A 72,089-nucleotide genomic window follows, 5' to 3' on the forward strand; every position below is an offset into this window, starting at 1 on the left:
TATATCATAGGATAGGTTCCTTAACATATATGAATCATATATATCATTCAAAACTTAACAATAAAGATTATTTTTGTATGACAGAAATCTGGCAGAATAGCGCAGTCGTTTTGTAAAAATCATTAAAAATTCATCCGACCTCCGTTGGGGCTGAAATTTTACCACAATACAGTAGACAGATCAAAGATCATCCAGTTAAAATTTGACATCAAATCACGTCTTTAGGTTGGTCAAATCAAAAACGAAACTCACTGGACGAGAATACAAATTCTGGCAGAACTGCGCAGTCAACTTCAAAAATTCGATAGAAGTTCATCTTTCGTCCAAAAAGGCTGAAATTTACACACAACACAGAAGACACCTTAAATTGTACTCATTTAAAATTTGCACCAAAACAAGATTTTTGGTCGGTCAAACACACGTCGGAATCTACTGTCCGAACACCACAGTTTTCATGCTTCACAATTTCGAATTAGGGTTTATCAATCATTCATCCAAACACATATATTCATGCTTCCAACACATAATCATGCTTCAAAAATATCTCACAATCATGTTTTCATATATTCACATAGCATTCACCACAAATCATCTACAAGTTTACTCTAATTTTTCAATAAACGCATACTCTTATATTTTCTCATGCAACCACCAATTCCACCCGATTAATTCTTAGATCTACGATCTCTACACTCACTATATGTATGAGGGAATCAAAAACAAGGATTCAATGGAAAGGATGAGAAAAAGAAATTCAATTATACCTTTCTTGATCAAAAACAATAGGTAGAAGTGATAATGGATGCGATTCTAAGGTGAATCTTGAAGTTCCAACTCCAAGTTGATGCAAGAACAAAGAGTTTGTGAAGGATTTTTGGAGAGGATGAAGAGAGGGGGAAGGAGGCGTGTGAGGGAGAGAATGAGGGAGGGGAGGCGTGTGAAATTAGGAGGCTAGGGTTAGGGTTTAGTTTAATTTATGCATTAGGTTTAATTCACACCCAATTAAAATAATTAAATTGTGGGAGAATAAAATAAAATCCCACCATTTAGAAGAACAAATAGGCGTGTGATTGAGGAAGAGTTCGAAAATTGCCATTTAATTAGCACTGAATTGATTTGGAAATATATTCACTACTTAGGAAATAAAACAATGAGTATTTCATAAATAAGGGAACAAAATAAATTAAATCCCCAATTAGAAAATAAAAAGGGGGGGCATGTATTTTGAAGCATGGGAGGAAAAATAAATCCTCAATTAAATGGGAATAGAATTTAAATTTGGAATTTTTTTTATAGGAAAAGACTCCCATAAAATAGGTAACAAATAAATTAATTTCCACAAGAAAAATAAAAGCATATTGGGCGTGTGGGATGGAGAGCAAAAATAAAAGGAAAATATTCACATCCCCAATTAATTAGACATGGGTATTAATTATGTATTTATTTGAATAGAAGGGATTCCACAAAATAGGAAACAAATATAATTTCTCCACAATAGGGAAGGGCCGAAAATTGGCTTTAATTGCCACAAGGAAATAATTCAAATCTTCATTTAATTATGGTGAGGAACAAAATGTGGCATGATTTAATTGGATTTAAATTAAAAGAAGGGAAATCAACAAGGCACCAATTAATTCAAAGAAAATAAATCATCCTCCTAATTAAGATAGGGGATTTTCGAAACTTACAAAAATAGGCTAGGGTTCGAATTTCATGTATCTCAAATTAGGGATAATTCGATTTGGATTTAATTTGGATAAATACCCCAAAACAATTAATTAACTCCAAGAAGAAAATATTAATTCCAATAATTAAAGGGGCCAAAAATTTCTAATTATTTGGCTAGAATACAAATGCATGATCTCGCTTACTTAATTCCCCACATTGGAAAATATAAAGTATATAACACACTTCATTCCACATCACTCACGGCAATTATTTCACATAATCAACTCAATCACACAGAAACAAAATAAATTTCACAAAAGAAATTTCCACTTGACATCCACATTAAAACAAAAGTCGCAAAAATTTTTGGGATGCTGCAACTTTGTTATGTTCACTTATACATTTAAATATGCAATAAACATCCATTAAATGTATAACATAACAACATTACGACAAAAATAATTTATTGCATTCATTGGAAAATAATAATTAGAGTTTTACAGTATTCAATCACTCGAAAGGTGATTTCTAGTATGCAAACCCTAACAGTTCTTACTTTGTTTCTTCCTTAAGTTGTTCCATAATACTTCACGTTTGAGTGACCCATTCAGTGATGATTTAATATAACTTACTACATAATCGTGAGAGGAGGTTGGCGAGTTAGATCCACTTAATAGACACTACAATTAGCTTCCTTTAAAACGGCACTGTTAATTGAGAGTGATGACTTTATAAAGGTCTTAGGAGCTTCTAGGAGTTACGTATTTAGGATTGACAACCCTAATATTTGTAATAAACGTTTACATCGCATGAGCATAAACTAGGTGACTCGTTCTATCAAAGTAAGAACTGTGTTAGGGTGTTGTAGTTGGAATTTGTATAACCATAATTGTGAAAGCACATCCCTAGAATTCCCTTATGTCTATACTTTTATCTCCGTGACTTATTTGCAATTAGTTGTTTCTTTGCTTTTTATTGTTCTTTATTTTCAATAATTCCCAAAACTTTCGGTTCTCCAAATAGTAATTGAATTTTAGTAGAAGATAGACAGTCTGTGTTTGTTTTCCCAGTGATCGATATCTGGTACTAACCTTTAGCTTTACTATTCCTACTCTGTATACTTGCATGTATTTATAGTGCTAATAAAAAGTGCATCAATGGGACAACTCAAAAATAAAAACGTTTCATTTTTAAAAAGATGAGTTTATTTGTGTGATTATCGAGCATGCTCAATTGATTAAAATGATGATTCATAATCAATTCGTCTTCAAAGGTTCTTTGCATGATTATCTTGCATGCCTCAATTGGAGTTATGTAGAGAACATTACGTCCGTTTAACGAAGATTGCAGGTTGTCCAGATAGCCTACACGAGACACGTCGTTTGTGATCAAATCCTACGTGGGTCAGGGTTAAACAACGCAAGCACTCCAGAGGGTCTACTTGGGCTGCGTAGATTTTTCCAAAAACTACCCGGGTCAGGTAAGTCATGAGGATTTGTTTGAAAAAGCCCTATTTTTGAGGATTTCAATCCCAAATTAGAAGATTAGACCTAGGGCACAAAAAAATTTACCATTCTACACACTATTCACGCATACACACCGTTACAGATACATACCAGCACACAACCGTGCACTCACACACACACATTCACCCACCTTTATAACCATATGATCCCAAATATCTGGTAAAAATACTTTTTGAATAAATTAATTTTTTTGGTGGAAGAAGCATATTAATTATTCACATTCCATTATGTTAGGACTGGTATACTCCAAAGCAAGTTTCGAGCATATTGCATGATTAGAATTACTTGTGTACAATATACTCTACATTCCACTTTTATCTAAAACGAGAAGAATTAATTTTATTTTGTGTTTGCTTGTGCATTTATAAGATATTCTCAAAACATTTAAATGTACAAGAATCAAACTTGCCGTGAACGACATTCATTGATGCGGATGGTTCTTTTTAGAAGAGAAATAGTATTTCACAACCTAGATAGACTTTATTTGGCTACCTATTGCGAAAAGTTGCAGTGTCAGTCCGCATGTTTCCTCACCTTAGGAAATAAATGACACTAGTGTGGTATAGCACTACAGTATCTAACAGTTGAGACAAGTCTTTCTTGCTATTTACTGAAAGACGGGGTCTCATTGATTGTTATTTCTTAATCGTTGTTGACATAATATTGAACATACGATATTGGTTATGCATTACTTTGATTTATCAAATGTTGTGGATTTTTCAGATATCCTCAAAAGGTGTTCGAAAAGGGTTTTTATTATTCAGATATCATGTCGGTTGAAATTTATTCCACGAATAATAAATAAAGGTTTCGAATTAGACAACCCTTGCAAAAAAGATACTCCTTCCGTCTAACTTAAGATGGCCTCATTCTTGAGTGGCACGAGATTTTAGGTGGAGTTGTTAAGTGGAAAAAAGTAGAGAGAAATATAGTTGAATATTTTAATGAGTAAACATGATATATAGAGAGTGTGTGTGTGTGTGTGTTTATTTCAAAATTAGAAAGTGGACATTTTGATTGGGACAAACAAATATATGGAAAGGTAGACATCTTGAATGGGATCGAGAGAGTATTAATTAATTAAAATCAAATAACATACGTAAATTAATTATGTTTTAGGTTTTTAATTCTTTAAGTATGTTTTAATTCTGAACCGTAGGAAATTTATGATTTAGGTTTTTAATTCATTAAGTATGTTTTATGTGTGTTCTTAAATACAATTAATTGTTTAACATGTGAATTGATTAATCTCATAGCCGGTTAGAGAGATTGTGTATCTGATTTACTTATTTATGCAAGTTTTCTATTATGCAATAGGAACCATAATCCCAACATAACCAGGAAACCCTACATTGAACCTTAAATTACTAAATATTGGTCATGTAAGAACAAAAAATAAAAACAGATGCATATGTACTAGGAAGAATGAAAACATCTAAGCTATGAGGCACAAAATAGGCAGCAAAATCTAGCAAGATAACCAAAAATGGTTTGCACTTGATCGCCTTGTTCCAGATTTGGCAACGGAAGATGGCGATGAAACGAGTCAAGTGCAGCAGCTGCACCATCGTCATCTCTAACACTGATAGCTACATCCACTGCTCGAGACTTGACCTCAGGTTGGAGCATGAATCTCATGGCCTTTGATAGGGATTCCACACTAAGGTGTGCTATAGGAATGGGAGCAGGTCCCACTCCTCTCTCATATATTATGGCACCCCACAACGATTGATCACCACAAAATGGTACGATTGTGGTCGGACACTGCATTCATTGTTTTGTTTCAACTAATAAATTTAATCGGAGTACTATTTAAAAATCCAACAACAAAAATCAAGTAGTTACCCCTGCTTTCAGTCCTGCTGCTGTTGTTCCAGCTCCCCCGTGATGTACCTATCACTCAAATTTCCGAATTCATTTTTTGGGTAAGTTATAATTGGGGTGGGGGGGCTGAAACCCTCTCACTAAATATTAACTCACCACAGCACAACACTGAGGAAACAACCAGTCGTGGGGGCAATCAGTAGAAAGCAAAAAAATATTTTCTGCTACATCTTGTGCATCTGCAAAAAATAATGTTAGGGTTGCATTCTGTTAAACCATAACCAAGAATCACATAAATCAAGATTGTTCGTACTAAATCCCTTATAATCATGAACTTAATATTAGAATTTATCTATTTAGTTTAGAATGCTTTTCGATTTTCTCTATTTGCAAATGCGGTTTTAGAAGTATATCTGGGCTAAATCTATCCGAATGAATTAAAAAGACAATACTACTAATCTAGAAGTATATCTGGTCTAAAAATTTGGGCCAGTATAATAGAGGACTGATCGAACCTGATCATCACCTTAAAGGGTCTGAGAGAGGGTGTTGGCAAATGAAGAAAAATAAATTTAAGAATATCTCGTATCGGTGTAAATAGAGAACTGAAACTACTATATAAGTATAATGAGTCATTCATCCTATCACTAATTGGTTTTAGGATGAAATTCTAAGAATTTCACTCAAATTCGTAATTATGATAATCGAAAACAACTACTTACGAGTGGCAAGACCTCCCCACCCTCGATCAACAATCCCTCTTTGTCCAGTGTTCTTCAATGCCTCCAAAACGATATTCGTAGTATTTTCTGGATTTTTAAGAGGCTTCAAAACAAATAAATCATATGTAAACCATTTGGAGACTATACTTTGTAAGATGACAGTCACCCCTTCATACCATGCTCCCAAACCCGATATAAATCGGTGCAACTCCCTTTTGCATCCACTCTACTAATTCTTGAGGAGGCTCATATTTAATTCCAAGATCCACAAAGCAGTAACCCACAATATCAACTAGAGGACCCCAGTCTGCAAATATAATCAAAATTATATACTCATATATCGACACATTGAATAATGTTGTATTTACCATTAGGCTTGGGCAGCACACGTGGACTCCACATGTAAGTTGTTGGGAGATGAGAAATTGAGACTTGGTTTGTGTCCAAGAGTCCATTAATAGGGCTAAGGTTCAGCTTGTTTTTCCTTAACTTGTTAAGGTGACCTCTTAGTCCCCACCATATCAGTATATCAACAATAACATACGATAGCTGCAAGCAATATATAGATAGATATATAGGTTAAAGGAAATTAATAATGCAAAGTTCTTTAAAGGGGTCCATTCACCTATTAGCTTCCGAAAATGGGTCTCTTTGTTTTGCTTCTGACATAGGGTGTTAATGAATTTTGAAAGTGCGTAACATTTTCAAAATGCATGACTAGTTACGCATTATCAAGCGTAACACATTTCAGAAAATAACACAAAACACATTCCATTTATAATTTTAAATCATAGTATTCCCACCGTCCCTATTAAGAATTTGATTGAATGTACTAAATGAACATAAAATAGAATAGGAGAGTAGAAAAGGTACAGGAGATTAAAGAGAGAAAGTAGGTGATAAAATAAAAGTGAATAGAAGTTTTATTTATTGTTATAAAAAAGGAAATGACACAACTTTGTTGGGACGGAGAGAGTAATATTTTACTCGACTACGCTTTGAGAAGTGTTATCCGATTTGGTATTATTTTTTTCCTGTACAATACTCCCTTGGTCCTATATAAAGATAGGACATATACTCCACTAACTTTTTTCACCCACATTCATCTACACATTTCTTAAACAAGTGTCGGTTATAACATATAGTTGAGTCGTAATCCTTTATGGGTTGTATCACTATAGTTGAGTTATATTTTTTTGGAAAAAACAGCTATCTCCTATGTCTTTCTTTATTCTATCTCCGTCTCTCTACTTTATTCTAATTTTTTTTTCTCCATTTAACTCTCTTAACTCAATTATTAAATCTCATACCCAAAAGAAATGCCTATACTATAGACAGACGAAGAGATTCACTTCATCCACAAACTAATGTCCACATTTGGTTTTTCCATTTCGATAAGTAAACACACTTTCCTCTAACTCATTATATTCACATTCTATTATAAATATAATACTACATATGTCCCATAAAAATAGGCTCAATTTCTTTTTCTGTCAACGCCATAGAAATAGTCCACATTTATTTATGATAAAAATTTATCCTTCTCTTTTAGTTTATCAGTCATGGGTCTCACCATCCACTATACTAATTCAACTATTTTTTCTTATTTTATCTTAGTTTACCAGTTACGCATTAAAACTTATGTTGTGCTAAATGACCTATTTCTATGCGACAGAGGAAGTATATAGAAGTGGAACCTAAATTTCATTAACTTTTTCCGTCCATTTTGCTTTACATATCGTAAAACCTATGTTGAATCAAATAGGACTTTAAATCATGGGAGGAGGGGGTATCATTATTATCTAGTACTAGTGGTTACTTATTTTGGAAATGCGTAAATGAAAATGCGTAACCAGTTACACATTCTCAAAATGTGTTATACCCAATATTAGACTGAAAACAATGACCCACTTTCTGAAGCCAATACATGGATGGAATCATTTCAACAAATTTTTCTATAAATAAAAGAATTTCTAGTTGAATTATATGATGGAAGAATAACTTACCCAATATCCAGCTCTATGAGATATGTGGGGTATGAAAGGGTGAGGAAATGCACATGTAGGCCTGCGTATTTAGTCGGGTACCTCTAATTATATATTCTGGCTTCATAACTTAAACAAAGAAAATGTAATAATCAACATAATCAATTTCATGTTTCACACTATCTATATTGACATAGGAATTAAAAGAATATTTAGAAGGTGAAGCTATTAGATGGTGAAAAGAAGAAAATAAAACGTACGTCCATGGAACTGTGAAGAAGATGTGAAGGGGAACACCAAGGGCTTCAGCCACATCTACACGTCCTGCTTAATTTATTTACACTTTTATCAATAATTGTAAAATTTGAAGAATATGAACTATTAGTGATCTTGCATAAACGTTGAGCTCCAAAAACTACTAACCGTAAGCAGGAGGATTAGCAATAATTGCCTGGGCCCTAAATGAGTCACCGGTTATCGGGTCGGGGTGAGTGCAGGCTTCAAGAAGAGATTCCATAACAGCCATTAGTTGTTTCAACTGTGTGGCTATATCTTGCCAACTAGTTAGTAGTATGTTTTGCGTCTTGATGAAACCTATAGTTAAATTTAATTCGTAACAAGTATGGAAAAGATAGGAAATGGCTATGGACATAAAAACGTAGGTGAAACCTTCAACTATAACGCGAGGATCGCCACCAAGTGGGTAAAAGTCTACTCCAGCCGACTTCACCAATCCACTAAACTCAGAGTGAGTTGCCAATCTCACACAATGACCGTATTCCTGAAATTTTCGACACGGAGATTAAGAAATGAATATTTAATTAGAGGTAAAGTGGAGAGAGAATAACGTAGGAAAGAGAATAAAGTATGAGAGACAAAAGGAGAGTATAGTATAAGACATAATAATGTTTTTGCCAAAATTTGAAATTATTCAGTTAACTTTAGATGACTCAACAATGGGACTACAAAATTAAATATGGACTTGCCTGAAGTTTCCTTGCCACTGCGAGAAAAGGTTGAACATCGCCTCTCGTCCCGACTACAAGAATGGCAATGCTTAACTTTGGAACTGATTGATTGCAATCACTCATTGATATATAACCAACTAACTTAAAAAAGAAGCTCTAGACAATCAAAATTAAAGTGATTATTGATGAAGAGCTGAAATAAATCTAAGAAACACAAAACATGTAGTATTATGTATATATATACATACCTTCTTATTCGCATGAATGAATCGTATGCAAAGACAGATTGTACACTTAATTTCTTTCGTGCAAGCAACTGTGTAGGAGACAGCTAGGCTGGGCCATGTCCCATGTGACTTAAAACTAGATAGTACTCCCTCCGTCCCGCACTACTCGCACTTATTTCCTTTTCGGGCGTCCCAAGTTACTTGCACTCTTTCCATTTTTAGTAAAAATTTTCACCTACAACCGTCATTTTTGACTTTCCTATACACTCATTCCTTAATCTCCGTGCCGGAAAGGAAAGGAGCGAGTAGCCCGGGACGGAGGGAGTATAATGCAACTATAATATTTTTTCAATTGATGAATGAAAGTTGTTGTAATAAAAAGAGTAGGTCAAATGTTTGGCACTAATCAATGCATGCATGATTACGTACAGCTCATGGAGCAATACATTAATTGCCCACTTATAATTATTTATTAGAAAATTAGTCAGTCACCGTTGTTTTTTATATTGTTGGAAATAATAAGTACTACTAATAAGGTTTATATATAAGTAACATCATTTCTTATATAAGGCAAATCTTATTAATTAAAGTTTGGGTAACCTGAAACCTCGGAAACTTTATGTTCAGAATGCAGAGTTTACTAATAATGTTCCTTCAACCGTACCTAGCTAGAGTTAATAAATGCCAACCATATCATGTTAGGTTCCTGATAGATGGAGCTACCACAACTAATTATTTATTGATATTATATTAATAGATGATATAAAATATAATATGACAAATAATCAAAACAACGATTTTGATTTGAAATAGGACATTGCTATAAAAACTAATATAAGAAGATACTACTCCATTCTTCTGCCATTTATAGTCTCATTTTGACTTGGCATGAGTTTTAAAAAATTGTTTGACTTTGTGAAGAGACATGGGGAAATGAGTTAGTAGAATATGAACCTCACTTTTATATAGTTGTTTTATAATAAAATGTGAGTGAAATGATTGAGTTGAATGGTGGACCCACTTACTTAAAATGGAAAAAAGGCAAATGAGACTTTACATCGACAGGGAGAGTATTATGCTAGACACAATTAAAATTACAGTAATTGAATAATACTACTAACTAACCAAATTGAAAGTTGCATATTGTTTCTACGTACCACTTTGGTCGATGTTAGGACGTATGAGTCTAGTGCTTGGCCACACACACATAGGTTGAATCTAACTCATTGCTTGATCCTAGCCCAACTCTCTTGCGGCCCAACATTTTAGGTTCTGTGGCCCAAGTACGTGCGTAAAAATGATTAATAGCAATTAAACTACCTTGCGTCCTAGCTTCTATGTTATGAGGCCCAAGCCTTATTCGATCATCTTCCCATTCACTAAGGTCTAACGTTCAGCATGTTGGTGCACGGGCTAAGAATCTGGTCTGCCTCGCACAAAGTGTGCCAGGTGGTGTCTGCGAAAGCCTTGAGCGGCTTGAGGAGAGACTCGTCACTCATGAAAGACTAGGTGTATGCTTGTGCAGTCTTGGAGCTTCAATCAATAAGAGTCTTCACCAACACGCCTCAAAACTTCGAACGAATCATAAAAACAACGAGAGATCATCAGTCTTAACGATGGTAATCGAGAGAGGCGGAACACGTATTGATCGACATTGGGAACACAGAGAATTGGGAGTAGAAGGTTTTGTGTATATTGCTTAATTGTACAATGATTTACAGCCCCAAACTATTCTAGGCAATAATATTCATTATTATTCTTTACATAATTTCAATGATTGCCTCAATCTTCTCCTTCCATTGATCGAGCTAATTTCTCCCTTGATTTGCTACTTTGACACTCCCCCTCAAGTTGAGCAACGGTATCTCCGATACTCAACTTGTCCAGAATTTCCTTGAAGATTTTCGGGTGAACTGCTTTGGTGAGGATGTCTGCAAGTTGCTCCTCTGACCAAACGAATGGGAACTCTATGATTCTCCCTTCGAGTTTCTCCTTGATGAAGTGGCGATCAACTTCAACGTGTTTGGTTCGATCGTGCTGTACTGGATTTTCTGCAATACTAATCGCTGCTTTGTTGTCACAGAACAATTTACTCTTCCGTGCAGGTGGAAAGCCAATTTCTGTCAACAACCTCCTTAGCCACATGATTTCCGTCAGTCCACTTTTGATTCCTTGAAATTCTGCTTCTGCACTTGATAGGGCCACCACCTTCTGTTTCTTACTTCTCCAAGTGACTAAGTTCCCTCCTATGAAGGTGAAGTATCCCCCAGTGGACTTTCTGTCAATCGGATTGCTTGCCCAGTCAGCATCCGTGTATCCATCGATTTCCAGATCCTCTCTATTAGCTAGGAACACTCCATAGCCAATAGTTCCCTTTAGGTATCTCACAATTCTCAACGCATCATCCATATGGTCGACTTGAGGTCTGTGCATGAACTGGCTGATAATGCCAACCGCATATGTTATGTCAGGCCTAGTATGTGAGAGGTAGATGAGTTTCCCTACTAACCGTTGGTATCTCTCCCGGTCTGCAAGATCAGCTCCCTCTACCATCTTCAATCCATGATTGGGGATCCTCTACCATCTTCAATCCATGATTGGGGATCATTGGAGTTTCTGCAGGCTTGCAATCCAACAACCCAGTTTCTGCCAGAAGGTCTAGAACATACTTTTTCTGCCTTAGAAATATTCCGTGTCTGGATCTCAACACTTCAATTCCAAGGAAGTACTTCAAGGGTCCTAGATCTTTCATCTCAAACTCTTTGGATAGATTCTCCCGCAGGTTTTGGATTTCTTCAGTATCGTCTCCAGTAATGATCATGTCATCCACATATATGATCAGACATGTCATCTTCCCATCCCTTCTCTTGGTGAAGAGCGTATGATCTGAATGGCTTTGCTTGAACCCGTGTTTAAACATTGCTTGACAAAACCTCCCAAACCAGATTCTTGGGGACTGCTACAGCGTCTTTCTGAGGTGACACACTTGTCCTGTTCCAAACTCCTCTGAGCATCCCGGGGGGACTTCCATATATACTTCTTTATCTTTCTCCAATTCGCCATGCAGGAATGCATTTGTTACACCAAATTGGTGTAGAGGCCAGTCTTTGCATGCCGCCACGGAAAGTAGGGCTTGAACAGTGTCCAATTTGGCAACTGGAGAGAAGGTCTCCTCATAATCTACTCCATACACCTGTGTGTATCCCTTGGCCACGAGTCTCGCCTTATATCTCTCGATTGAACCATCTGCACGCCGTTTTATAGTGAATATCCATCGGCATCAGACCGGCTTCTTCCCTGTGGGCAGTGTACACTTTTCCCATGTCTCATTTTTTATTAGAGCATCTATTTCTTTCTTCATGGCCTCTCTCCAATGTTTGTGTTTTGAGGCCTCCTCGAATGACTGTGGTATCTCCTCATCTTCATATAGGGCAGCTTCAAATGCACGGGCCATTTCAGAAAGTTGTCCTCGAGCAATGTTTGCTACTGCATATCTGGCCTTTCTTCCTTTCCAGTCCGGAGAGTATCTCCGTGGAGGTACTCCTCGTGTACTTCTAGGCGGTAATTCATATGATTGCCCTGTGTCTCCGTCTCCACTACTGGTTTGGTTGTCATCTCCACCGTCCCTGTCATCATTAGTACTTTCTAACCATACATTATTCGGATCAGGATTGTTTACCTCTGGATTCAAAGACGGGGTTGATGGTTGAGCAATGTCACCTAACTCCTCGTCCTGCTCAATGGGATTCGACTGCCTGGCTGTACCACTACTTTCCTCTGTTAGACTGACGTCTGTGACAGGACTTGACTTAGGCTCGTCCTCTCCCCCTGACTGGTTTCTCCCCTGGTTAGGCATAGGTGTAGGAAGCTAATTTAGTAGGTCACTAGCAGGACTATTATCCGGATCAATCTCCCCCTGACTACTAGATTGGCTATAGAAGTATGCACAAGGTGAAAACTTATGACGCTCATGTTTCAGAATATGGACAAAGACAAAGCAGCCGAAAACTCTAGGTTCAAGTGACAGTGAAGAAGGTAATTCAAAATGTGTGGAGAAAGTGTCCAAGGGAGTTTTGAATTGTAGGATTCCAGTAGGTAGACGGTTCATGAGATAGACAACGGTGGCTACGGCTTCGGGCCAGAAAGTTTTAGGTATTTTGGACTCGATTAAGAGGGCTCTGGTGACTTCAAGGATGTATCTGTTTTTTCGTTCTGCTACCCCATTTTGTTCTGGAGTATATGCACAAGAAGTTGGTGGACTAAACCCTTTTCTCGAAAAAAGTCTTGCATTTTTCCATTCACAAATTCTCCCCCATTATCTGACCTAAGGATTTGGATGTTCTGATTGTATTGGGTTTGGAAAAGTGTATAAAAATCTGTGAATTTTTCAAAAACTTCAGACTTGTTTTTCAAAAAATAGACCCAAGTCATACGAGAATAATCATCCACAAATAACACGAAATAACGAAATCCTTGACCCCCAGTAACTGGTGCAGGGCCCCACACATCAGAGTGAATCAACGCAAAAGGTTTTTTCATTCTAGTATTATTCAACTTAAACGAGTGTCTATGGCTTTTGGCCAACAATCAAGTTTCACAATGAATAGATTGCATAGAAGTAGCTAATTTAGGATAAAGTAGACGAAGATATCCTATAGATGGGTGTCCTAACAGACGATGCCAAAGCCAAGCCTGCCTGTCTGTCAGTCCGTGAGTCAGCATCGCAGCACTCTGTTGGGCTATCTCATCCACATAGTACAGTCCGCATCGTTCAGTGCCACACCCAACTATCGTCCCCGTCTTGATATCCTGCAACATACAAAATTCCGGTTGCATTAGCAATTTGCAGTTCAGTTCCTTAGTCACATGACTAATGGACAAGAGCTTATGTGATAATGACGGAACATAAAGGCAGTTAGGCAGTTAGGCAGGCGTAAAGTAGGAGAAATATTAATTGTTCCCGCCCCCCGGACTTGCGCTAGGTCTCCACTGGCGGTTTGGACATAGGTTTTTTTAGATTTTGAAATGGATAGGAAATCCGAGGCATCAAATGACATTGTGTCGGTCCCCGCAATCAAATATCCATTGGGTGTCTTAGGTATGTGATTGTGAGGTGGAAGAACAAGCCAGGGATTCAAAAGAATTTTTACACGGAATAGCTGGCTGGGTTTCGGGCAGTTTTGGTAGTTGGGGGGCAATCTGTAAGGTTTTGGCTGTTTTGGGGTCATTTTGAGTGTTGGGTGAAATTCGTGGGGCATTGTGGGTTTTAGGAAAGGTCTGGGGTGGTTTCTGGTACATTTGGGAAGAATGGGGTCGGTTTAGGGGTTTTCGATTTATTGTGGGTGGATTTTGGGATTGGGTATGGTTCTGGGGTCGAATTTGTAATATGGGGAAGTTAGAGGGTTCGAATTTGGGTTTAGTAAGGGCTGGGCTAATTAATCGAAGAACCCCCCTCCCATTCTTGGGAACCCTAGCCGCATCGCCCCTCCCATTCTTGGAAGCTCTAGCGCCGTCGTCCGGTAGCCGCTGACGTTGGGTGTCGGTTTTGTACCTTCTGACCAAGACTTGACCACCGATGCAGACGCCATGGCCTGTGGTTCGTCGTTGCCTCCTCGGGGTTTGTTCTCTCCATTTACGGCTGACGGAGGAACGATGTTGCCCCCCGATTGATCTCCGGCGTAGGTAGCTCTTTCCCCAACAGCCATGGATGCCCGGCCTCTGATTCCTCCTCGATTCAAACTTCGGTGGGCTCTTGCCTTCTTCATCTCCTCCCACCACTCCGGATACCCGTGTATCAAGAAACAGGTATCCTTCGTGTGTTTCTTTCTCCCACAATGTGTACAGACGAGCTTGCTCTTATCTTCGTCCTTCCGATTTATCTGAAATTCGGAGGGTTGTTGGTTGTTCCGGTTTCTGTCGATTGCACTGAGGCCAATTCCAATTCCGGACTCCTTAGCTTCGGTCTTGGATGAACGAATGTTGGCGTTGACTGCCTCTCGCCTTATCATGCCATAGGCTGTTCTCACCGATGGGAGTGGATCCTTGTTCAGGATTTCTCTCTTGATGGCATCGTACCGATCATCGAGTGCCCACAAAAATTGGTAGACTCTGTGCCTTTGGGTGATTTGATTATACCTTTCGATGCTTGATGGGGTGTCAAAAGGATTTGGATCGCGACTGTCGATGGATAGCCACAGATCCTGAAATTTTTGCCATAATGCCTCTAACGCCATTTCTCCTTGCTTCATTCCGTATGCTTGTCGATGCAGGTTCGAGACTTGGAACGGATTTGCGCCGCTTCCGTAGGTAGTGGCCAGTCCTTCCCACAGATCTCTGGCCGTCTTGTACTGTGAGACTTCATTCACAAGGCTGGCCTCGATATTGTTTATGATCCAGTTAAAACAGCAATGATCGCGTTGCTGCCATACCGGATAGATTGGATCGGTAATCGGCGGGGGGTCTGAAACTCCAGCGATGTGAGACGTCAGGCCCTTCCCTCCGATGGCCCGTTCCATCAGATTTACCCATAGCGGGTAGTTGTCTCCGTCCAGCTTGTTTTTCTGGTTGATGTCCCCCAACGATTCTGGTTGTGGGGATGGCCGGTTTGGTGGTTTGGAGTTGGTTGTCATCATCTGTATAAGTTCCGCAAATTGTGCGGCTGACAGATAGATGGAGCTGTTATTGACGGTGGTTATGGTGTTGTTTGAGTCGGTTTCGGTTTGGTCAGTTTCTGACATCGTTTGTTGCTGGTTTTTGCAGGTTTACAAAGGTCGGGAAAGGTATTTTCGGGACAATGATGATAATTTTCTGAGTCCCAAGCAAGACCAAACCTGCTCTGATACCATCTTAACGATGGTAATCGAGAGATGCGGAACACGTATTGATCGACATTGGGAACACAGAGAATTGGGAGTAGAAGGTTTTGTGTATATTGCTTAATTGTACAATGATGGAGTAGAAGGTTTTGTGTATATTGCTTAATTGTACAATGATTTACAGCCCCAAATATATAGGGAGGATTATTAGCTATCTATGGAAATTGTATCAAACTATTCTAAGCAATAATATTCATTATTATTCTTTACATAATTTCAATGATTGCCTCAATCTTCTCCTTCCATTGATCGAGCTAATTTCTCCCTTGATTTGCTACTTTGACAATCAGAAAGTGATGGGACACCACTGAAATATGCATGGAGTTTTGAAGTACCAGATCTTCGACGTTGAACTACAGTTTTCTTGACGCAGACGGTTTGAGACGTCCTTTTGTTGTTGGGCTTGAGCTAAGTTTTCAAGAAGTATTCTAAAGAGTTTCGTCCTCTCCTTGTCGACGGCCGACGAGACGCATCCACCAACATGATAGGGAACAAATGACAGGGTTCGAGACCATATAGAGCATGAAACAACAGTATTTGAAGGCCCGAGAGATATAGCTTTTGTTCAATGCATATTTGTCCCATGCAAAGAGGTGTTAGGAGTATATACTCTACTGAAAAACATGTTTTATGCTGCTTTGTATTGTACATATTTTTCTTTGTTTTATGGACAGAAATTTATTTATCACATGGTTTGTTAGTTATCGGCAGACTTATGGTTATAGAAGATTTATAATCGACATTTTGTAAATTAATAATTAACGAATATTCTGAACCTATATAAATATGGACAATATTGTGAACGGTTGCTAGTATTAATCTAAAGTCCCTTCTTATCTAAAATGACTAATGAGAATGGATATAACATCCATCACACAATGTTAATTATATGCTACTTTGACTTGTCGTGGGAGTTTTTTTATTTCCCAATACCATGTCATCTTGGATAACAGTGATAATCAACATACGAGAACTACTAGTATTCTTACTTTATAGGATATTTTCTCGGTACACCGGAGCTGATATTTTCCAAGAGATTCTAATCAAGGTTTTATTTTACATAAACCTTGCTAGTTATAATTTATTCCAATACAATAAATAAAGGCAAATCAGAACTCTTAGCACTATCTCAAAAATGAAATTCATTGCATTAAGATAATCAACAAACTTAATGAATTAAAGTATACTAGAATATCTAAACACAGGAAAGGAGTTAAATTAAAAATTGTTTATACTGCCTCCATCCCGCATTAACTGTATTTACTTTTCTACATTCATTTTATAAAAATGATGATAAATAGTTAAGGTCGAAAAATAATAAAATAAGAGAGGGAATAAGGTAAAGAAGAGTCTTCTTTACATTATTCTCTCTCTTACTTTACTATTTCCACTTTAACTATTTATTATTTCTTTTCGTGCGATCGTACATCCGTGTCTAGTTGCTCGGTTAGCTTAAATCTTTACGATTTCCACGTCAAGTAGCTAGATTTATATTTCTAGTCAAGTAGTTAAAACTTAGCCCTCATCTTATAGTAAAGCGCGGCAGCAGCCAACCTCTTTTTCCTTCCAAAACGTCTTGTCCACACAAACAACACACGAATAGCCCTCCATCCTAGTGGGATCCAATCCTTACTTCCCTTTGCTAACTAATAGTATTGTGGGTAAAGGTTTTGATAACGCTTGGAATGCACGTCCAACGACACGATGCTAAGTCTAGGAGAGTCTACTCGACCTGCGTAGGGAGTCTACTTGATCAAGTCCACGCTTTATATATTTTTTTATCATTTATGTGTAAACGTGCGTGGGTGTATTCTCCAAGCAGCACATCAAATGGCGCTAGTGCCGAGTATGGATTGTGTTATCTTATTTGTGATTAGGATGTTTGGTGTACATAATTGTTAATAGTTTTATTTTCTGTTTTAGTTTATGAGCACCAGGCCAAGGTTTGGGTAGTCGAGAAACAAACTTAGTCGAAGGGACACGGAGCCAAGGTGGCAGAGGATAGAGGAGACGAGCCCTGTCACCACCAGATTAGGATTTACTACGTCCGACTGTTCGGAGTTAAGCTCGGGAAGTCAGGAAAAAATCGGCACACCAGGGAAGAGTGAGCCCAAGTCACTGTCGGGAACAGAGTAAGAAGAACCAGCCATAATGGAAGCAGTTCCTGACCAAGATCCAAAGATTGGATCATTGAATGCTCATGTGAATCACGAGCCAGCTCAAGCCATAGTTGTAACTCTAGAGCAGTCAACCATTGTGGTGAAGAGTGGTAACCCATATGAGATCTTGCATGAGTTCTGCAAATTGTGGGATCCAAATGAGTGTTTTGTACATTGGTTACTAGTCAGTTTGATGTGTTTAAGCAATTATATGTGCAAACAAGTTGCTCAGTATGTAGGAAATGGATTGAATTGTCTACGCGTTTCTTTATTTCGTTTCCTCATTTGAGTCCTCTTGTTAAGTTGGTAGGATATCGCATATATCTATTTTGAGCATTTCTTTCCCTTCGGGCCACTTTAGATAGTGATCCGTTTTTTTCAATAACTATCGTAGTTAATTCTTAACCCACAAATTGCGTGGTAGCAGCCAACCTAGGTGGATGTCAAAATTTAATCAAGTAATTTTGTTTACAAAATTTACTCATTGAGAAATATTCTCGAGCAAAACCAGAAAAAAAAAATACGAATTGAAACTGAGAGGAAGCAATATTTACAGAAAAAAATGAGGAATTGGATATCGATGGAGTGAGAATAAATACTGGGTATTGTTGCAACGCAGTGAATCATGAATCTACGTTTGTAAACCATGGAAATTAGAAAAAAGAAAAAAATTGAAAGTGAGAAAAATGGAAAAGGATAAAAAAAAGAACTAGAGAAGAGGCACTCTCTATTTCTGACGGTACAACAAATTAGTTGAAAGAAGGAACAAGAATAGGGAATTTGATACGAATAGAAGAAAGTCATGAAAGAGAATGGATGATGAAGAAACGTGAAGATAGGAAAAAATGGTGGAATGGAGAGATGGATTGAAGAGAGAGACGGCCAGGAGAGAGAACAAAATTGAGAAATACTATGTAATTTCAATTTCAAAATAATTAAAAATTCACAATTGACATCTTAATCTAATCAAAATCACAATTAAAAAGTTGACCGTTAAAAATTAAAGGAACAGTTAGTTTTGGACCGATTGTGATCCAAGTTGAAATGTTCAGGATGCAAAAATTCAAAAGATAATGTCCAGGATCAAAATCATAAAATGGGCATGTGTTCAGCACCAATTTTGGCCTTCGCTCTTTAACAAGCATATTTTTATGTGGGTTTTGATTTTGCATTCCAGCCCGTGATGAATGTTTGAGTTGCTGAGAGTATTTATTCATACTTTCAATAATAATTTACGTGGTTAAGTGGCAGAGGGAAATTTTCTATTGAAATGAAATAATGCGTGCCCGACGAATTCTACTGTATAATAAGATAGCACAAGTATGCTTCGTGATACTCATATGTAATTTGTAAATCATCGTAAAGTTTTGCTTTGATATCATATGTGCATATTGCTTTAACACAAGCTGTTGAGTTATTTGAGGTACAAAGTTAAGGTTTCATCCACTTATTTGTTATTTATAGAGCTAACGAGTGTGTCGAAGCCTTGATGTAAAAACAGGTCTAAAACGAGCTTAAACGGAGTTGAACGGGACAATACTGAGGTTTTGACTGCCCGAGCGTTTTCTAGGCGAAGAAGTACCCACCCGGGCATTCTGGCTGGAGTTGCACATCGCCCAGTCGGGCGTTTTCCATCCGAAGAAACACCCGCCCAGACGTTTTGAAGTGAATTACGGGTTGCAGACAAAACGCCCAATCGGACATTTTTTACCGCTTCCTTATTTTGCCCATTTTTCACTTCAAATATAAAAGGGAATTCACACATTGGAGCCCTAACTCCCACACTACCAAATTAAGCAAAAGATCAAGAGATTGAAGATGATTTGAAGGCAAGGAGCTCCCCCATTCAAGAGATCGAAGGAGAAGACTTAAATGCTTATAGTTGTACTTTATTTCTTGTTCAGCTTCTTCCGACATCACGTACTGCTATGCCCTTGAGTCTTCAATATGATCTGGTTGAACCTAATTCAGCTCGGAACTAGCTTGAACGCTGGTCATTATCCCGCTTTTGGGATCCATCTGTATGCACCAAGAAAACTATGAGAACAAAGCCTCACAGAAAGCCGGAGGCTGAACATATAAAATTAAAGAGGACTATCCGAAAGGTTTCAAATATGATGCATGGGGAATATGGTGTAGCCTCTTCTGAAATTGATAAGCCCAAACTCGTCTTGAGGAAAGTCAGCAGTCAAACAGAGGTGGCGCAAAAACAAAGCCAAAGTGAACTTGAGAGGGTTAAACGCAACTTGAGAAAGGTTTCAACATCTGCAGTAACAGCTCCTAGGAGACCTGGTCCAGAAACTGAGAAACCACACCCTCTTCATAGTGTGGAGATAGTAGCGTTCCCTACTCCCGATATTTCTGAGCAGGAAATGGTAATTTCTCCTGAAAACCCAAGGGATATTAGCTGATGACCAAGCAGATTCTGCAGATTTATTTAAAGCCCCAGAAAAATGACAAAGGATGAGCCAATTGAAGTGGAACACGATAACTATCCAGTTGCTGAGACCCCTTCTTTGGAAAATGGTGTGAAGATGGAGAGCATACCTTCTTTGGATGCTGAATCAAGCAGCAAGGAAGAACAGAATCGGAAGGAGATCTTGAATTTGGTATTCGCCATTGTTTAGGCTAGGAATCGAGTAAAGAAGATGATTTGTGGAATTTTGTGTTGTATTAGTCATTTTGACTACTTCTCTTTAAATAGAGATTTACATACTTTGTACAAGGTAAGATTTCATGGGATCATAGAAAATTAATTACTCAATCAATGGGAATTGATTTGGTGCTGATTTTATTCTCGTTTCCTTCCTTTGAATGATTCTTGATTTTCTTCCTTTCTCAACACTCCCTCTCAAGTTGAGTCGTGGGGTCTCCAAAGCTCAACTTGCCCAAAACGTTGGAGAGACTCTTGGAGTTGACAGCTTTGGTGAGAATGTCTGCCAGTTGATCTTCGGATCGTAAAAATGGCAGTTCCACAGCTCCATTCTCGATATTTTCCTTGATAAAGTGTCTATCGACTTCTACGTGTTTGGTTCTGTCATGTTGCACCGGGTTCTCGGATATACTGATCGCTGCTTTGTTGTCGCAGAACAATTGACTTTTTTCTTGCGGCAATCCAATTTCTTTCATTAGTCTTCTCAACCATAATATCTCCTTTAGTCCACTTTTGATACCCCTAAACTCAGCTTCTGCACTTGATAAGGTGACTACTTTTTGTTTCTTACTTCTCCAAGTAACTAGATTCCCTTCAACAAAGGTGAAGTAGCCTCCTGTTGATTTTCGGTCAATCGGATTGCTTGCCCAGTCTGCGTCTGTGTATCCATAGATCCCCTGTGTTTTACTTCTTTTGAATAATACACCGTGCCCAACTGTTCCTTTTAGATATCTTACGATTCTTAGCGCAACTTCATAGTGATCTCTCTGTGGTTGGTGCATGAATTGGCTTACTACACCTACCGCGTAAGCAATATCAGGTCTTGTATGAGACAGATATATGAGTTTTCCCACTAATCGTTGATATTTGCTTTGGTTTGCTGGTTCCGCTCCTTCCACAATCTGTAATCCATGGTTCACTAAAATCGGTGTGTCTGCTGGTTTGCAATCTAGTAATCCTGTTTCTGCAAGGATATCTAGAATGTACTTCTTCTGTCTTAGGAAAATACCCCCTTCTGATCTTAGTACTTCTATCCCCAAGAAATACTTAAGATTTCCCAAGTTCTTCATCTCGAACTCTTGTGATAGGCCTTCCTTGAGTCTCTCGATTTCATCAGTATCATCACCAGTGATAATCATATCATCTACATAGATGATTAGGTAGGTTATTCGACCATCCTTTTTCTTCAAGAACAGTGTATGATCTGAGTTGCTTTGTTTGAACCCATACTTTCCCATAGCTTCAGTGAATCTCCCAAACCATACTCTAGGAGATTGCTTGAGTCCGTATAAAGTTTTCCGTAATAGACATCCTTCTCATTTGCTGTAGCCTTCTGAAAAACCTGGGGGAGCCTCCATGTATACTTCTCTCTTTAATTCTCCGTGTAGGAATGCATTTGTTACATCGAACTGATGTAATGGCTAGTCTCGGTTTGCAGCTACTGAAAGTAGGACTCGGATGGTGTTCATTTTTGCCACTGGGGAGAATGCCTTGTCATAGTCTATTCCGTAAGTCTGCGTGTATCCCTTTGCTACTAGCCGTGCCTTATACCTTTCGATAGAGCCATCAGGTCGGTGTTTAATCGTAAACACCCACTTACATCCGACTTTCTTCTTTCCATCTGGAATTATGCATTTCTCCCACGTACCATTTCTCTCTAGTGCTCACATTTCCTTTTTCATTGCCTCTCTCCAATGCTTGTGTCTCCAGGCCTCCTCCACAGTACACGGGATTTCCTCTTCTTCATATAGTGCTGCCTCAAATGCATGGGCCATCTCTGAAAGGTGGTGTTTGGCCAGAAAAACTCTTGAGTATCTGGCCTTTGTGTGGATGTCGGGGTTGTATCTCTTTGGTGGAACTCCTCTGTTTTCCCTTGGGGGTAATTTATACCTCTCAATTCCCTTACTAATCTGCTCTTCCAATAAATCACAGATTTCCGGTTCAACCGGATTCCCAACATTTAACTCTGCACCTGTCTCTTGAGTCTCTTCAGTAACAATATCAGTATTATGAAGATCAAGTGTGTTATTTTCCGGTGGTGTGTTTGGATCAACAGAAGGACTTACAATGGATATCAAGTCGGGAGTATTCTGAACCATGGTATTGAACGTTGAGGGCTGTATATGTGAGATCAAGCTTGCCTCTCTGTTCTTGTCTGTATTGTCCAACTTAGTGGGTCGACCCTGTTGTCACTCTCCCCCTGACCGCTAAGGTGGCCAAAGTAGTAGTCCGTTTCTAGGAAATCGCAGTTCATGGTGGTGAACACGCAATTAGATTTAGGATCAAAACATCTATATCCTTTCTGGTTTACTCCGTACCCCATAAACACACACTTTACTGCACAAGGGGATAGCTTGGTTCTTTCGTGTTTGGGAATGTGGACAAAAACAGAGCATCCAAATACTCGAGGTCGAAGGGTTAAAGGTAAAGGAATTTGCGTTAGCGTCGAGAGGATCTCTAGCGGGGTTTTTAGGTTTAGTGAGATTGAGGGTAGTCTGTTTGAGAGATAGGCTGAGGTCGCCACTGCTTGGGGCCAGAATTTTCTTGGGGTGTTGGATTCAATAAGCATGGCTCGGGACATTTCCAGAAGTGTTCGGTTTTTTCGTTCTGATACTCCGTTTTGTACTGGGGTGTGGGGACATGTAGTTTGATGTACAAAGCCTCTATCGTGGCAAAACTGTTTCATATCAGAATTTAAAAATTCTGCTCTATTATCTGACCTGAGGGTTTTGGTGGCTTTTTGGAATTGGGTTTGGACTAGGTTGTAAAAATGGGTGAAATGTTGGAAGGTTTCGGAATTTTGTTTCTTGAAATACACCTACGTCATACGAGTACAATCATCCACAAAGAGAAGAAAATATTTAAAACCTTGTCCCCCTAAAACCGGTGAGGGTCCCCAAACATCCGAATGAACAAGATCAAACAAGGAATCAACTCTAGTATTATTTGATTTGTAGGTTTGTCTGTGGCTTTTGGCCAAATCACAGGTTTCACAATACAAATCCTGATAGTTTTAAATAACCGGAAGAAGGGTGTCCAAGACGGCGGTGCCACAGCCATGCTTCCTGTCAGCCGTCCCATGAGCCATCATAGCATTTCCGTGTTGATCTATCTCATCCACATAATACAGCCCATTCCGCTCAGTGCCACGTCCAATAATTTTCCCCGTCCCACGATATCCCGCAGAAGGCAAAAGTTGGGTTGCATTAGCAGAGTGCAATTCAATTCTTTGGTTACATGACTAATAGAGAGCGATTTATGAGACATAGAGGGGGCATATAGGCAATTAGACAAGGTTAAACTGGGTGAGATTTTAACGGTTCCCGCTCCCTCTACCGGTGTCAACTCTCCGTTTGCATTTTGAATATGACTCTTTGGTGCCCTGTGCATGCTGGAAATATCAGATTTATCAAAAGTTATAGTATCCGTGGCTCCACAATCAAAAATCCATTTGTCATTCTTGGCATTGGAAGAAACGGACATGGCATAAGCTTCAGAATTATCGGATAAATTCTCAAGGGGCTGGAATTTATTTTTGCAAACTAATGGGGCTGATTTGGGAAGATTTAAACTAGGAGGCCTTTTTTCAGATTTTATAACTCGTTTGGGGTAGTTTAAGGGATATTTGATAGGCTGGGGTCCATTTCCCAATTCTTTAAAAATAGTAGGGTATGAGGATAAAATCCCAAACCCTAGCTTACCCCCTTCATTCCCGCCTCCATTCTGCGCCGCCTCTGATCCATTCCCGCTGTGTGCGAAGGACACCGTTCCGAGGGTTATCTCTTCTGTCTGGTCGCTGCCTCGGGATGTGGTGGCATCGGTGCTGCCCCCGATGGTGGCCGGTTCTCTGTTTCCGATGGCGACGACGGCCGTTCCTCTCCCTCCTCGAAACGGCGACTGGTGTTGTTTGGATTTGCGCTCCTCACACCATTCTGGATAGCCGTGGAGTTCGAAGCATGTCTCACGAGTATGCTTCTTCTTCTCACAGTGATTGCATGTGAGTTTTAGCTTTTCTTCCTCCGTCCTTTTTGTCCAGTTGTTGCCGGTGTTGTTGCCATTTCGGTGTGGGGGGTTTCGGTGCGTTGCTTGGTTCGTCCATGGCTGCCTTATAATGAGTCCAGCCGCGACTCCCTGTGTAGCCCCGATGTCCCCTACTCTCAAAATGCTTGCTCTGGTGTCTTCTCGCCGGAGAACCCCATATGCTATTTCTACCGACGGCAGTGGCTCCAACCTAAGTATTTCTTTCTTGATCCCTTCATACTTCTCGTTCAGTGCTACGAGTAATTGATATAGCCTTTGTTCTTCATTCTCAGCATTGTGCATTTCAATATCCTGTGGGTATTTCATTCGATTGGGCTGTTTTTGGTCGATGGAGACCCAAAGATCATTGAGGATTGTCCATATATCCTCCAGAGATTCATCCGTTTGCTTTAACCTATTGCTCTTGTGTATAGGTCATATACTTGGATTTTGTCACCTCCACTTGCATACTTGATCTCCAGGCTCTTCCATACGTCCCTAGCTGTTGGGTACTGAGATACCCGATTCACCAACTTTGGCTCCAAATTTTGGATCAACCATGTGAATACACAGTGGTCTCCTTGCTGCCATCTTCCGAAGGCTGGATCGGTTTTTGCTGGAGGGGTTGGGACTCCAGTAATGTGAGACACCATTTCCCTCCCGTTAATTGCCGCCGTCATGTGGATAGCCCAAAGCGAATAATTTTCACCGTTGAGTTTGGTTCCGATTAACAGCGGTGAGGTATCGATTCTTTGGGTTTCAATTTTGGATTCTGGATGGTTTGGTATGGTAGGTATGATTTGTTGGCTTTGTGCGATGCTGGTGAGCATGAACTCAGCAAATAATCGAGCAAAATGCTCGTTTTCTGTCGGTTTTGGTGGCTGATTGTTGTGATTCTGACATTTTTTTTGGTTTGAACAGGGTCTGCCGGGTTTTGCCCTTTTTGGTTTGAGATTGGTTCGGAGACAGTGATGAGACTTCTCTGAGTCTCACCCCTGCTCTGATACCATCTTGAATTTGGTATTCGCCATTGTTTAGGCTAGGGATCGAGTAAAGAAGATGATTTGTGGAATTTTGTGTTGTATTAGTCATTTTGACTACTTCTCTTTAAATAGAGATTTACATACTTTGTACAAGGTAAGATTTCATGGGATCATAGGAAATTAATTACTCAATCAATGTGAATTGATTCGGTGCTGATTTTATTCTCGTTTCCTTCCTTTGAATGATTCTTGATTTTCTTCCTTTCTCAACTGGAGAATCACAAGATTAGGAAGAGGAGGTCCCTTCCAGTTAAGCCTGATTATCCTGAAAATAATTCACAGAACTCCCCAAACTTACCGAGTTATATGGCAGCCACGAAAATTTACTTGTATATTCACTATGGTTTCTGCTTTCACATGGACATATGCCTTTAAATTTATAGTCGTCATTAAGAGCCTTAACTAAGTTTATGCACAAAAACATCCAACTGGTCATGATTAAAAGACAAAAAAGAAGTAAAAAAATAAAAATAGATTTAACCTCATGGCCCAGATGCTGAGTTGGTTGGCCTAAAAAGGTCAAAACCTTCACTTTTAACTCATCTATTAGCACATGTCACCATTCTATTCGTGCAATGGATATTTTATGATAAATGTATTGGGGAAGTGATAGAAATCCATGGGTTCCATCCTAAACCAATTAGTGATAGGAGGAGGGGCCCATGAGAAATCCATCAGTTTTCTCTTGACACCGATGTGGGACAGTTATATGTTATATTTTTAGTTTCAATTGTCAACACCCTCTCTCAAACCCTTCAAAGTGAACCTTGAAGGGGTTGGACTTTTTTTCTAATCGATTGGGCAATCGGCCCAATTTTTCTCGATCGGTTGGACCACTTGGCCCAAATTTTTAAGTCCAGATATACTGCTGGGTCAGTCATTTTTTCGGTTTCGGCCCAGATATACTGCTGGGTCAGTTAAATTTGACCCACAATCGGCGACCCGCTCTGATACCATGACAGAAATCCATGGGTTCCATCCTAAAATCAATTGGTGATAGGAATGGAGGTAAACCAAATATCCACTCTCGAGCTATTGATCGAGACAATCTCAAATCTAATTGATTTGTACAAATCCAACACAAACCAAAGCTAAAATTCCTACCTGCCGAAGAACCTCGGCGAAGGATCGAAATGCACTGCTGCAGCAACACAAGCGAACAGCCGAAGGAGTAACGTGTCTGTAGCTCCACCCGTCACAGACAGCAGCGTCGTCGACGACGGCGGTGAAAACAGCAACATCAGTTGGCGTCGACGTCGGCAGCAGCATCCATCTGAAGCAGCGTCGGCCGCGTCGACGGCTGAGCAGCATCCGTCTGAAGCGGCTGCAGTGGCGACTAGAGCAGCGACGATGGCGGCTGAAGCAGTGGCGACGACTGCTCTTGAAGCACAAGCGGTTGAATCGATCCGTAACCCAGAACTGATCCCCGGAGTTCGCAAGTGCTCACAGATGTACCACAAGTGTGGACTCTCAGCTATTAAGGCCAAAAACGGCGGAAAAGTTACACCGCATGAGAAGGCCACCGCAGCGCCGGCAGTGGAGGAGAAGCATCCCAAATTCTACCATGTCGATGACATTAAGAAGCCCCCCTCCATTTTGCAAATAAGCCCTTCAAGTTTAATAAAACCCTAAAATAAACCCCACCCCAAAAATCCCTACCAAAATTCCCCCAAGTCAACTTTGTTAGTACCAAATCCGCCCCAGTTGACCAAAAAATTGCAGAAAAAACCCCCCTGTGTCCTAATTTCCGAAAATACACCCCAACATTTTGAATTTCAGCCTTCCATTACTTGTACAAACACATTCCAAGCTTTAGCGTACTCATCTTCCTCAAACATAGGTCCTAAAGACTACCATTGGATTTTTGATTGTGGGGCGACGGATACGATTTCATTCGAAGCCTCAGATTTTGTAACAATTGTCAAATCCAAAAAATCCTATGTCCAAACCGCCAGTGGGGACCTAGCCAGAGTAATGGGGGCAGGCACAATAAATATCTCACCGACTCTATGCCTCTCTAATTGCCTTTTTGTCCCGTCTTTATCACATAAGTTGTTATCAATTAGTCATGTGACTAGAGAACTGAATTGTAAATTACTAATGCAACCTCGATTTTGCATGTTACAGGATATCAAGACGGGGACGATAGTTGGGCGTGGCACTGAGCGGAGCGTACTGTACTATGTGGACGAGATAGCCCAACAGAGTGCTACAATGATGCTAACTCCCGGACCAACTGACATACAGGCTTGGCTATGGCATCGACGGTTAGGACACCCATCCTTAGGATATTTTCGCCTTCTTTTTCCTGAATTAGCTAGAAAATTGAACTCTTTTCATTGTGATACTTGTGTGTTGGCCAAAAACCATAGACATTCGTTCAAGTTAAACAATACAAGAGTAAAATCTCCTTTTGCCTTGGTTCATTCCGATGTTTGGGGTCCAGCACCTATCACTGGGGGACAAGGTTTTCGTTATTTTGTACTTTTTATTGATGATTACTCCCGCATGACCTGGATCTATTTCTTGAAAAATAAACATGACGTGTTTGATAAGTTCGTAGATTTTTATAACCTTATTCAAACTCAATATAAACACACCATCCAGATTCTTAGATCAGATAATGGGGGGGAATTTGTCAATAATAAAATGCAAGAGTTTTTTAGGATTAACGGGTTGGTCCACCAAACCTCATGTGCATACAATCCAGAACAAAATGGGGTTGCCGAAAGAAAAAACCGTTACATCTTAGAAATTACCCGAGCTCTCCTAATTGAATCCAAAATATCCAAATCTTTTTGGCCAGAAGCTATAGCTACCGCAGTCTACCTTATAAACCGTCTCCCCACAGGCATACTTAACTTCAAGACTCCCTTAGACACCTTTTCCCAACACTTTGACATCCCCTCATCCCTATCCCTTGAGCCAAGAGTTTTCGGATGCTCGGTCTTTGTCCACATTCCTAAACACGAGCGTACCAAGTTTGATCCGTGCGCTCTAAAATGTGTCTTTCTTGGCTATGGAAAAAACCAAAAAGGATACCGCTGCTATGACCCAACAACACGTAAAATCTACACCACCATGAATTGTGACTTTGTAGAAGGGGAATATTTCTACAGCCAATCCAGTAGTCAGGGGGAGACTTCAGACAACAGTCCGAACAATGACCTCCTAGATTGGCTTCCAAATATCAGAAACCACCAGTTAGGGGGAGAACCACAGCCAGGGGAACATCAGACGGGGGGGGGGGGAGAGTCACAGCCAAGCCCTGTCACAGACGTTGGTCCACCTGAGGAAGTTAGCAACACCGCCGGGCCGTCTCCTCTTGTAATACAGAACGAAGAACAAAGTGGCAATGACCAGCCGTCAACCCCGTCCACGATTCCTGAGGTAAACAGTTCAGAATTTGATAATATACCCCCAGAATGCACTAACAATGATAGGGGCACTAATGAGGAATGTGGAGTGAGTGGAGATACAAGCAACTCATATGAGTTGCCACCAAGAAGAACAAGAGGAGTCCCTCCGTGTTGATACTCACCAGATTGGAGAGGAAAGAAGGCAAGATATGCAGTATCCAACATTGCTCACAGTCACCTATCAGAAATGGCCAGGGCCTTTGAGGCTGCCCTATATGAGGAAGAAGACATTCCACAGTCCTTTGAGGAAGCCAGCAAACACAAGCATTGGAGAGAAGCCATGAAAAAGGAGATAGACGCCCTAGTGAGCAATGGCACTTGGGAGAGATGTACACTACCAAAAGGGAAGAAGCCAGTTGGATGTCGATGGATCTTCACCATAAAAAGAAGAGCAGATGGTTCAATCGAGAGATACAAGGCGAGGCTTGTGGCAAAAGGGTACACTCAAGTATATGGAGTAGACTATGAAGAGACATTCTTCCCAGTTGCTAAGATGGAAACCGTGAGGACACTACTATCAGTAGCGGCGTGCAAAGATTGGGCACTCCACCAGTTCGATGTGACCAACGCCTTTCTTCATGGTGAGCTAGAGCAGAACAAGGAGGTATACATGGAGGTCCCACTAGGTTTTTCCGAAGAATTTGGAGAAGGAGAAGTATGCAGGTTGCGAAAAACTTTGTACGGTTTAAAGCAGTCTCCACGGGTCTGGTTCAGAAGATTCTGTCAGGCTATGATTAAGCAAGGCTTCCAACAAAGTCATTCCGATCATACGCTCTTCACAAAAAGGAGAGACGACAAGGTAACATGTCTAATTATTTACGTTGATGACATGATTATCACTGGAGACGATGTGGAAGAAATCCAGAGGTTGAAGGAAAATTTGTTCAAAGAGTTTCAGATGAAGAATCTAGGTGCACTGAAGTACTTCTTGGGAATAGAAGTATTGAGATCCCGACACGGGATATTCCTAAGACAAAAGAAGTACGTGCTAGACCTATTGGCAGAAACAGGTCTCCTCGACTGCAAGCCTGCAGACACTCCAATGGTTCCAAACCATGGGCTGAAAATAAAGGAAGGAGCAGAACTAACAGATAGAGAAAGATATCAACGTCTTGTCGGAAAGCTTATCTATCTCTCCCACACGAGACCCGACATAGCATATGCTGTAAGTATTGTGAGTCAGTTCATGCACCAACCTCAGGCTAATCACATGGAGGCCGCCTTGAGAATCGTACGTTACTTGAAAGGCACTGTAGGCTATGGAATATTCTTAGCTAAAAGAGAAGACTTGGAGGTTGATGGGTACACAGATGTTGACTGGGCGAGCAATCCAGTAGACAGGAAATCTACAGGAGGATACTTTACGTTCATCGAGGGAAACTTGGTTACCTGGAGGAGTAAGAAACAAAAGGTTGTAGCTCTATCTAGCGCCGAAGCCGAGTTCCGAGGAATGAAAAGTGGACTCATGGAAATCCTATGGCTAAGGAGATTACTCACAGAGATTGGTTTCCCACCTACTCGAAAAAGTCAGTTGTTCTGCGACAACAAAGCCGCCATCAGCATCTCAGAGAATCCAGTGCAACATGACCGAACTAAACACGTGGAAGTAGACCGATACTTCATCAAAGAAAAGCTGGAAGCAGGTATTATCGAATTTCCTTTTGTCCATTCGGAAGAACAACTTGCAGACATATTGACCAAGGCGGTTCACCCGAAGATCTTCAAAGAGATATTGAGCAAGTTAAGCATTGGAGATACCATTGCTCAACTTGAGGGGGAGTGTCAAACCTTACCAAATTCAGAGGAGAAATTAAGGCAATCAATAAGGATCTCATTACCAAAATCAAGGGACTCATTACAAGGAAAAGATACAGAAATCATAGGGAATACATTGTCTTAGAATAGACTTATATGCTACCAAAAATAAAATGTATCCTCCCTATATGAAGGGGACGAATTATTGTATCAATACACACAAGAAATAAGAAAAACGGTCTCTTCTTCCAATTCCAATAGCTTCCAATGCATAATTCTTTCAGTTCTCTCGATTACCATCGTTAAGAGGAAGGATCCCCTGCTGTGCACAGCAGGGGGCTGTGTTTAAAACACATCATTTTATGAACAAAACGCAGCTATACTTGTTTTTTATTCTTTTTCCTTTTCTTTTATTTAATTGTACCTGTGGGAAATGGCACAACAGGTGATCCATTCCGTATTGTATTAGGTTAGGTTGGTCGATTGATGATAAAGTATGAAGTGAGATTTTTTTCCATTGAAAAGTTGGGTTGGTTTGGATTGTTGATTAAATGTAGTGTTAGCGAGGCTAAGATTTTACTTTTGGTGTCACATTGGGATTGGCAGTGCATATGATTGATCGTAGAGAAGATTATATGATCGAACAAGTACAAAATTGTTCATTCAATTACAGTATGTTGTATATTCCCCTTTAATGCAAAATTTTTATTTACTTTGTCTTTAATGTGGATTTGTCATATTTCAGACAAGGTGGTTCAGCCTGGTTGGAGGAGATGAGAGTGTAAAGTTACCTGAGATAGGGTGTCTTGGAAGCATTGCATGACAGCGTGTAACTCTGTTGCCAAGTTGAACGTGAACATGCCAAGTTGTAGGTCGTTTGATATGTTGTCGTCTTTGTTTTGAATGCGAGGGTTTACTTAAGGATGTATAGCTGTAGATGACTAATTCGAAAATTACCGGTGTGCTTCATTGCTTAACTTGTTGCTTCTCTTACATCCCCTGAATATTGTAAGCTAACTTTGTTTTGTTTTGGTAAAAAGTTTCAGTCTCTACTTGGGAGTTATTAGGTCTGTTTAATTTTTGATAGTAGGATAAGTTTGTACTAATTTGATGTTGTACAGTCCAAAATGCTGGTAACCAATATGGCATAATATCTAAGGCGATGTAGATCTAGTTTCTATACACGTTGATGGAAGGGTTGCTTCCTTCACCAAAATTGTGGTTGTATGATTGGTTATAATTTTTTTTACAATGAACTTGAATTCGAGACTTTTGGCCTCAAGTATTATCACTATCATTTGACCAACTCACACACATATAATAATAACCAGTCCATCCGTCCCATAAAAATATGAGCATATGATATGGGATGGAAATAAGACAAAATTGGTAAATTAAGAGAGAGGAAGAAAGAGTAGTTAAAGTAGTGTTAGTAGGATAGTATTGTTAGTATTTTAATGGTGGTATGAGTTATAAATAACTTTATAAAAGTAATAAATTGTGGGATAATTTTCCAAAAATGAAAATACCCATATTTTTATGGAACATAGTAAAATGGAAAGTATCCATATTTTTATGTGATGGAATAAAACGAAAGTGCCCATATTTGTATGGGCAAAGGGAGTATCTTATTTTGAGTTGGTAGACAACTGTGCAACAAATATGGAAATATTTGGCAAGATATGATGAGATTTAATTTGATTTAATTGGGAAAGATATGCACAATATATTAATTGAATCCAAGAAAATAATTCTTTTTTCTAGTTAATAGGAGAATTCAAAAATTCCAAGGGGAAATGAGGATGTGGCTGGATGCTTCAATGCCGACTTTCATATAACTGTCATAACTCTCTTCATCGGACTTCGATTGAGGTGTGCGAGATACTTACGTGAAGATCTTTCGAAGATGAAGACATTGGAGAATTCAAAAATTCCAAGGGGAAATGAGGATGTGGCTGGATGCTTCAATGCCGACTTTCATATAACTGTCATAACTCTCTTCATCGGACTTCGATTGAGGTGTGCGAGATACTTACGTGAAGATCTTTCGAAGATGAAGACATTGGAGACCACCCGACCAACATGGAGAATTTGTCGACCTTGGGCACTTCAATGCGCAGATTTCGTAGAACGACCATCTAAACTCCGATTGACACATGCAAGATATCCACGTGAAATTGTGAACCTCTCTCAAAACCAAAGACATAGGTTCATCTAGATAGGCCGATTACTGTTTGAATCATGACTCTGTTGCACCTTAGTTGGAGATGAGCCTTTTATCTTGGTCAATACAAAGATAAATAAAAATAAAATAATCAGTTTGACTTAAGACTTGTGTTCGTCTCATTTAAACTCTCGGTTTCTCTCTTTTTCTCATCTTTTACTCCATTTCCCACCAGAACCCTAATTTCTCTGCAAGAATTCTAGCTTTGTCAGAAATGGAGCTGTCATCGAACTACAACAAAGGCTCCAGCGAGTCCCAACTCATGGAGAAGACGAATCATTGCTAGGGTTCGTCGTTCTTTTGAAGTGAGGAGTGTGAGAGACAAGAGAGTATTGAGAAGTGAGAAGTGAGAAGTGAGGAGTGTGAGAGACAAGAGAGTATTGAGAAGTGAGAAGCGTGAGAGACGTCACTAACGAGTATTGAATTTTTAGAATTTTTTAATTCGTTTTAAAATAAATTAATTTCTGTTGTAAAATAATTAGTAAAAATATTAGGTTAAGATTAAATTACTAATAAATCTCGGATTAGTAATTTGTTTCAGTCAAAATATAACTTAATTGGCGTTATTTTTTAAAGGCAACTTCGGAACATATTTGTTTATCTTAGATTCAAAAATGAAAAGCTATATTACTTAAATAGACTAGATTTTTCATTTTGACCTATTCCCCAAAATTATATAAAGTCTAAATAAAGAAAGTTTTGAACAAACACGTACCACTAATAATATGAATCCCACAATCTACTAATCATACTTACATTACTTTTTTCCTGTCTCTCTCTTACTTTTTTCTATTTATTTTACTTTACTAATTTCAACTTTCGAGGGAGTACATATTTAGGATATTTAGGATAAAAAATGAACATTATTTTCAGAATCTAAATGTCACCTTATAGTAGCGGACCCTTTCCCCATTTTTGTACCATCATCAACAAATAGCAATAGCCTTCAATTGCTTAACATTGCTTCATTATCTTCCCAACTTGTTAATGGCTGCCCTATTTCCTTCAGCTTCTATGCGCCAATCTGACATCGAAGGTTCGTTTCTTCTTCTTCTTGAGCTGCTCCATCGAAATTCAATATTTTCCGCTGAATTAACAGTCATTTTAATAGTTGTATAATACTCGTAGGCAAATTGGGAGTGGCCCATTTTTCGCTTCATAACAAGAAAACAACGCCAATTTGGCAGAGTGGGTTTTCTGTAAAGGCAATGAGTGTTTCAAAGTCGGAAAAGAAGCAAGTTTGGATATGGACGCAGAAGAAAGAAGTAATGACCGCTGCTGTGGAGAGGGGTTGGCATACTTTCATCTTTCAATCTGATTGCCGTGAGCTTGCTTCTCAGTGGTCGTGTAAGCGTATACCAATCTCATACTTTGTTTGTTAGTGTTCTGTGTGAGACAGAATTTAATTTTGGTATCAAGATTTGGGTTAAAATATTACATTCACAATTATCCTTTGATTTATGTATGTGATGTTTATATGATTTTAGGAACAGTTCAAGTGTAGTGTACTGTGGTTTGCACGGTTTAAATCAAGGGGTATTGGGGCCTAATATCACAAACTTATATAGTTGTTGCATTTTTATCACCAGCGACCAAATCCGAGTACATTTCACTTACCATCACAATGCGTCGGATATAGTTATCACTGGAAAATGATAGTTACGTGATTACAAACTCCCTAGAATGCAGATATGATTATTTATCTCATTTTAACGTAGTCGGATTTTGTCACCGGTGATAAAAATGCAACAACTATATAAGTTTGTGATATTATATGGCAAGTTTAAAGTTCGTGCGAAAAAACAAACTTTTGGAAAGTTTCGTGATATTAGGCGCAAATACCCCTTAAATCAATATTAGAGTAGAAAGATTTAGATGGTTTGACAATGGAGTGCAAAAACCTCTCTTTCGGCAAGAATTTTTTTGCACCTGTTACTATGGTTGACACTACTATGATAATACCATGATAGAAAATAGAATCGTAACTTGCAGAAATACATTGAGATAATCTCAATCCAATACTAACAATGTTATTTCGCAAGTCATACTTCTATTTTCAATGATCTTTAATATATTTGTCTGTTTAATGTAATTATGAATCTTGCAGCTTTGGCATTGTTGTTTCCTCTCTTTGTAGAAGAAGGAGGGCTCTTTGATGGGGAGCACGTCAAAGTCGCCACCCTCTTTGAGGTTTCTTCTCCCGCACAGCTGAAGAATCTCGAGCTGTTGAGTGATAAAGCAGATAATGTTGTTGTGGATCTGCTGGACTGGCAGGTGGTTGAATCAATCTCACCTTCTTTGGTTTTGTGTATATTTTTAACCAATGATCTGATTAGTTGGAGTTTTGTTAGTATTGAATGTTATCTTTTGGTGCATCTGAAGATGGAATGTCTACTTATTTCCTAGGTGATTCCTGCGGAAAATATTGTTGCAGCAATTCAAGGCACTCAGAAAACAGTCTTTGCCATCTCAAAGACGCCATCGGAAGCTCAATTGTTCTTTGAGGTAGCTTCCTTCATTTATATGATAAAAATGGAGATAACCATCCCAAATTTTCCAAGCTATTGCTTGTTCTTGATAAATATACTGTAGTAGGCATTGGAGCATGGTCTGGGAGGTGTGGTTTTGAAAACAGAGGACGTTGATGCCATTTTCCAGTTGAAGGTAATAACTTTCTCCCATGAGATTTTATGTTTTTCTTGTAATGTTGCCTTTATGTCTTTAGGAATATCTGGACAAAAGAAACAACCAAGGTAGTTTACTGGAATTGACAAAGGCCACGGTCACTAATATTCAAATGGTGGGAATGGGTGATCGTGTATGCGTTGACATGTGCAGCCTAATGAGACCCGGTGAAGGACTTCTGGTTATTCTATTGCTGACTCCGTATTCCTTACATATATTTTTTGCCGTTCTAACATGTAGAGAAGTAATTTTCTCTTTCATTACTTGAAGGTTGGATGCTTTGCTAGAGGGCTTTTTCTCATCCATTCCGAATGCTTAGAGTCGAATTACATTTCCAGCAGGCCTTTTCGGGTCAATGCGGTATGTTTTGATTACATATCAATATTTTCCAGAAGTGAAGCAATATTTGGGTTTTGATTAACATGATCAATATTTGCCAGAAGTGAGAATCCTCTGTCTTCTATGATTTCAGTTTTCAAGTCTGGTTGTATTGTGCTAGTTTGCTTTAGTTATGAAGTCTCTTGGATGTGCCAGGGCCCAGTACATGCATACGTTGCTGTTCCTGGGGAAAAGACTAGCTACCTTTCAGAACTAAAAGCCGGGAGAGAGGTAGTTGTTGTAGACCAAGATGGGATGCAGCGAACAGCCATTGTCGGTCGCGTGAAGATAGAGACAAGACCATTGATCCTTGTTGAGGCAAATGTTGTTTCATTTTTTTGTGATCCATTTAATCTTTTAAGGAAATTTCTTGTTAATATTTTCGTTTTACAGAAGTGTTGTTTACTTATCTCATCTGCACTCTGCAGTATGATTTCTGTACAATTAGAGAGTTTCTTGCATATATTTTAATTGTCAACTTGAGTTGCAATGCAGGTACTTGATGATCATCAAATTTCCTACACTATGATCCTTCAAAATGCTGAAACAGTTGCTCTTGTTGGAGGTAAAACTTAGTGAAACTAAGTTTTTCCTTATAATTTCAGTCCTACATCTATTGATCATCGCTGTCTATGGCAGCGGGACATCAAAATCAAGCCATTCCCGTGACATCGTTGAAACTAGGTGACGAAGTTCTGCTAAGTGTGCAGGGAGGTGCACGACACACCGGTATACAAATAGAGGAATTCATTGTTGAGAAATGACTCTCTATGAGTAATGGTTGAATGCTACTATGCATGTAATGCTTGCTTCTGTGTTGCTTTGTTGTTCGTGTGAAGCAGAATAGAATCTTATGCGGTTTAGTGTTAGTCATAGACAATATAACACAAGCCGCATGTTAAATAAGTAAGTAATTTGCCAAGATTTGCTACTAATTTTGATGATAGTCCAAAATCCCATTCTTCTTCATCTTCAGACAAACTGTGCAGCCTACTCATCTCAACATTAACAAGAAAGGCGATAAACAGAGCCCAAAAGATCACCTCGCCTCAATGAATATCCATATCACTACATGGTATGAAAAAAGCAATCAGTCTCTCAACCAGCTGAAGTTGATCTTGGAGAAGAATGAACAGAAACATGAAGGAGGCGGTCAGAGTTTGTTAACTAATGGAGATTGCAGAGGCGGAATATCTGATATGGCGAGGCATGGAACCTCTTAGGCATGGAGAGACTCCTCACTTGCTGGTCGTTTTTCATCTGCATTTACCTCCTGTTATGGTATTCATGTTTATGCCACTAAGGGCAGCGCTCATTGCCTGGAAATAGGAAGTAGACCTGACTGTGTCCTTGAGGATCGAGAGCTAGAACCACCTTGCTCATAGCAGGTCTAATCTTTGAATCACGGTTGAGGCAATGAGCAGCCAGCTGCACGGTTCTCTGCAGGGCTTTGATTGAGAAGTGCCCCTCCAGACTACGATCAATTAGCCTGTAGAACCCACCTCTTCTCGTCGAGGAAAGGCGTCCCCTCCACCCAGCTGTGCTTACCGTGAGGTCTGCTCTTGTCCATGGATCTTCGCCCCATCAACAGCTCGAGCAAAACCACTCTGGCACTATAAACATCGCCCTTTGATGTGAGATGCCCTGAGAAACGAGACTATGTCCGAAAAGCTATTTTCGCACTTGAACAATTCATTTAGCAAGCGGATGACGAAGTTAGCTGTTATGACAAACTGATACGGATAATGGAAGAGAGATAGTAGCCCACAAATCTAGTTGAGTGGTTAGTTTGTTCAGCTAACTAATGGAGAAGATATGGGAGAAGAAATAGGCAATCTTGTTAAGTTGTTTTTTCAGTTTCATGATTAGTTTTGCTACATTAAATCATTTATAAATAGTGAGATTCTTGGTAGATTGGGGAAAGCTTGGAAAGTATCAGTTTAGGACGAGTTATCTCGTAGGCCTCTGCGGAGGATTATCTTGGGCCTCTTCGGAGGATTTCTTTTATCATTTGTTACTTCCATTCTTGTTCATTTCCTTCTATTTTAATAATATCAGCCAAAGTGTGAGTTAGATATTCTGTCAAGCTCTCTTCATGATTGGTTAATTGAGTGACAGCCTTTACTCCTATCAATTTGGTGCGGTGAACGTGGACGATGGTTAATTCTCGGACAGAAGCCACTCTTGCTGTGGTTGGATTGGAGAAGGCTATACTGCAGATGCAAAAGACGACAGATCGAATCAAAGCTTTGAGTTCTCAGATTGAGGATTTCATGTTGGAGTTTCGAGAGTCTTTTGTGTCTCCAACGATGACGTTTCCAAAGTTTGATGGATCTGGGGCTCTTGCCTGGCTTGCACGGGCAAACCAATATTTCCTCATCAACAAGACACCTTTGGATACACGTGTCGACGTAGCCATCAGCGCCATATCCGGACCAGCAATACCTTGGTTACAATTGCTCCTCATGCGTTGTTCTTCGTTGTCGTGGGACAAATTCGCACAAGAGTTGTTGCGCCGTTTTGGTGATTCAGAAGGATGGAAACCCAAGAGTGTTGATGTTCGCAAGGAGATACCAACTATTACCACGTCAGCAATCCACACTGATATCGATACTAAAGAGATCAATAGCATGCCCCTGCCCTTGCCAGTGCAACTGCCCATTCCACCTCCAGTTTTGGTCCCTCTACCATCTCCTACCAGTCCACCTTCACCAGCAATTCCGCCTACACTATCAACGGTGACAGCACTGCTGTTGTCCGCCTATATTCTGCAGTTTCAACCTCCTTTCTTGACTCCGCTGCAGCGTTTAGTTTCTGCGGCTACTGCTGACCATACCAAACTCATGGTTTCATCAACTCCACTGACAACAGCCATGATGACAGCACCTCTGTTGTCTGCCAACCCCGATAATTTGCAGACTCAGTTTCCGTTCTCCCTGCTGCGATGTCTAGTTTCCGCTGCCCACAAGTCCACGCCTATGGCGGTTTCCTTTCCGGGGTCACTATTCTCATCAGCAGGCAACCCATTCTCCTATCTGGATAGGCTGCAACTCCTTCATATAGTTGGCCATCTTCTATGGTTCAATGCTCTGGCTACTACCCGAAAGCATGAGTTTGAACCTCCATCGGACAAAGTACTTGGTTTCCATTTCGACCTCCGCCTTGAGGGCAAGGCTGTTTTGAGGGTGAGGCAGTTGATACGGATAATGGAAGAGAGATAGTAGCCCACAAATCTAGTTGAGTGGTTAGTTTGTTCAACTAACTAATGGAGAAGATATGGGAGAAGAAATAGGCAATCTTGTTAAGTTGTTTTTTCAGTTTCATGATTAGTTTTGCTGCATTAAATCATTTATAAATAGTGAGATTCTTGGTAGATTGGGGAAAGCTTGGAAAGTATCAGTTTAGGACGAGTTATCTCGTAGGCCTCTGCAGAGGATTATCTTGGGCCTCTTCGGAGGATTTCTTTTATCATTTGTTACTTCCATTCTTGTTCATTTCCTTCTATTTTAATAATATCAGCCAAAGTGTGAGTTAGATATTCTGTCAAGCTCTCTTCATGATTGGTTAATTGAGTGACAGCCTTTACTCCTATCACAAACTCTGGTGCAGCATGTGTTGTCACATACATCTTGTCTTCCTTGGGCATAGACTTGGCTGCCCGAAAGTAGCCTCTGTTGCTCCTCGACATTGTGCACAGGCTGTTTGGCGAAAGCTTGGACTGTCTCGATGATGAAGGCTGCTTTGTTTGAGAGTTTTGAGGCAGCTTGATCCAAGCCAGCAATTATCTCGCCATCATGAACTTTTCTAGGTATTTAAATTCTTGTAATTTTAGCATAACTAAATTCTCAGTTGGAGTCTCTCTCTTCCAACAAAAAATATTAATGTAAAACAAAATCTAGCATTAATATTATGTACTCCCTCTGTCCCACTCAAGATGGCTACATTCTTAAAGTAGAAAGGAAAAAGATAGTTGAATATTTTAATAAAGAGAGAGAAGAAAAGAGGTTATTTACAAAATTAGAAATTGGACATCTTGATTGGGACAAATGAAAAAGGAAAGGTGACCATCTTGAATAAGACAGACTGGGTACTAATATGAATTTATTCAAGAGAAATAAAAGTTTTTGATGGTTTTCACCCTCTTTCATTTATGTTCCCTTGTTATATCACCAAGCGCCCTTCTCAGTTATCTATTTCAAACTATATCATCGAACTTTTAATATAGACTAAAGTCCCAAAATGGTACTTAACATATTGCATTTTTTTGATTTTAGTTCAAAACATTATCTTTTGAATTATTCGGTCCCTCACATTTGAAATCGGATCACATTTTATCAATTTTGGACGGTTCCGTCAAATATTTGACGGTGTTAATTACCGGGTCACAAATCCGTCACTAATCCGTCACTAACTGGGAGAAACTGATCCATCACAAATCCGTCACTAACCCGTCACTAATCCGTCACTAGACGAGGATGCCGACGTTGATGAAGACCTCGGGCAGCGAGGTGAGAAGCCGCGGGTGGTGGCGGGGGAGACCTCCGCCGTGTAAAGCGGCGCGATCATGAAGGAGTACCCGACCCCAATTCCCGCCACCGCCCTTCCGACGATGAGGAACGGGTAGGACGGCGCCGGCCCCATCAGCAGCGCTCCGGCTAAAAAAGCGGAGGGGGCTAAGACGATCGTATAGCGGCGGCCGATGCAATCGGAGGTCTTGCCGGAGGCTAGAGAGCCGATCAAGGAGAATAGATTGAGAGAGTTGACGAGAATCTCATGCTGAATTGATGAGATTTTGAGGTCTTGTTTGATGAAGAGAGCTGCGCCGCTCATTACTCAAATGTCTGCAATCGCAGAAATTTACTGAATGCTACTTGTGATGAAGAAGAATTGGCGAAAAAAATTTGGTTACCGACTTACCGTAGCCTAAGAGGATGGAGTTGGTGGAGGCCAAGAGGGCGCATGCGAGGGCGTAAGTGTTGAGGCGAGGCCTTGTGACGGATTATTGACGGATTAGTGACGAATCAGTTTCTCCCAGTTAGTGACGGATTAGTGACGGATTTGTGACCTGATAATTAACACCGTCAAAAATTTGACGGAACCGTCCAAAATTGACCAAATGTGATCCGATTTCAAATGTGAGGGACCGAATAATTCAAATGATAATGTTTTGGACCAAAATAAAAAAAAACGCAATATGTTAAGGACCATTTTGGGACTTTAGTCTTTAATATATAACCAAAAATACTAATAAAAGAAAAACTTCTGTTAAAATTATTTAAAACTGGGTCACTATATTTCTCTCATTTACTCTATTAATTTTGCATTAAAATTCAAATCATCCAACAATAAAATTATTTTTTAGGAAGAAAAGGAACATCTGCAAAATCCAAATCATCCAACAACAAAATTATTTTTTATGAAGTAAAGGAGCATTCAGATGTTGGGGAAATAAATATATTATCTATTAACATATTAAAATTATACAGTAGTTTTAACTATAAAGGGTTCTTGACAAATTTAATTTTTTCTCTCATATTTCGGCTTATTTTAGAAAGGAAAATATATTTGCATGAATTTGATAAATAGATTTGGAATCGGTTTTCTAATTTCGAACTTACTCTCTCTGACTCACCTAATTTGTGTAAGAAATATCCCGCAAGTGTACAGAGCTAAATATATCATACCTCAACCCTGATAATGTATATATTAATAATAAACAAAATACAAGTTAAAGTAAATAAATCACATATCAATTACATCACCATCAACGTACTATAGATACAAAATCCATCATTTAGTAGCTTATTCACAAATATTCTAAATCAGCAGACATTACCATAAACATTAAATATCATCAACAGTTCTACGTCCATATGCATATGTCTCTATATTCAATAAATTATTGTGTGACAAATCAAACCTGTTATCTGTCCGGGATTTCCATTGTATACGACCCGTAGGTCCCATTGCCTTTGTACATATATGTATGACTCGAAGGTCCATTGCCATTGTATAATATGATCTAGAAGTCTCATTGCCATTGTATACATATATATGACCAGAAGGTCCATTGTCATTGATATTAACACCGGGGCAAGACCATCACATATCATCTTTAATCATATGATACATGTAATTTTAACACCATATGTAGATCATATCAATTCTATCAACTACATATCCATATTACTCCCTTCGTCCCTCTGTAGTAGAGGCTTTTCTTTTCGGTACTGAATGAGTTAAGTAATGAATAATAAAGTAGAAAATGAAAAGGAAAAAGGTTGATAGATGAAGAGAGAATAAATGAAGAGAGACTTAGTAAGAGAGAGTAAAATAAGAGAGAAGAAAAGTTGTTATTTTTTGCCAAAAAAGGAAACGACTCAGTATAGTGAGACAACCCCAAAAAAATACGACTCAGCTACAGAAAGACGGAGGGAGTATATTTTATCAAATTATTCCAATACAATATATAAATGTATCTTTTACACAAATCATATATTCATATCGTATTCCATCATATAAACCAAATATTCACTCCAAATTAATACATAGAAATCAATCACATAACATCTGTAAAATTAAAATTATAATTTATACGCACATAATTATCACAAGAATCTTACCAAACCTCATAGTCTGCCTCCTAATTTATAACCCTCGATCCTAATTACATAAGCTCCAACGATGTATTTTTTTTTTATCTTTTATTCTCCCCACTCCGTCGTCTTTTTTCTTCTTTTTTGTTTTATTTTCCTTCATTATACTCTCTCAAATATGGAGGTGTCCTCCATTAGCTTAGTTAGTGGCTCTAAATTATTCCACATAATAAAAAAGACCTGCATTGTTTCTCTAACTCCCACGTATCATCACATTTCATACACAAATATATTTCATTAAAATACTATGATGGCTAAAGTTGGATTAATATGAAACATTTCCTAAGTTTGGAATCCCATAGTACAAATGATATATAATAAGAAAAATAAAGTCAACTATATAATATTATAGAAGATCACTGCATATAAATTATAACTACTCCTAAAGTTGAACTAATACAAACACACGCACACTTATATAGGTGCATGTACAACCATATTAATTTCGCATAATTAATTAAAATGTCATTTTGATGTTACTTTACATGCAATTTACCCTATTTGTAATATGCAATGACAATAAAATATACTAATATGAAAAATAATGCATATTTCAGGTTAGAAATGTTATAAAATGCAAGCTAGAATGTCATATCCATATGGACTAATTAGCACTTGAGTACTTTGAATTGTCGTCGTTCACTATTTAGACTAAGGAAAAAGGGTTTGTTTTATGATTTAAAAATAACTAACTAAAGCATTAAAAGTAAACAAAGCAAAAGACAGTTTGGTTGTAATAAAATATGGAGAAAAAGCGGAATTCCCGGATCCAACATACTAGTGTCTCTCTTGATTCAATGAACTAAACCTATTACCTATTTTAAGTCTAATTATTAAAGTCTCCGTATAATAGAATAGACTCTGACTCCTTTAGCTCCTAAGACCCAAGCCCTCACAAAAAGTCCCCTTTCTCGAGTGCATATATATCTTTGTATTGTAATCATTCTCTTAACCACATAAAACTAGCTATCTCTCTATTAATCTAGTTAAACTGACATAGTTTTCATGTTGATCAGGCAAAAGACCAATAAAAGCACAAGAACAATCAAAACAACCACAAGGACTAAGTATAACAGTTTAGTTGCATAAATTAAAACATAAACTCGTAGTCTTCACCAAAAACCATACGGAAATATTAAGCTATTCATGTTCATAAGAATTCTAGCAAAATATTTGGTAGAAAACAATAAAAAAATGAACAACGGGAGAATGGATGTCACAGAGGAGAGCTGGACGGAGGGAAGTCTTCAAATCGTTGCTCGAAGTCTTTCGGATGCCTTCCTCTTGCTCTGAGACTAAATTTTGGGCGATTTGGGCATGAATGTGTGTGTTTGGAGTTGTGTTTGTGCCCCTTTTATAATTAGAAATTCGAACCCAACTCGTGTTCGTCCTAGCGAATCGCTGAGTCTATTTGGAAAAACGGCACGTTCCAGCAAGTCATTGAGTTGCAACTCAGTGAGTCGCTGACTCGAATATGAACTTTTTGTAGTTTCTAGTGAGTCGCTGAGTTTGACACAGCTACGCTCAGTTTTCGTATAACGGCATAACTTCCTCTACCGAACTTCGATTCACACATACTAGGTACCCACGCGAAGATATGATATGTTATTTGCCCTTTTAATGACTAAATATATATAAATACAGATCAATTCTTTCTCTAAATTTAATACTTATACTCATTTTTTTCCCTACAATTGAATACATTAACCAACAACTCCTAAAATCACATGCCGACTAATAACTGTGTCATCTTAGCTAGGACGAAGGGAGTATATTCAAATTGTAGTCTTATTCTATTATGTTTTCATGCACTTTTAAGCTGATATTTAGACTCATTTTGATGTTATTTTGGGGTCATTCTAAAGTTTGAAGAAAAAACATTTCTGTGGGACCTTGTCAATCAAAATGTCTTGTATTTTCAAAAGCTTTGTATTAGCTAAGAAAAAGAGTTTTCAATTTAAATTGTTTTAAAGACATGTGTGGTGGTAGTATAATCCTGAGAAAAATGCAACATAGTAGGAAGATGATCCAAACAATAATGCATCTCTATCTAGAAATGCAGTCAAATCTTAACCGAAAACACAGAAGGTCATTGTTAATTAGTTTTAGGTCATTTTATAAAATTTGGATTTGATGTCATTGTTAGATCATTTTAGACCATCCATTATTAAAAATACAAAAAAGTAAACTAACAGTGACTTAAAATACGAATGATTTTATTCTGCGTTTCTGTATTTAAATCTAGTTTTGTATGGATTAAAACCCAAAGTATGTACAAATATACTCCCTTCGTTCCACCATAGCTGAGTTATTTTTCAATTTTGGGACATTTCATCATAGTTGAGTCGTTGCCATATATAGTACTCCCTTCGTCCGCGAATAGGAGTCCCGTTTTTCTATTTAGTCTGTCCACGAATAGGAGTCCCGGTTCACTTTTACCATAAATGGTAATAGGGTTCCACATTCCAATAACTCATTCCACTCACAATTCATTTAAAACTAATATATACAAGTGGGACCCACATCCACTATTTTGAACCCACTTTTCTTAAAAAAATTTAAAACTCGTTCCGCCAAGGAATGAGACTCCTAATGGCAGAAGGATGGAGTAACAAATAACACACTTTCTCTTTCTTACTGTATTCTCTCATGTTGTATTCTCTACTTCATTCTCTCTCCTGCTGTAACACCCCTAACCCGATTAATTTAATAATCGAATAAGTGATGTCACCTTTTGGTACAAATCCCGACTTAATAGAAAATCCTTGATTCTTTTTTTTGTTTATAGATTAATTAATTTTTCATTTACTTGGCAAACAGAAAAACTGCTATATAACGTCTGAAATTGGACCATAAACCTGTTTCCCAAAAGTCTATATATATATATACAACCTGGATAACGAAGTAAGTGAAACGTCCAAACTACATTACACTTTCTATACATGCCACAACTAACATATCCAAGAATTACTCGAACTCAAAAGACTGGCTAGTGACCTGGCTGAGCAGCTGTACAACAAAAGAGCTAGGTCTGATCCTCTAATCTGCAGAGGGGAAAAAGAAATGGGTGAGCTTCAACAAGCCCAGTAGTATACTCAACATTAGAGCCTAATTTCCGGGGTTAAGTAAACGTTATGCAACCTACGTGTTTTCATTATTATTAATCTAGAAAACACTCCAAAGCCTACCTCATCATATCCATTTACATATATCTAATATCAAAACTCCCAACATCATAATCATAAATTTAGGTCATCATTCCTTGATCTCATGGAATTTACCAGATTCATAATCACATATAAATTCATAAACTAATAATATAGTACACAAAGTAAAGTTCACATCACCAATTATCGAGCTAACCACAGAATATGTCACAATATTATTTATACACCAACGCGTATACAGATCGCCAACATTCTCATAACCATATACATATCAAAGTAACCAACAATAAAGGTCTGACCTTTCCTCCTTTGATTTCTTGGGACTTACTGAAGGCATAATTATATAATCTCATAATATACCAATAAACATGATCAATTATCAATTGCTAGTGTCGAGCAACATCATAACTTCATACAACGTCAAATCATATCAAACAATGTCAGATTCACCTTTTTGCATCAGAGGATCATTTGTATCAGAATATATCATTTAGCATCACATAATATCGTTTTTCACATAAGAATATAGCTTTCACATATCCAAACACATATAACAAAATCTGCTCTCATGTACCAGATATATCAGAGTTATAACATAGGTTTCACACAATCACATAGCATAACACATATAACAATCACCATTGTTCTCATAGAACACATATAGCCCCATTAAGTGCTTAGTGACAAACTAGGGTACGCGGACCAGATCAGAACAGAATTCAGATACAGACGCGGTCATGGTCCTCGAGAGGACGCCGCACAGACCACCCATTAGGGTGCAGACAGATAATCCCGGGAATAGACCACCACCCATAGGGTGCATATCAGACAGATCGATCAGATAGGGGCCCATCAGATAACAGACGATCCTCGCTTCGGTTATCCAGAAGACGAGAGATCACAGATAATGCAGCGCTGCTGTCCTATGGCATGCCAATTGTACCCACAGAACACACTCAAGCACGGGGCGTAAACACAGTCAAATATACTCAATTAAATATCAATACTTATTTTCAATAATTACTAACATAACACATCAGTATCTTCTTTTCATACCATATCAGATCAGATAAACAGATTAAATTTCAACTCTCACAATGCCATCGCATATACAAAATTCGCATATTTCACGTCACAAATAACATATACAAATCACATAAAAGCACATAAGATTCTATATGCAATAGCGTAGACTTAATTCAGGAATTAAGACCTAATGTAGAATACACTACCTTGAAATCCAAAACGCCCTTGACACAAGAATCCCTTTATTCCTGCTCCTTGTCCTTGTTATTTCCTGGGGTAGGATTACCCTTCAATATATATTTCACTTTCGCATATAAAGTATCAAATTCATACTATTAACCATTATTTTCTAACTTAATTTCATAATTATTGTCTATTATTTATGCATTTATCCTACAAGACATTAGCTTAGTCAAAAACAACTATTTCTCCTTCAAGATTTCACATTAGGAATCATATCTTCATACACTTGTCCAAAAAAATAAGGTTAAGGCATAAGCATTTCAACTGTTATCATATCCCAAGATTTTACAGAAAATGGACCAACTATGAAAAATCATTCAGACCGACTCGAAAGTCGAAACTCAACAAAATCAGAGGCAAAATAAGTTCATACATGTGTAGTTTGTAGGGATGAATTTTGAGCTGGAAATTCCTAGTCATTTAGAGTTTATAATCGTTTTCCCCCTAACCAGCCTGAACAGGGCAGATTGTATTGGAAAAATCACTATAAATCTATTTGAACTCGGATGAAGCTGAATTTCGGTCACAAGGCAGAAGACACGCAAAACTATGTTCAGCTAAAATTTGGTAAGAAAATGAGGTCGTTTACTTGGTTAACTGAAGTCGAAATATGCTGCCAGAACGTGACACAATAGTTGTCTCGTTGCTTTCTTTGGCTTCACTCTAGCTACTGTTTCCAACACAGCCTGATAATGTGATAAAGTAAACCAGAAATAAAGCAAATGTGACAACATGTTTTGCAATTGAAACCATGTAACTGTTCACTCAATGTGATTGCCTATTTAAAAAAAAACTAATGAAACCAGAGTTTGGTTACAGATATGATCAACCAAAGCTAGTGAGTATTTTTTTTTTCCTTCTATTTCCTCTGGTCTATCGTATGTATGTCAAACTAACAAGCATACAAAGGAACTGTGATCAAGAAAATAATTAACTGTGGAATACAATGACACTAGCACAAGGTTAAGCAAAGGGCCTCCCAGCTACATAATCCCTAAACTAAATCAAATTAGCAAAGCAAGCTTCCAAAGCCCTCTTTAAGTACTCTATGTTATCCCTACATTCAAACAAGCAGCCCAACAATTTCCAAAACATATCACGTCAATTACTGGTTTTCCCACAATATCACCTTACATAGACGTAGTAAGTTTCAAAGCATTCATTATTATCATTCACAGCCTCCCTCACATATTTGCAAGCTATAGATAATATATGATAATCACGTATTGTATCATAATTTAGCACGCAAAAACTCAAAATGCAATTACGTGCACTTAATTCAAGAATTAGGACCTAATATAGAATATACTACCTCAAGTCCAACGAGCCTTGACATCGAAATCCCAGATTCTTGTTCCTCCTTGCTTGTGTTACCTTACCTTTAACGAATCGGGTTGGTATCAGAGGCGTCGGGGCTGTTTCGGGGTAAATCGGGGCAACAGAGTGGCAGAGAATGACCGACGGAGGCTGCTGACAACAGCGGCGTCGCGTCTTCCCGGCGAGACAGCAGCAGCGTCGCGTCTTCCCGGCGGTACAGCGGCACCTTCCCGGCGGGGGGGGCTGCACAGCAGCGAACGAAGCTTGTAGCAGACGTCGACGGCAGCGTCGTTATCCCGGCGAGCAGAAGCCGACGGTTCTGTGCAGCGGCGTCGGAGCGACTGAAGCAGCTGGAGACGGCGACGGAGAATCTGGAAAATTTCTTCAATTGCCGACGAGAGAGAGAGAAATAGGGAGAGAGAGGAGTAAGGAGTCGGTCGCCGGAAGGAGATGACAACATCGTTGTGTGTGTGTAACTCCATGGCAGTGTATGTGTGTAAAAATGAAAGTGTAGAAGGAGTGGGAATGATAATTCCCGTAAGTTCTAGAGGGAGATATTTCTCCTCCCTTTCTAATTTCCTTTTCTTTTTTCTTCTTCTCTTTTTTTTATTCATTTTTTTATATCTTTTTCAAAATACATTTATACTTATTTATTTCCCTACTAATCCGACACCTTACAACTTAAATATTGTATTAAAAAACCTAACAAATTTTAACTAATTTCTGAGTTACAGAATTTCGGATCATTACAACTCTTCCCTCCTAAAAAAAATTTCGTCCTCGAAATTTCATCTAAATCAATATGTCGGGTTAGGCACTTCTGTGCCACTCCTTTAAGGTAATCTCCTAATCTCACTCGTCCCCAAAAGAAGTCATAATCAAATACTGCCATTTAAATAAAATAACAGATCAAGGGCACATCGTTTACCTCAGCACATCAATGTGTCAAAGTACTCCTATAGTTAATCTTAACTTTACAAACACAGTTCTGACAGCCAAAGATTGCAACATAAAAGGAAGATTGCAGTCTTAAACCCAGGCAAATTGTATATATAATATTTCTAACAAACAATCTTATGGGAGTTTTAAATTCTGAACTAATCTAGCATGAAGTTACAGATTCGCACATTAATAAATAACTGTGAAGTTATTTTAATAGCACATATAAATATTAGTTAACGAAATTCAAAACCGTCAGACATACAAGGTTCAAGCAAAGACATATAAGCGTTAAGAAACATGGGACAAAGACTTTCAAAATGGTAAATCCAGGAAGAACAGACTAGTTTATCTTTGATTTGATAGAAGTTCTGGTAGCAGAAACTAACATCAGATGGTCAAAAATATCACCAACTCCAATAGGCAAGGGTACAGAACAATATCGAATTATAGAAGGTTACACATTATGGAAGAAATAGGTATGGAAACACATATTGCCTCCTAGTAAGCCAAAACAGAAGATCCTGGACAAGGTGATCCAAACTCAGATACAAAGAAATCCATTAAGGCATGACTTTCTAGTGCAGATGTACGAGAAATATTAGATGACAGGAGACATAGATTGACACAGAGATTGATTAATACGGTTCACATGATTTAGGAAATTATTGATGCAAAAATGGATCATTAACTTATTGGATGCATCAAGTGAATAATAAGTGGTTAAACTTGATCTTCAAAAGAAAATTCAGAGATTGACCATCTCAGATGTTCAACGAATATGATTTCACAAAAAGATATTTCGGATCAAGACATGAAGATACCAATTGGAAGAGTTGATTCACAAATTCCATGGAATGGAAAATTAATAGGAAACAGCAATGATGAGAAAATAGATGATCCCTTTAATACATTGTAGTAGAGTGACTGATCAAAAGATTTCATCAAATAATTACCGAACAAACTTGGAAAAGGTAACCGATGGTAAGAATGAAATGACTTCAAAGTTAAAACCCCTCGGTTTGTCAAAGAAGGACGCTACTGAGATTCGAGTTACATGGAGTGGCCAGTTCCACTTAACTACTTTCTCAGTCACATGGAAACTTTGCTCCATATATGATATTTATTACATTTCAGAACAATTTAAGCATATGTAGGACATAAGCGAATTGTCAATAATCTAAAGGTCAGAAAAGCATGATTGAGGTGGTAAAAATTTCTATAGAACAATGACTGGTTAGCATATTCTCTGAGCCACATTTGGTCTTAAGTTAACAAATATCATGGTTAAGAAACAATAGGAACATACAAATCATATCATTGGCTGGGTCCATATGTTTCGATGATAGTTCAAAGAAAAACAACTCATAGAGATGACGATTGAAGCAGATTTATTGGAGACAAAGGTAAAACATCAACTCAAATCTCAAGTTGAGGAAAGGTCTCGAGATAGAAGACAATTTAAACAATAGGGTTAGGCAAAGGAATCAGTGTAATTTCGGCAGGAAAGAACGCCAATAATTTATATCGAAGGGGTCAACCAAAGATATTATGGTTGATGTGTTGTCTCTTAAAAACAACTATCGAATAGATTTATAAAAGACATAAGCTCGAACAACTTCAGACAAAAATTTATTGACAAAGTGTCACAAATACGGAAATATTGTCATTTGAGACAATAAATCACGAAGGACAGAAGGTTCAACCAAAAGTATTCCAAGTTTCAAGGGTCAGAATCAGGTTTCACATAAACTACAAGTAGCTCTAGACTCTGTATAGAAAATATTGACTCAGTGGTGGTAGATAAGTAAACACTTAATGTTTAGATGACCCGGATTAGGAATTAATCAAAGAAGATAATTTCTCCAAGGTAACAGTACTAACAGGGAAAAATCACTTCCTTCAATTATCTTATAGGGTCGACAAAAAGGCAAACACATTGGAGGGTCCCAAACAACAATTCTCAAAGGAAGAGATCACAAAGGATAACTCTCATTTGGCATATTCATATTACTACACCGTATCAGTTAAAGGAGCTTTAAAGCCTAGTTTTGATGGATGATCAGATCAGTGGGCAACCAAAGTGGACTTTTTCGTGATGTTGTTGAGAAAGTTCTACTCAGAAAGCGAGGGCAAGCCAAACTTGAGGAAGACAGCAAGCAAGAACACGACGACGACTGGCATCGTATATAATATAAGTTGAAGAGTCAATTTAAAGTGCAACAGATGCAAGCTTTTTTTTATTTCAATAGCCGGCCAAATGACTATAGGATCATCGGTCTACTCAACCTCAATTCACCATTTCGAACCTTATACAAAAAGGTTTTCCGTATCACTCAGAAACTAAAAACTGTCAAGTCTTGAAGCCAGAAAAACATGTACACATCAGGAAAACATATACACATCAGGTCACTAGCAATGACTCAAATCAATATCCTATGTGGCATGTTTCTAGACACATCTAAACACGTCTCAAGCCTAGGACCGCCTAAACTTAGGCTCTGATACCAAAACATGTAACACCCCTAACCCAATTAATTTAATAATCGAATAAGTGATGTCACCTTTCGGTACAAATCCCGACTTAACAGAAAATCCTTGATTCTTTTTTTTGTTTATAGATTAATTAATTTTTCATTTACTTAGCAAACAGAAAAACTGCTATATAACGTCTGAAATTGGACCATAAACCTGTTTCCCAAAAGTCTATATATATATATACAACCTGGATAACGAAGTAAGTGAAACGTCCAAACTACATTACACTTTCTATACATGCCACAACTAACATATCCAAGAATTACTCGAACTCAAAAGACTGGCTAGTGACCTGGCTGAGCAGCTGTACAACAAAAGAGCTAGGTCTGATCCTCTAATCTGCAGAGGGGAAAAAGAAATGGGTGAGCTTCAACAAGCCCAGTAGTATACTCAACATTAGAGCCTAATTTCCGGGGTTAAGTAAACGTTATGCAACCTACGTGTTTTCATTATTATTAATCTAGAAAACACTCCAAAGCCTACCTCATCATATCCATTTACATATATCTAATATCAAAACTCCCAACATCATAATCATAAATTTAGGTCATCATTCCTTGATCTCATGGAATTTACCAGATTCATAATCACATATAAATTCATAAACTAATAATATAGTACACAAAGTAAAGTTCACATCACCAATTATCGAGCTAACCACAGAATATGTCACAATATTATTTATACACCAACGCGTATACAGATCGCCAACATTCTCATAACCATATACATATCAAAGTAACCAACAATAAAGGTCTGACCTTTCCTCCTTTGATTTCTTGGGACTTACTGAAGGCATAATTATATAATCTCATAATATACCAATAAACATGATCAATTATCAATTGCTAGTGTCGAGCAACATCATAACTTCATACAACGTCAAATCATATCAAACAATGTCAGATTCACCTTTTTGCATCAGAGGATCATTTGTATCAGAATATATCATTTAGCATCACATAATATCGTTTTTCACATAAGAATATAGCTTTCACATATCCAAACACATATAACAAAATCTGCTCTCATGTACCAGATATATCAGAGTTATAACATAGGTTTCACACAATCACATAGCATAACACATATAACAATCACCATTGTTCTCATAGAACACATATAGCCCCATTAAGTGCTTAGTGACAAACTAGGGTACGCGGACCAGATCAGAACAGAATTCAGATACAGACGCGGTCATGGTCCTCGAGAGGACGCCGCACAGACCACCCATTAGGGTGCAGACAGATAATCCCGGGAATAGACCACCACCCATAGGGTGCATATCAGACAGATCGATCAGATAGGGGCCCATCAGATAACAGACGATCCTCGCTTCGGTTATCCAGAAGACGAGAGATCACAGATAATGCAGCGCTGCTGTCCTATGGCATGCCAATTGTACCCACAGAACACACTCAAGCACGGGGCGTAAACACAGTCAAATATACTCAATTAAATATCAATACTTATTTTCAATAATTACTAACATAACACATCAGTATCTTCTTTTCATACCATATCAGATCAGATAAACAGATTAAATTTCAACTCTCACAATGCCATCGCATATACAAAATTCGCATATTTCACGTCACAAATAACATATACAAATCACATAAAAGCACATAAGATTCTATATGCAATAGCGTAGACTTAATTCAGGAATTAAGACCTAATGTAGAATACACTACCTTGAAATCCAAAACGCCCTTGACACAAGAATCCCTTTATTCCTGCTCCTTGTCCTTGTCCTTGTTATTTCCTGGGGTAGGATTACCCTTCAATATATATTTCACTTTCGCATATAAAGTATCAAATTCATACTATTAACCATTATTTTCTAACTTAATTTCATAATTATTGTCTATTATTTATGCATTTATCCTACAAGACATTAGCTTAGTCAAAAACAACTATTTCTCCTTCAAGATTTCACATTAGGAATCATATCTTCATACACTTGTCCAAAAAAATAAGGTTAAAGCATAAGCATTTCAACTGTTATCATATCCCAAGATTTTACAGAAAATGGACCAACTATGAAAAATCATTCAGACCGACTCGAAAGTCGAAACTCAACAAAATCAGAGGCAAAATAAGTTCATACATGTGTAGTTTGTAGGGATGAATTTTGAGCTGGAAATTCCTAGTCATTTAGAGTTTATAATCGTTTTCCCCCTAACCAGCCTGAACAGGGCAGATTGTATTGGAAAAATCACTATAAATCTATTTGAACTCGGATGAAGCTGAATTTCGGTCACAAGGCAGAAGACACGCAAAACTATGTTCAGCTAAAATTTGGTAAGAAAATGAGGTCGTTTACTTGGTTAACTGAAGTCGAAATATGCTGCCAGAACGTGACACAATAGTTGTCTCGTTGCTTTCTTTGGCTTCACTCTAGCTACTGTTTCCAACACAGCCTGATAATGTGATAAAGTAAACCAGAAATAAAGCAAATGTGACAACATGTTTTGCAATTGAAACCATGTAACTGTTCACTCAATGTGATTGCCTATTTAAAAAAAAAACTAATGAAACCAGAGTTTGGTTACAGATATGATCAACCAAAGCTAGTGAGTATTTTTTTTTTCCTTCTATTTCCTCTGGTCTATCGTATGTATGTCAAACTAACAAGCATACAAAGGAACTGTGATCAAGAAAATAATTAACTGTGGAATACAATGACACTAGCACAAGGTTAAGCAAAGGGCCTCCCAGCTACATAATCCCTAAACTAAATCAAATTAGCAAAGCAAGCTTCCAAAGCCCTCTTTAAGTACTCTATGTTATCCCTATTCAAACAAGCAGCCCAACAATTTCCAAAACATATCACGTCAATTACTGGTTTTCCCACAATATCACCTTACATAGACGTAGTAAGTTTCAAAGCATTCATTATTATCATTCACAGCCTCCCTCACATATTTGCAAGCTATAGATAATATATGATAATCACGTATTGTATCATAATTTAGCACGCAAAAACTCAAAATGCAATTACGTGCACTTAATTCAAGAATTAGGACCTAATATAGAATATACTACCTCAAGTCCAACGAGCCTTGACATCGAAATCCCAGATTCTTGTTCCTCCTTGCTTGTGTTACCTTACCTTTAACGAATCGGGTTGGTATCAGAGGCGTCGGGGCTGTTTCGGGGTAAATCGGGGCAACAGAGTGGCAGAGAATGACCGACGGAGGCTGCTGACAACAGCGGCGTCGCGTCTTCCCGGCGAGACAGCAGCAGCGTCGCGTCTTCCCGGCGGTACAGCGGCACCTTCCCGGCGGGGGAGGGGGCTGCACAGCAGCGAACGAAGCTTGTAGCAGACGTCGACGGCAGCGTCGTTACCCCGGCGAGCAGAAGCCGACGGTTCTGTGCAGCGGCGTCGGAGCGACTGAAGCAGCTGGAGACGGCGACGGAGAATCTGGAAAATTTCTTCAATTGCCGACGAGAGAGAGAGAAATAGGGAGAGAGAGGAGTAAGGAGTCGGTCGCCGGAAGGAGATGACAACATCGTTGTGTGTGTGTAACTCCATGGCAGTGTATGTGTGTAAAAATGAAAGTGTAGAAGGAGTGGGAATGATAATTCCCGTAAGTTCTAGAGGGAGATATTTCTCCTCCCTTTCTAATTTCCTTTTCTTTTTTCTTCTTCTCTTTTTTTTATTCATTTTTTATATCTTTTTCAAAATACATTTATACTTATTTATTTCCCTACTAATCCGACACCTTACAACTTAAATATTGTATTAAAAAACCTAACAAATTTTAACTAATTTCTGAGTTACAGAATTTCGGGTCATTACACCTGCACTATTATATCTTTTACTTTATTCTCTCCATTTAGCATAATAAACAATTTTTTTCATAATCTATATGCCGAAAAGGAACGACTCAACTATGGAAAAACAAATGAAGTATATTTTAATATTATTATTATTTTATATAGCATTATTTGTTTTGTTAAATCATCATGCAACTTTATACAATTAGATGTCGTTCGCCTGTCATGACTCATTATCAATCAAGGATTAAGTTTTTAGATTATTTTAGTTGGAGGGGGTGACGATGACTTATTACTCTCTATGTCCCGAAAGAGTACGAACATTTGGTTCGGCACAGGTTTTAATGCATAAATGAATAAGTAAGAGAGATAGAAAGGAAAAGTTTTTAAAGTATTGTTAGTGGAGAATTGGTTCCACCTTAGTAGAGAGAGAAGGGTTTCTAAAATTAGAAAGTTCATACTTTTCACGGACATACAAAAAAGGAAATAGTTCATACTTTTCATGGACGGAGAGAGTATAAATCAATGATTGGCAATGGATGACCGATCTCCCAGGGCCATGATATGCTCGGAGATCGACCACCATTGCGAAAAATGAGCCTATGATAGGCCCACTCTAGCCTTTCCCAAAAGGGCGATTGAACAACCATGGCCGGTCTCCATATGGCCATGATTGACCAACCATTTGAAGGGGTGGGCAGCGGAAGCGTGCGTTCAATATCCGATCACATGAATTTGATCTATTTAGCATATTATTTAGCCAAATTCTATTCGCGCAATTTTCATATGTATCATGCTCATAACTTGAATTAAAACATGCTTTAGCATATAAAATCCCTAAAACATGCTTACTACGGAATTAGCCAGTTTACCTCATAGATTCAATCAAGAATCGATGATGGCGTGCTCCGTCTCCACGTGAAGATCTTCAATACAAGACCTCGAATCTTCTGACTGGTGTCCCGGACTATACGCTAATATTTGTGTGGGCAAATCTCACCAACGTACTAGGACTCGAATAATGGAAGACAGAAACTGCTCACGGAGGAAGCTCAAATTTTGAGCTCTCTCTTTCTAGAGGGGGACGAAAATTTTGTGTATTCAAAAGTCTATTTTCTGTCTCCTTTATTCTCCTATTTATATAAGTCACATATTGGGCACAGTCAGGGATCTAAGGAAGAATTTGGATCAGGCCTCACCCAATTAGCTTTTTACTAATTAAATTGAACCCACAATTTAATATAAGCTTATATTGGAATATTACAAGCAGCCACTACAGAAGTAATATTGCACTGCCTTTCCAAATCCAAAATTACAAGTATTCCGGGTTTCCTTTATTCGCGTTCAATTTATTTCCCGTGCTTAAGATAGAAACATCCATTAATTAATTATTGTCTGCTATGGACTTAATTAATTAACATATTTTATTCTCCTAGAGTGGACTCAGCAAGAAACTCTTATTTATTATTCATAGAGTAATCAAACTCCAACTAGCTAGGTTCCGAATAATAAAACCTCGTTTCGAGCTCCTCTTGTGGATGTTATCAAACAAGACTCTCCTCGCGCACGTTTCAACATAATAGCAACCCTAGCACCTCTAGATAATGATCACCACTACCCAATATACCTGGATCGTTGGGTTACGAAAAACCCGCACCTTTGGTAAGTCAAAGTAGTGGATACTCAATATTGTATGCTCAATGCTAACGTACATTAATTAAGAAATTAATTATCAAGACCTCATCTTTCAGTAGATCTGTTAGATCCATTCAGTGCTATACCACACCAACGTCATCTTATTTCAATAAGGTTTAGAAATAATCGGACTGACATTGCAACCTTTCGCGATAGGTAGTCTAGGCCTATCTAGGTTGTGAAATTCTTATTTTTCTTTGTTTAGAACTGACCGTGTTACCTTAAATTGGACGACGCCCATAACTGGTCTACTAAAACAAAGACTTAGACTTTGTTACGTTTGCTCATACATTTAAATATGCAATAAACAACCATTAAATGTAAAACATAACAACATTATGACAAAAATAATCTGTTGCATTTATTGGAAAATAACCATTAGAGTTTTACAGTATGCAATCACTCGAAAGGCGATTTCTAGTATACAAAACCCTAACAAACTCAGAATCCGTTGAAGAATTAAACCCCTCGTCGTTTCTACCGATTGTTCTCCAAGGGAAAGGTATGTTTTGATCCATCTTTCTCATTCTTACCGTTTAATCTGTAATTTTGAACCCCCATGCATATAGTTGAGTGGAGAATTGTAAATCCAAGAACTAAATGGTTGGGAAGGAGGTTTTGCACAAGATTATGAATGTATGAGGGTGTGTGTGTATGTGTGTGTGTATGCATGTGGATGTATCAATTGTGAATATTATGTGTGATTAGGAAGGCCTGGTTGTGAATATGTTTTTGGGAAGCATGAATGTGTATTTGGAAGCATGAATATGTATGTGTGGAAGTATGATAGGCAAACTAAGGTAAGCACAACATCTTCTTCTCTCGATTCCGAAGAACCTTGATCCCGAGGATGTGTCCCGCATTTCCCATATCCTTCATCACGAACTGGTTTGATAACCATGTTCGAACTGATGACAACATCTTTTTATTATTTCCAATTAGAAGAATGTCATCTACATATAAAACTAAGAACACTACATTCCCCTTATCAACTTTCTTATACACGCAGCTTTCACTTGGGCACTTTTCGAATCCAAACTTGCAAACAGTTTGATCGAAATATTGGTTCCACGATCTAGATGCTTGCTTGAGGCCATAAATGGCCTTCTTAAGCTTCCAAACCATGTGTTCTTTGCCCTTTATGGCATATCCTTCGGGTTGTTCCATGTAGATGGTCTCCTCAAGACTGCCGTTTAGAAACGCAGTCTTAACGTCCATCTGCCATACATCCCAATCCATATAAGCTGCAATAGACAACAGTATCCGGATCGATTTGAGCATGGCCACTGGGGAGAAGGTCTCGTCATAATCGATGCCTTCCTTTTAGGTATACCCCTTGGCCACTAGTCTTGCTTTGAAGACTTTAACTCGTCCATCGGGTCCACGTTTACGTTTATATATCCACTTGCTCCCAATGGCAGTACAGCCTTCGGGTAGGACGGACAAATCGTAGACGTCTTTGTCTATCATAGATTGTAGTTCCGAATCCATTGCTTTAACCCATTCGCAATGATCGACATCTGTCTGCGCCTCCGCAAAGTTCCAGGGATCTAATACATTGCTATCCGAGGAGTGATCCATAGATTCTCCCAAACCAATGTATCTGTCGGGCTCATGTGAGACCCTCCCACTGCGGCGCGGCACTACAATATTTTGAGTAGAAGTTGAAGTTTCGGGAATTGTTTGTACACTTGGTACTTGTTCTTGGTTAATGGAATATGTGACAGAAGTTAGCTCATCAAGAGCCACTTCACTGTTGGGTTTATGATTCATTACATAGTCTTCCTCTAAGAATGTCGCGTGAGTACTCACAATGACTTTCTTGTCTCGGAGGCTAAAGAATTCATAGCCTTTCGTCCCTCTAGGGTACCCTATAAACAAACATACCTCCGTCCTAGATCCTAGCTTAGTTGGATTCTTTTCCAATACATGAGCCGGGCAACCCCAAACCTTGAGATGTACTAGATTGGGCTTACGCCCAGTCCACAACTCATATGGAGTTTTAGGTACGAATTTTGATGGTAAATTGTCTAAAATGTGACTTGCAGAAAGCAAGGCATGTCCCCAAAATGAAATAGGCAGACGTGCATAATTCATCATCGATCGAACCATGTTTAACAAGGTCCTGTTCCTTCTTTCAGCCGCGCCGTTCTGCTGGGGCGTGCCCGGCGCAGTCAGTTGGGATTCAATTCTCGACTCCGATAAGTAGTCCAAAAATTCGGCACTGAGGTATTCCCCTCCATGATCAGATCGTAGGCATTTGATATTCTTTCCATGATACTTCTCCACAAGAGTCTTAAAGTCTTTAAACTTGTCAAAAGACTCTGACTTATGACGCATCAAATAGACATATCCAATTTTCGAGAAGTCATCAATAAATGTGATGAAGTATCGAAAACCACCTCTTGCCTCAGTAGACATTGGTCCACATACATCGGAATGAACGAGCTCAAGTACTTTCTTGGCCCTATTGCCCTTAGCCTTAAAAGGCCTCTTGGTCATCTTGCCTTCTAAGCATGACTCACACTTATGAAAAGGTTCCTCCTCTAGACCTTTGATAAGATCTTGTTGAACAAGAGAATGAATCCTCCTTTCATTGGCATGACCAAGTCTAAGGTGCCACAAGTACGTTTCATTCATTGAACTTGAAGGTTCCTTTCGTTTCTTTGTAATTTTCGATGTTGTATTGAGTTCTGATTTGCGATTATTAAACTGTGTAGAATTGATTGTGTACAGATTGTTTTCCATGATACCACGACAGATATAAGAACCATCTTTCTTAATAACGTAGTTGTCATTAAAAGAAATCGAATATCCATCATAAACCAATTTAGAAACTGAAATTAAATTTCTTCTAAAAGAAGGTATCAACAAAACATTCTTCAAAATAAAAAATCTATCACTACTAAAACGCAAATAAATGTCTCCCACTGCAATGGCCGCCACTTTGGTAGCGTCGCCCAGCTGGACTTCGATTTCACGATCATGTAGCCGTCTTGTCACCTGCATTAAGTCAGGATCAAAACAAATATGATCAGTGGCTCCTGTGTCAATAACCCAAGTGCAAATTGATGTCGAAGTCAAACAAGACTCGACAACTAGAGCCTGGTGCATACCTGTAGCCTTGCCCCGTTTAGGACAGTCTGGCTTCCAATGCCCCTTCTTTCCACACTTGAAACACTTCCCCGTGGGCTTCTTGTTAGCCCTCTTCTTCTTCTTTCCCTTAGCTATCTTGGCCAGTCCTGAGTTCGGTGCCTGCCTTTTTCCTTTGCTAGGCTTTAAGCCAGAGGAACGAGGCGCCGAAATCATCATGGCCGCCTTAGCTTGGACCATAAGGTCCTCTGCCGACTGAAGTTCAGTCAACAGCTCTGCCAAGGTGTAATTTCTTTTGTTCATCTCGAAGTTGAGCTTGAACTGTTGGAAGCTAGGGGGAAGACTTTGAAGGATGATAGTCACCTAGGACTCGGGATCGATGGTCCCTCCCAAGACCTCAATTTGGTTGAGGTGGCCCATCATCTCGAGGACGTGATCCCTCACAGATGATCCTTCCTTCATTGTCTTCGACATGATACTCCGAAAGGCTTGAGAATTAGTCGTTCGATTCTGAGTACCAAAAAGATTTTTGAGATTCTGCATAATCTCGGCGGCTGTTTCCATGGCTGAATGCTGATGCTTGAGTACCGAAGACATAGAAGCCAACATGTAGCACTTAGCCATCTCATTCGCCTTATGCCACCGTCTGTGTGCATCTCTGACTCCTGCCGCAGCGTTAGCCAGCGGCACTGGAGGTCGCGGGGTGGTGAGCACAAAGATGTACTCAACTGTTGTGAGAACGATGTCCAAATTTTATTTCCATTCTATGTAATTTTGGCCCTCGAGTTTATTTTCTTTGAGAATTGCGGAAAGAGGATTAAACGACATATTGACGATTTGATTTGCACTGCAAAACAGAATATTTTACTATTGTCATAAACTTATGTAAGAAGTTTGATTAGATTAACCATAAAACTTTTCAAAATCTTACAACTGTAAAATTAAAATTTTGTACCCTCCAGAGGAAGTCAATACGCATTAAAATCTTACAATTTTACTGGTCACAACACCGACGAATAGTCCAGAGACCACAGAGTGGCATGGCCGCCTAATGTTGCCTAAGCATGACCATCTCTTTAGCATTACAGAGTCTCATTTCTACAACACACTCCCATAACAATGCTCATGTGCTGCTAACAAGATCAAGCTATCTCATAAATCCTGTGTGAACTTCTGAATCTCGCAGTTTCTTAGGATTATTGTCCCCACAGAGCAGGTGGAGATAATATTGGAAACTACATTCTAGTTCATACTATTTATATTTGAGAAGTCCGCCCTTATGAACTTGCTATTTCCTTAGGATTATTGTCCCCACAGAGCAGGTGGCGATAATATTAGAAAAAGGCTTCATAAATTGAAGACCAATTGATGGAGACCATATACAAACGTTGAGTTCGTAGTTATAGCTTAGATATTTTGGGTTATGGTTTTACTTTAATTATCCTTAGCCTTGAGGCAGTTTAAGGCTTAATTAAATTCTGTTGGTATTTAATCTACTGGATAATTAAATCTTTAGATTAATGTTGTTATCTTCCAGTTGGAAAATGTTGATCTAGAATTTTATTCTCATTCATGTCTACTATAGGGTATATCTAAAATAAACAAATTATTTCATCCTTAATAAGACATGAAAAATAAATTCAAATTATTTCCTTGTTCAAGATTAGGAAGAGATATTTTATTATTTAATGTATTCATACATATCTATCCTTATTAGGATCTTAGATATATAAAATTTTAGGAACCTATTAAATTATTCTCATCCATATCATCTAGGAATAAAATAATCATTATTTATTTCCATAGATATAGATAATAATAAAAATATTCCTTAAATCTAGATAAATATTAGGAAGAGATATTTTATTATTTAATGTATTCATACATATCTATCCTTATTAGGATCTTAGATATATAAAATTTTAGGAACCTATTAAATTATTCTCATCCATATCATCTAGGAATAAAATAATCATTATTTATTTCCATAGATATAGATAATAATAAAAATATTCCTTAAATCTAGATAAATATTAGCAAACTATTAAATTATTCTCATCTATATCATCTAGGAATAAAATAATATTATTTATTTCCATAGATATAGATAATAATAAAAATATTCCTAAAATCTAGACAAATCTTCCAAAAAGATTTTATTTCCATTAAATAATAATATTTTAATGATATGTTTTAATAAAATAATAAAATAATCATTAAAATAATCATTCATCGTTATCTCATCGCACGAGGTTCGCACGAACGATGAACGACGAATATCCAACGAGTTCGTCGTCGGAACACGACGCACGCAGCGTCTCGGCCCGTCGAGCCTTCGGGTGTCGTCGCGTCTCGGCCAGCTGCGAGCGCCCGTCTCGGTTGTGTCGACCGTCGGGTGCCGACGCTCCTCGGCCGTCTCGGCACGTCGGGTGACGCGGTCCTCGGCCAGGAGCTTGCGCGGTGGCGCGGCTCCTCTCGGCCAGTGGCTCGTCGCCCGTCGCGGCCTGTCCAAGCCACGATGCTCCCACTGCCTCGGCACACGGTGCGCGATACCGCGCGTCCATCTCGGCCAGCGGCTTGGAGCCCGTCTCGGTCCTTCCGCCTAGGGATTGTCCGGTGTCACGCGGTGTCTCGGTGGTTCTCGGACGAACCACCACTCCGCGTGTGGCACCACCTCGTTGATCTCGACCCGGGTTGCGTCTGGGGGGTGTGGTCTCGGCCTGCGGCGCGCACGAGCCCCACTCGTCTGCGCGTCGCCCCGTGATCACAGCTCCCGGCTCCCACTGTCTCGACATCCCTACCTCGATCGCACGTGGTGTTAGGGTTTTGTATACTAGAAATCACCTTTCGAGTGATTGTATAATGTAAAACTCTAATGGTTATTTTCCAATAAATGCAATAGATTATTTTTGTCATAATGTTGTTATGTTTTACATTTAATGGTTGTTTATTGCATATTTAAATGTATGAGCAAACGTAACAAAGTCTAAGTCATTGTTTTAGTAGACCGGTTGTGGGCGTCGTCCAATTTAAGGTAACACGGTCAGTTCTAAACAAAGAAAAATAAGAATTTCACAACCTAGATAGGCCTAGACTACCTATCGCGAAAGGTTGCAATGTCAGTCTGATTATTTCTAAACCTTATTGAAATAAGATGACGTTGGTGTGGTATAACACTGAATGGATCTAACAGCAAGACGAGTCTTTATGCTATCTACTGAAAGACGAGGTCTTGATAATTAATTTCTTAATCAATGTACGTTAGCATTGAGCATACGATATTGAGTATCCACTACTTTGACTTACCAAAGGTGCGGGTTTTTCGTAATCCAACGATCCAGGTATGTTGGGTAGTGGTGATCATTATCTATAGGTGCTAGGATTGCTATTATGTTGAAACGTGCGCGAGGAGAGTCTCGTTTGATAACATCCACAAGAGGAGCTCGAAATGAGGTTTTATTATTCGAAACCTAGCTAGTTGGAGTTTGATTACTCTATGAATAATAAATAAGAGTTTCTTGCTGAGTCCACTCTTGGAGAATAAAATATGTTAATTAATTAAGTCCATAGCAGACAATAATTAATTAATGGATGTTTCTATCTTAAGCACGGGAAATAAATTGAACGCGAATAAAAGAAACCCGGAATACTTGTAATTTTGGATTTGGAAAGGCAGTGCAATATTACTTCTGTAGTGGCTGCTTCTAATATTCCAATATAAGCTTATATTAAATTGTGGGTTCAATTTAATTAGTGAAAAGCTAATTGGGTGAGGCCTGATCCAAATTCTTCCTTAGATCCCTGACTGTGCCCAATATGTGACTTATATAAATAGGAGAATAAAGGAGACAGAAAATAGACTTTTGAATACATAAAATTTTCGTCCCCCTCTAGAAGGAGAGAGCTCGAAATTTGAGCTTCCTCCGTGAGCAGTTTCTGTCTTCCATTATTCGAGTCCTAGTACGTTGGTGAGATTTGCCCACACAAATATCAGCGTATAGTCCGGGACACCAGTCAGAAGATCCGAGGTCTAGTATTGAAGATTTTCACATGGAGACGGAGCAAGCCATCGTCGATTCTTGATTGAATCTACGAGGTAAACTGGCTAATTCCGTAGTAAGCATGTTTTAGGGATTTTATATGCTAAAGCATGTTTTAATTTTATGCATGATGAACTCAAGAAATATCGAATCAAAGAACTCGAATTGCTCGAACGCACCACGTGCGATCGAGGTAGGGATGTCGAGACAGTGGGAGCCGGGAGCCGTGATCACGGGGTGACGCGCAGACGAGTGGGGCTCGTGCGCATCGCCGGCCGAGACCACACTCCCCAGACGCAACTCGGGTCGAGATCAACGAGGTGGTGCCACACGCGGAGTGGTGGTTCGTCCGAGAACCACCGAGACACCGCGTGACACCAGGCCAATCCTTAGGTGGAAGGACCGAGACGGGCTCCGAGCCGCTGGCCGAGACGGACGCGCGGTATCGCGCACCGTGTGCCTAGGCAGTGGGAGCATCGTGGCTTGGACAGGCCGCGACGGGCGACGAGCCACTGGCTGAGAGGAGCCGCACCACCGCGCAACCTCCTGGCTGAGGACCGCGTCACCCGACGTACCGAGACGGCCGAGGAGCGTAGGCACCCGACGGTCGACACGACCGAGACGGGCGCTCGCAGCTGGCCGAGACGCGACGACACCTGAAGGCTCGACGGGCCGAGACGCTGGCGTGCCACCTGCGCGCCTGTGGCCGAGACGCTGCGTGCGTCGTGTTCCGATGACGAACTCGTTGGATATTCGTCGTTCATCGTTCGTACGAACCTCGTGCAATGAGATAACGATGAATGATTATTTTAATGATTATTTGATTATTTTATTAAAAGATATCATTAAAATATTATTATTTAATGGAAATAAAATCTTTTTGGAAAATTTATCTAGATTTTAGGAATATTTTTATTATTATCTATATCTATGGAAATAAATAATATTATTTTATTCCTAGATGATATAGATGAGAATAATTTAATAGTTTCCTAATATTTATCTAGATTTAAGGAATATTTTTATTATTATCTATATCTATGGAAATAAATAATGATTATTTTATTCCTAGATGATATGGATGAGAATAATTTAATAGGTTCCTAAAATTTTATATATCTAAGATCCTAATAAGGATAGATATGTATGAATACATTAAATAATAAAATACCTCTTCCTAATCTTGAACAAGGAAATAATTTAAATTTATTTTTCATGTCTTATTAAGGATTAAATAATTTGTTTATTTTAGATATACCCTATAGTAGACATGAATGAGAATAAAATTCTAGATCAACAATTTCCTACAGGAAGATAACAACATTAATCTAAAGATTTAATTATCCAGTAGATTAAATACCAACAAAATTTAATTAAGCCTTAAACTGCCTCAAGGCTAAGGATAATTAAAGTAAAACCATAATCCAAAATATCTAAGCTATAATTACGAACTCAACGTTTGTATATGGTCTCCATCAATTGGTCTTCAATTTATGAAGCCTTTTTCTAATATTATCGCCACCTGCTCTGTGGGGACAATAATCCTAAGGAAATAGCAAGTTCATGAGGGCGGACTTCTCAAATATAAATAGTATGAACTAGAATGTAGTTTCCAATATTATCGCCACCTGCTCTGTGGGGACAATAATCCTAAGAAACTGCGAGATTCAGAAGTTCACATAGGATTTATGAGATAGCTTGATCTTGTTAGCAGCACATGAGCATTGTTATGGGAGTGTGTTGTAGAAATGAGACTCTGTAATGCTAAAGAGATGGTCATGCTTAGGCAACATTAGGCGGCCATGCCACTCTGTGGTCTCTGGACTATTCGTCGGTGTTGTGACCAGTAAAATTGTAAGATTTTAATGCGTATTGACTTCCTTTGGAGGGTACAAAATTTTAATTTTACAGTTGTAAGATTTTGAAAAGTTTTATGGTTAATCTAATCAAACTTCTTACATAAGTTTATGACAATAGTAAAATATTCTGTTTTGCAGTGCAAATCAAATCGTCAATATGTCGTTGAATCATCTTTCCGCAATTCTCAAAGAAAATAAACTCGAGGGCCAAAATTACATAGAATGGAAATAAAATTTGGACATCGTTCTCACAGCAGATGAGTACATCTTTGTGCTCACCACCCCGCGACCTCCAGTGCCGCCGGCTAACGCTAAGGCGAATGAGATGGCTAAGTGCTACATGTTGGCTTCTATGTCTTCGGTACTCAAGCATCAGCATTCAGCCATGGAAACAGCCGCCGAGATTATGAAGAATCTCAAAAATCTTTTTGGTACTCAAAATCGAACGGCTAAATCTCAAGCCTTTCGGAGTATCATGTTGAAGACAATGAAGGAAGGCTCACTGTGAGGGATCACGTCCTCGAGATGATGGGCCACCTCAACCAAATTGAGGTCTTGGGAGGGACCATCGATCCCGAGTCCCAGGTGACTATCATCCTTCAAAGTCTTCCCCCTAGCTTCCAACAGTTCAAGCTCAACTTCGAGATGAACAAAAGGAATTATACCTTGGCAGAGCTGTTGACTGAACTTCAGTCGGCAGAGGACCTTATGGTCCAAGCTAAGGCGGCCATGATGATTTCAGCGCCTCGTTCCTCTGGCTTAAAGCCTAGCAAAGGAAAAAGGCAGGCACCGAACTCAGGACTGGCCAAGATAGCTAAGGGAAAGAAGAAGAAGATGGCTAACAAGAAGCCCACGGGGAAGTGTTTCAAGTGTGGAGAGAAGGGGCATTGGAAGCCAGACTGTCCTAAACGGGGCAAGGCTACAGGTATGCACCAGGCTCTAGTTGTCGAGTCTTGTTTGACTTCGACATCAATTTGCACTTGGGTTATTGACACAAGAGCCACTGATAATATTTGTTTTGATCCTGACTTAATGCAAGTGACAAGACGGCTACATGATCGTGAAATCGAAGTCCAGCTGGGCGATGCTACCAAAGTGGCGGCCGTTGCAGTGGGAGACATTTATTTGCGTTTTAGTAGTGATAGATTTTTGATTTTGAAGAATGTTTTGTTGATACCTTCTTTTAGAAGAAATTTAATTTCAGTTTCTAAATTGGTTTATGATGGATATTCGATTTCTTTTAATGACAACTACGTTATTAAGAAAGATGGTTTTTATATCTGTCGTGGTATCATGGAAAACAATCTGTACACAATCAATTCTACACAGTTTAATAATCGCAAATAAGAACTCAATACAACATCGAAAATTTCAAAGAAACGAAAGGAACCTTCAAGTTCAATGAACGAAACGTACTTGTTGCACCTTAGACTTGGTCATGCCAATGAAAGGAGGATCCATTCTCTTGTTCAACAAGATCTTATCAAAGGTCTAGAGGAGGAACCTTTTCATAAGTGTGAGTCATGCTTAGAAGGCAAGATGACCAAGAGGCCTTTTAAGGCTAAGGGCAATAGGGCCAAGGAAGTACTTGAGCTCGTTCATTCCGATGTATGTGGACCAATGTCTACTGAGGCAAGAGGTGGTTTTCGATACTTCATCACATTTATTGATGACTTCTCGAAAATTGGATATGTCTATTTGATGCGTCACAAGTCAGAGTCTTTTGACAAGTTTAAAGACTTTAAGACTCTTGTGGAGAAGTATCATGGAAAAAATATCAAATGCCTACGATCTGATCGTGGAGGCGAATACCTCAGTGCCGAATTTTTGGACTACTTATCGGAGTCGGGAATTGAATCCCAACTGACTGCGCCGGGCATGCCCCAGCAGAACGGTGTGGCTGAAAGAAGGAACATGACCTTGTTAAACATGGTTCGATCGATGATGAGTTATGCACGTCTGCCTATTTCGTTTTGGGGACATGCCTTGCTTTCTGTAAGTCACATTTTAGACAATTTACCATCGAAATCCGTACCTAAAACTCCATATGAGTTGTGGACTGGGCGTAAGCCCAATCTAGTACATCTCAAGGTTTGGGGTTGCCCGACTCATGTATTGGAAAAGAATCCAACTAAGCTAGGATCTAGGACAGAGGTATGTTTGTTTATAGGGTACCCTAGAGGGACGAAACGCTATGGATTCTTTAGCCTCCAAGACAAGAAAGTCATTGTGAGTATTCACGCGACATTCTTAGAGGAAGACTATGTAATGAATCATAAACCCAGCAGTGAAGTGGCTCTTGATGAGTTAACTTCTGTCACAAGTTCCATTAACCAAGAACAAGTACCAAGTGTACAAACAATTTCCGAAACTTCAACTTCTACTCAAACTATTGTAGTGCCGCGCCGCAGTGGGAGGGTCTCACATGAGCCCGACAGATACATTGGTTTGGGAGAATCTATGGATCACTCCTCGGACAGCAATGTATTAGATCCCTGGAGCTTTGTGGAGGCGCTGGCAGATGTCGATCATTGCCAATTGGTGAAAGCAATTGATTCAGAACTACAATCTATGATAGACAAAGACGTCTACGATTTGTCCGTCCTACCCGAAGGCTGTACTGCCATTGGGAGCAAGTGGATATATAAACGTAAACGTGGACCCGATGGACGAGTTAAAGTCTTCAAAGCAAGACTAGTGGCCAAGGGGTATACCCAAAAGGAAGGCATCGATTATGACGAGACCTTCACCCCAGTGGCCATGCTCAAATCGATCCAGATACTGTTGTGTATTGCAGCTTATATGGATTGGGATGTATGGCAGATAGATGTTAAGACTGCGTTTCTAAACGGCAGTCTTGAGGAGACCATCTACATGGAACAACCCGAAGGATATGCCATAAAGGCCAAAGAACACATGGTTTGGAAGCTTAAGAAGGCTATTTATGGACTCAAGCAAGCATCTAGATCGTGGAACCAATGTTTCGATCAAACTGTTTGGAAGTTTGGATTCGAAAAGTGCCCAAGTGAAAGCTGCGTGTATAAGAAAGTTGATAAGGGGAATATAGTGTTCTTAGTTTTATATGTAGATGACATTCTTCTAATTGGAAAGAATAAAAAGATGTTGTCATCAGTTCGAACATGGTTATCAAACCAGTTCGTGATGAAGGATATGGGAAATGCGGGACACATCCTCGGGATCAAGGTTCTTCGGAATCGAGAGAAGAAGATGTTGTGCTTATCTCAAGAATCTTACATCGAAACAGTACTTAGTCGTTTTAGCATGCAGGATGCCAAGAAAGGTTTCTTACCTTTTAGACATGGCATCCATTTATCTCAAGAGATGTGCTCTAAAACGCCGTCTGAGATACAGGAAATGAGAAGGATTCCATATGCTTCGGCTGTTGGAAGTCTCATGTATGCTATGCTTTGTACTAGACCTGATATTTGCTTTGCTGTTGGCATGGTGGCAAGATATCAGTCGAATGCGGGCCAAGGACATTGGACTGCCGTAAAGAACATGCTCAAGTACCTTAAACGGACTAAGGACTATGCTCTAGTTTACAATGCAGCCGAGCTCTGTCCTTTGGGATATACTGACTCAGACTTTCAAGCTGATCAGGACTCGAGAAAATCTACTTCAGGATATGTGTTCACCTTAGGAGGTGGAACCGTAATTTGGAAGAGTGTGAAGCAGAAATGCATCGCGGACTCGACCATGGAAACCGAGTATGTGGCCGTTTCGGAGGCTGCAAAAGAGGCTGTATGGTTCAAGAACTTCCTTATGGATTTAGGTGTGGTTTCGAATCTGCCCATGAGTATCACCATTTATTGTGACAATTCTAGTGCTGTGGCAAACTCGAAAGAACCAAGAGCTCACAAAGCGAGCAAACACATAGAGCGGAAGTATCATATCATTAGAGATATAGTGCAGAGAGGAGACATAAAAGTGGTCAAGATTGCGTCAGAGAACAACCTGGCAGATCCTTTTACAAAGGCTTTGGCGGTGAAACCGTTCGACTGCCACGTTGAAGGGATGGGAGTTCGACTCATTCAAGACCTCAACTCGCTTTCAGTATAAGTGGGAGAAATTTAGACGTGTGCACTACCATTTTGTATACTCGAAAGCTGTTTTGAGTATAAGTAGGAGATTGTTAGGGTTTTGTATACTAGAAATTATCTTTCGAGTGATTGCATACTGTAAAACTCTAATGGTTATTTTCCAATAAATGCAACAGATTATTTTTGTTATAATGTTGTTATGTTTTACATTTAATGATTGTTTATTGCATATTTAAATGTATGAGCAAACGTAACAAAGTCTAAGTCATTGTTTTAGTAGACCGGTTGTGGGCGTCGTCCAATTTAAGGTAACACGGTCAGTTCTAAACAAAGAAAAATAAGAATTTCACAACCTAGATAGGCCTAGACTACCTATCGCGAAAGGTTGCAATGTCAGTCTGATTATTTCTAAACCTTATTGAAATAAGATGACGTTGGTGTGGTATAACACTGAATGGATCTAACAGCAAGACGAGTCTTTATGCTATCTACTGAAAGACGAGGTCTTGATAATTAATTTCTTAATCAATGTACGTTAGCATTGAGCATACGATATTGAGTATCCACTACTTTGACTTACCAAAGGTGCGGGTTTTTCGTAATCCAACGATCCAGGTATGTTGGGTAGTGGTGATCATTATCTATAGGTGCTAGGATTGCTATTATGTTGAAACGTGCGCGAGGAGAGTCTCGTTTGATAACATCCACAAGAGGAGCTCGAAATGAGGTTTTATTATTCGAAACCTAGCTAGTTGGAGTTTGATTACTCTATGAATAATAAATAAGAGTTTCTTGCTGAGTCCACTCTTGGAGAATAAAATATGTTAATTAATTAAGTCCATAGCAGACAATAATTAATTAATGGATGTTTCTATCTTAAGCACGGGAAATAAATTGAACGCGAATAAAAGAAACCCGGAATACTTGTAATTTTGGATTTGGAAAGGCAGTGCAATATTACTTCTGTAGTGGCTGCTTCTAATAATCCGCACCTTTGGTAAGTCAAAGTAGTGGATACTCAATATCGTATGCTCAATGCTAACGTACATTGATTAAGAAATTAATTATCAAGACCTCGTCTTTCAGTAGATAGCATAAAGACTCGTCTTGCTGTTAGATCCATTCAGTGTTATACCACACCAACGCCATCTTATTTTAATAAGGTTTAGAAATAATTGGACTGACATTGCAACCTTTCGCGATAGGTAGTCTAGGCCTATCTAGGTTGTGAAATTCTTATTTTGCTTTGTTTAGAACTGACCTTGTTACCTTAAATTGGACGACGCCCACAACAGGTCTACTAAAATAAAGGCTTAGACTTTGTTACGTTTGCTCATACATTTAAATATGTAATAAACAACCATTAAATGTAAAACATAACAACATTATGACAAAAATAATCTGTTGCATTTATTGGAAAATAACCATTAGAGTTTTACAGTATGCAATCAGTTGAAAGGTGATTTATAGTATACAAAACCCTAACAAACTTAAGATCCATTGAAGAATTAAACCCCTCGTCGTTTCTACCGATTGTTCTC

General features: G+C 38.9%; 3 protein-coding genes and 1 long non-coding RNA gene across 20 annotated transcripts; 1 reads left to right on the forward strand and 3 right to left on the reverse strand.

Annotated features, from left to right (window-relative positions):
- Nucleotides 1-4,528: 4,528 nt before the first annotated feature.
- LOC121756571 (sterol 3-beta-glucosyltransferase UGT80B1-like) lies at nucleotides 4,529-8,896 on the reverse strand. Of its 6 annotated transcripts, none has more exons than XM_042152148.1 (11): nucleotides 8,712-8,896; nucleotides 8,395-8,506; nucleotides 8,149-8,223; nucleotides 7,986-8,049; nucleotides 7,747-7,807; nucleotides 6,109-6,289; nucleotides 5,917-6,047; nucleotides 5,741-5,843; nucleotides 5,175-5,257; nucleotides 5,040-5,087; nucleotides 4,529-4,958 (listed from the first exon to the last, which is right to left on the reverse strand). In XM_042152148.1, exons 1-11 carry the CDS (start codon nucleotides 8,814-8,816, stop codon nucleotides 4,635-4,637), a joined length of 1,287 nt encoding a protein of 428 aa, XP_042008082.1. In that variant the 5' UTR covers nucleotides 8,817-8,896; the 3' UTR covers nucleotides 4,529-4,634. The 6 variants fall into 6 exon arrangements, with proteins under 6 accessions (XP_042008082.1, XP_042008081.1, XP_042008080.1 ...); XM_042152147.1 differs by having other exon boundaries at nucleotides 7,986-8,052; XM_042152146.1 differs by having other exon boundaries at nucleotides 8,149-8,319.
- Nucleotides 8,897-10,459: 1,563 nt separating this feature from the next.
- On the reverse strand, nucleotides 10,460-11,473 carry LOC121754536 (uncharacterized mitochondrial protein AtMg00810-like). The gene is made up of 2 exons (XM_042149875.1): nucleotides 11,143-11,473; nucleotides 10,460-10,491 (listed from the first exon to the last, which is right to left on the reverse strand). The coding sequence occupies exons 1-2, from the start codon at nucleotides 11,471-11,473 to the stop codon at nucleotides 10,460-10,462; spliced, it is 363 nt and encodes a 120-aa protein (XP_042005809.1).
- Nucleotides 11,474-33,950: 22,477 nt separating this feature from the next.
- On the forward strand, nucleotides 33,951-38,043 carry LOC121753569 (3-dehydroquinate synthase homolog). 5 transcript variants are annotated; one of them, XR_006040466.1, is made up of 11 exons: nucleotides 33,951-34,104; nucleotides 34,197-34,415; nucleotides 35,176-35,342; nucleotides 35,475-35,573; nucleotides 35,664-35,732; nucleotides 35,794-35,934; nucleotides 36,024-36,113; nucleotides 36,288-36,455; nucleotides 36,627-36,696; nucleotides 36,771-37,037; nucleotides 37,108-38,043. XR_006040466.1 is itself a non-coding variant. In XM_042148780.1 (10 exons), the coding sequence occupies exons 1-10, from the start codon at nucleotides 34,056-34,058 to the stop codon at nucleotides 36,893-36,895; spliced, it is 1,197 nt and encodes a 398-aa protein (XP_042004714.1). In that variant the 5' UTR covers nucleotides 33,951-34,055; the 3' UTR covers nucleotides 36,896-37,066. The 5 variants fall into 5 exon arrangements, 3 of the variants coding, with proteins under 3 accessions (XP_042004714.1, XP_042004715.1, XP_042004716.1); XR_006040465.1 differs by having other exon boundaries at nucleotides 37,121-38,043; XM_042148780.1 differs by lacking the exon at nucleotides 37,108-38,043 and having other exon boundaries at nucleotides 36,771-37,066.
- Nucleotides 38,044-45,613: 7,570 nt separating this feature from the next.
- Nucleotides 45,614-55,630, reverse strand: LOC121755554. Of its 8 annotated transcripts, none has more exons than XR_006040772.1 (5): nucleotides 55,066-55,630; nucleotides 54,344-54,440; nucleotides 53,712-53,782; nucleotides 47,187-52,356; nucleotides 45,614-45,831 (listed from the first exon to the last, which is right to left on the reverse strand). It is a non-coding gene; the product is annotated as an uncharacterized LOC121755554 (long non-coding RNA). The 8 variants fall into 8 exon arrangements; XR_006040775.1 differs by having other exon boundaries at nucleotides 47,187-47,251; nucleotides 47,813-47,909; nucleotides 48,536-52,356; nucleotides 53,712-55,630; XR_006040771.1 differs by lacking the exon at nucleotides 54,344-54,440.
- Between the last annotated feature and the right edge of the window lie 16,459 nt (nucleotides 55,631-72,089).

This window comes from Salvia splendens, chromosome 11 (genome assembly GCF_004379255.2).
Source record: "Salvia splendens isolate huo1 chromosome 11, SspV2, whole genome shotgun sequence".
NCBI lineage: Eukaryota > Viridiplantae > Streptophyta > Magnoliopsida > Lamiales > Lamiaceae > Salvia > Salvia splendens.

Bases quoted from the DNA above. Each gene is read 5' to 3' on its own strand.
- LOC121753569 (XM_042148780.1), top strand. From the start codon at position 34,056: ATGGCTGCCCTATTTCCTTCAGCTTCTATGCGCCAATCTGACATCGAA. The intron at 34,105-34,196 runs GTTCGTTTCTTC...TAATACTCGTAG, and splicing joins GCGCCAATCTGACATCGAAG to GCAAATTGGGAGTGGCCCAT. The intron at 36,456-36,626 runs GTTGTTTCATTT...GTTGCAATGCAG, and splicing joins TGATCCTTGTTGAGGCAAAT to GTACTTGATGATCATCAAAT.
- LOC121756571 (XM_042152142.1), bottom strand. From the start codon at position 8,816: ATGAGTGATTGCAATCAATCAGTTCCAAAGTTAAGCATTGCCATTCTT. The intron at 6,290-7,746 runs GTAAGTTATTCT...TATTGCTTGCAG, and splicing joins CTCATAGAGCTGGATATTGG to CTATCGTATGTTATTGTTGA. The intron at 5,844-5,916 runs GTATGAAGGGGT...TTTGTTTTGAAG, and splicing joins ATATCGGGTTTGGGAGCATG to CCTCTTAAAAATCCAGAAAA.
- LOC121754536 (XM_042149875.1), bottom strand. From the start codon at position 11,473: ATGGTAGAGGGAGCTGATCTTGCAGACCGGGAGAGATACCAACGGTTA. The intron at 10,492-11,142 runs GTAAGAAACAGA...ATTCGTTCGAAG, and splicing joins GAACTTAGTCACTTGGAGAA to TTTTGAGGCGTGTTGGTGAA.